Source organism: Seriola dumerili, unplaced genomic scaffold (genome assembly GCF_002260705.1).
Source record: "Seriola dumerili isolate Sdu_G_001 unplaced genomic scaffold, Sdu_1.0 BDQW01000081.1, whole genome shotgun sequence".
Lineage (NCBI taxonomy): Eukaryota > Metazoa > Chordata > Actinopteri > Carangiformes > Carangidae > Seriola > Seriola dumerili.
The window spans coordinates 1835291-1893317 of NW_019174336.1; the positions used below are offsets into that span (position 1 = coordinate 1835291).

General features: G+C 41.7%; 3 protein-coding genes across 3 annotated transcripts; 2 read left to right on the plus strand and 1 right to left on the minus strand.

Moving 5' to 3' along the window:
* Positions 1-973: 973 nt before the first annotated feature.
* On the minus strand, positions 974-32892 carry LOC111221094 (rapamycin-insensitive companion of mTOR-like). The gene is made up of 38 exons (XM_022744425.1): positions 32841-32892; positions 32695-32742; positions 28089-28186; positions 27232-27296; positions 27015-27146; positions 25978-26041; positions 25143-25269; positions 24843-25012; positions 24692-24759; positions 24534-24601; positions 24273-24355; positions 20694-20781; positions 20511-20601; positions 20354-20420; positions 20202-20282; positions 20014-20114; positions 17417-17582; positions 16631-16732; positions 16398-16444; positions 16192-16327; positions 15095-15294; positions 14098-14224; positions 13336-13500; positions 13170-13246; positions 12491-12569; positions 12293-12402; positions 11551-11638; positions 9795-9887; positions 9592-9698; positions 8259-8512; positions 7201-8203; positions 6845-7022; positions 6700-6756; positions 5241-5457; positions 4958-5107; positions 2960-3083; positions 2736-2874; positions 974-1045 (listed from the first exon to the last, which is right to left on the minus strand). Exons 1-38 carry the CDS (start codon positions 32890-32892, stop codon positions 974-976), a joined length of 5094 nt encoding a protein of 1697 aa, XP_022600146.1.
* A 3789-nt stretch (positions 32893-36681) lies between these two features.
* Positions 36682-44681, plus strand: derl2 (derlin 2). The gene is made up of 7 exons (XM_022744499.1): positions 36682-36792; positions 40066-40131; positions 40685-40758; positions 41037-41130; positions 42225-42420; positions 42524-42614; positions 43660-44681. Exons 1-7 carry the CDS (start codon positions 36700-36702, stop codon positions 43763-43765), a joined length of 720 nt encoding a protein of 239 aa, XP_022600220.1. The 5' UTR covers positions 36682-36699; the 3' UTR covers positions 43766-44681.
* A 1062-nt stretch (positions 44682-45743) lies between these two features.
* On the plus strand, positions 45744-54991 carry LOC111221158 (SWI/SNF-related matrix-associated actin-dependent regulator of chromatin subfamily B member 1-like). The gene is made up of 9 exons (XM_022744506.1): positions 45744-45863; positions 48058-48169; positions 48260-48368; positions 50448-50585; positions 50770-50897; positions 50988-51154; positions 52295-52485; positions 52622-52753; positions 54100-54991. Exons 1-9 carry the CDS (start codon positions 45774-45776, stop codon positions 54137-54139), a joined length of 1107 nt encoding a protein of 368 aa, XP_022600227.1. The 5' UTR covers positions 45744-45773; the 3' UTR covers positions 54140-54991.
* Positions 54992-58027: the final 3036 nt, after the last annotated feature.

Here is a 58027-nt window from a genome sequence, read left to right on the forward strand (position 1 = left end):
GTTTAACACATGGGACTCTCCGCCAGTCAGTTGAACTGATACAGCCTCTTAACTGAGAAGCAGAAAGTCTTGATCCAAAACAGGAAGTCCAGTTGCCTTTGATTTTACATTTGTAGACATCCCTCAATCATTCAAATCAGATCATTTCTGTATTAGATTCCAAACAGTTCAGTCTCATTATTGTATTCAGTGACACAAAAAGTGACACGAGGTTACGATTATAACAATTCTGGATAAAAACTGTGTCAAAACTCTAGAATAAAACCTCAACCGTGCTAATATTAAACAGTAGGTATAGAAACGTTTCCATTTTCAACTTTGATATGATGAAGCAAGCTTTGTGCAAACATCACGTGAAAAAGCTAATTAATCCATGCTTTGTAGTGACAAAATAATGAAAAGCAAAATACATTTGAGCACTGATTATGCTGTTTATGCTGTGCTAATAAATAAAATGTTCATAATATTAAATATTCATCAGGCAAAGCCAAACTTAAGTACATTCAGTAACTGTTACCTTCTGGGAATAGAATTGCGATTCCTGTTGAAAAGAAATTAGCTGAGCTCAGACTTTGTGAGATTAAGATTTGTTAGAAATAAAGAAGAGAGAAGAGGAAACCTGATGATTGCCTGACTTCACTCCACCTGCTTCATATCCTCTGTTTATGTGCAAACATCAGACTGATCAACATCCACAACAAACAAGTCCTCTCTCACACTCAGGAAAAGTTTAGTTTTATCACTCATCGTCCTCAGCTTCTTTTCTTTCAAAGCAGCAGTGAGATGCAGACACACACTCACACTGAGAACCAGCAGCACAGAGTGAGGGGACCAACCTCAGCATCAACAGACGTCGCCGGGTCACTGTGTGATGTTGTTGCTTGCTCTCAGTGAGGAGAGAGCAGCTGGAGGAGATGGTGGTGGTGGGGGGACGGGGGGTGAGGGGGGAGTGGGTTGTTGGCCTCAGGGTGGGTCAGGGGTCAGAGTGGTGAGCTGAATCCTTCTGTGGGGACATGGACAGGATGCTCTCTGCCTCTTCATACAGCTGAGAAAGAGACAGGCAGTTATCAGCACACGTGTTTACAGTTGTGTAAAAGTCATGGTGGTTAATCTGTGTGACTACATTTCATGTAGTGAGGTTTGTGTCAGCTGCTGAAATGTCAGTTCAAACAGCTGCAGCCCACTGAACATTAAGTAGAAGTTAGAAATTAAAAGAAAAAGTAAATCATTGTTTGACTTAAAAGAGCACTCCACTAATTTTACACATGAAAGTCAGTTGACTTGTCGTGGTTCATACTACACTCACTTCTCACCACACTACACTGCTGCTTCAGTCATTCATTCATTATTCTCTTACTCTAACTTTGAGTAAAACTTTGACTTAACACATACAAATAACAATGGAAATTCAAACTATATAAAACACAATACTGTTAAAAATATATGCTGAACTTTGAGGAAGTGCAAAGCTAAATCACTGTAGTGCTTTTTAGAAGGCGTCGACCGATATGTTTTTTTCAGGGCTGATACAATACTGATTATTAGTAATGAAGGAGACTGATAAATGAAATGTTAACACAAAACTACTACTACATAAAGACTCTCGCTGTGGCGTCCAGGTGTCTCTATTATTTTGTCCACCCCTTTATAATCAGTGAAAGTAGGCTAAATAACAGAAACACCTCAGTAAGTTGTAATACAGCTCCACTGCAAAGAGCCTGACTGGAACTAATTGGTTGCTTTTCTATGTGCTCCTCACCTGTGAACTGATTCACCTGGCAGCCTAAAGATGCTCTTTGATTTCATAATTGTATCATAATAATAAAACATATTTTACCCCTCCCCTTTTAAAATGTAACTACGTAACACGTTTACTCAGAGACATTTTAACTGGCTTCCATTGTACTTTTATCTGAGAACATGTTTACACAGTGATTTTACGTCTACTGCAGTAAAAGGTCTTTTCAGTAACACAGTTAGTGTCTGTTCACCTGCTGACGTCAGTGTGGTGTCTCAGTCACTTTCTGTTACTGGTAGAGTTTGTTGCTGCTCTGTCTGAACACAGTTAAAGTCGCTGTTTTCTTCATCACGCAGTCTAACTACCTGCTGTACATTTAAACTTACACTAGTTCTGCTCCAGCGCCCAGAGCTCTCTGCTCCTTTAAGAGACTTTAAATAAGTCAGCAGTTGTTTACATGCTAGTTAGTTAGCTTAGCAGTAAGTTCTTTATTTTAGCTCTGACTGAAAAAGAAGTTCAGTGTCTAGCTCCTCTCACATCGGGCCAATCATAGCATGAAGTGGGTGTGACTATTACAGAAAATGGCCAACACTGGAAAGGTGACGGGTCCTTACACTATCTGTATTAACAATGGTAAATGACATTACTTCTTAACCCATATTAACTTAAGTTACAAAGGACAACCGTTTAAGGTGATCAGCATGTTACAGGCATGAGACAGTGGTTTGCTGCTTGCAGATGGGCTTTTAGCCAAAGTGAAAAGTCAGTAGCCCAGCCTCTTGTCTTGTGAGAGTCAGATCGTGTTGAGTTTGAATGGCTCCATGCAACTAAATGTAGTCTGTCTTTAAAAACCATCCACTGGTTTATTTAAATGCACTTTATGCAGACACATGGTTTCAGCTGAATTAAATCTGGTTGTGTACAAACTGTTGTAACTTATGAATATAACTACTTCCTACTAATTGGGGTCATGATGAAAAGTATAAGAAGTGCTTACTGGTATAAAGGGCACGTCTTGGAAGAGCTCCTGAATGAAGCGGCGTGAGGGCAGTCGGAACATACAGTGAGCCAGCAGATAGGACACCTCTGAATATAGACAGATGTCATCGAATGCATAGGGGAACTTCTCCTTGATCCTACAAGAGAACATTTACCCAACAGATCAGAACAGGCTGGATGTAAACACTGTACAGAGAGGTTCGAGGACAGCTTCAGCCTCACGTTAACAGGCTGGTCTCGTGGTTTTTGGTCCCCACAGAGGAGCTGAGGTTGATGACCAGACGAAGCACCTCCTTCCTCAGCAGGACCCTGCCGGCCGGCGCGTCCTCTGGGATGGACTTCACCCCTGCGGAGGTACAAAGGAATATGAAACAATGATCTGAAACACGAGATGCATCGATACGGAATTTCAGGGCCGGAACCAATTTGATAACGACAAGCTTTATCCACCAATAACAAAAACATTTATTCTAAACTTGTTTGTAATAATCAGTTAATTTCTTTAAATTGTGGACTAATTAAATCCAGACCTCATCTCTTCTTTGACAAATATGTATAGATTACAGCGCCACCTGCTGACCAAATAAAAAACACTGTTGAAATATCATTTCAACATTTTATATAACGTCAGATGAAAGTAATTAGTTCAAACACTTGTGGATGTATTATACTGCTGTGGTTCAAGAATGAAATAAACATACAGTAAATTTAGAAAGTATTCAGACCCCTTCACTCTTTGCATGTAATTTAAATGGATACAATTGCCCATCAATCTACAGACAATAATCTGACAGAGTGGAAACATATTTGTCTTAGACTCTTAATTCAGTTCTTTGTAGAAGCTCCTTCAGCAGCTGTTGCAGCTTCACACCTGGATTCAGGCAGTTTATTTCCTTCCTGCTGATCCTCTGCAGCTCTGTGAACCGTCATCTTCAGGTCTCTCCACAGATGTTCTGTGGGGTTTAAGTCTGGACTTTGGCTGGACGACACTCCAGCGTTGTTATCAGGGGTCATTGTTGTGCTGAAAATTGCACTATGGATCTGTTTTTCTCCTGGGAACTATTCTCCTGGGAACACTCAGAGGTTTAGAATTGGTTTTATATCTTTAACTCTGATCTCTGTCTCGCGACAGTTTGATGGTGGACAGAGGTCTNGCCCTGCTGCTGAGAAGAGTCCTGGTTCCAGACTTCTTCCATTTCACAGTTATTGTTCCCACTATTCTCCTGGGAACACTCAGAGGTTTAGAAATGGTTTTATATCTTTAACTCCGATCTCTGTCTCGCGACAGTTTGATGGTGGACAGAGGTCTACAGAGAGTTCACTGGACTTCATGGCTTTTGTTCTGACATGCAGTGTCAACTGTGGGACCTGATATACACAGGTGTGTGTCTCTCTAAACTCTGTCCAATCCATTCAGTGTACCACAGGTGGACTCTATCAACTTCCAGACTCATCTCAAGGATAATTAAAGCTAACAGGAAGCAGCAGACCACAGTTTGGAGCTTCAGGAAAGAGTCTGAATACTTTTGCAAATGAGAGAGATCAGTTTTCGATTTTTAACACATTTGCAAAAATTTCTAAAAACATGTTTTTACTTTGTCTTTATGGGTTATTGAGAGTAGATTAATGAGCAACAATGGTAATTTTATCCATTTAAAATTAAATTAAATTAAATCTACTACACTATAAAGTGCCAAAAGTGAAGGGGTCTGAATACTGACTACTGACTATATATATATATATATAATTATATATATATATATATATATATATAGTGTATACAGTTTTCTACCTAGTCAATCTGACATGACTGCACTTTCACCTTACGTAAAAGTTTAGAGGAGCTGACTAAACATAACTACCAAAATGAATGAAGCACAAAATAACTACAATAATTCTTCACGTCACAATAAAACCCACAAAGAAATAGGCTCCATGGAAATGAGCGGCACAGTGTCCATTACAGAGGCTGCATGTTATCTGTACATATACAGGTGCACTCATAAACAATTGACACCAGTGCTTATGCTGTCTGGCGGCCTTTATCCTGGAAATCCAGTGTTTTTTTCTTATTTTGCTCAAACAGCATCACTGTGTTTTCTTTTGCACACAAATGCAAGACATGATGCTGGCTGCAGAGTACATCCTGACAGCTGCTGATTCTGAGGACAGACAGGATGGACAGCATTATCTACTATCACATAATTTACAAGCACGTACCCAAAACAAGTTCTGTGCTGTGACCACTCCCCCCAGATCCCTGGGACACAGTGTCACTGAATCCAGACACCCCTGACAGCTTGGCTTGGACCATGACCTCCAGATTGTTTGCTGGAGCTGGACTGCACCACTCAGATAACGGGCTCACCTCTGTTAGATCTGAAGAAGAGGGTGAAAGGAGTTCCACTAGATCATAACAAAACCACATTGACTGCAGTTTATTCAGATACTGTAGTGTCTAACATCTGTTGTGTGTTTCATTTAACCAGAAACAGGACATCACCTGAGTTGCCATGTTGAGAGTTGAAGCCGAGCGTGGACAGTCCAGCACAGTACAGGCAGTTGGTGTCACTGTGCTCCTGCAGACCCGTCTCCTCTGAGCCCAGCATCAGCTGTTGTTCCTCGCGGCTCACCGCCATCAGCTCGGTGATGCTGAGCTGAGAGCGAAGCCTCGCTGGCCCACGCCCATCATTGGGGCCTGAGCACACACGCAGCAGACGCTAAAAAGATGCTGAGGCGGTCTAAAGTGCCATCTCGAACAGAAAAAGGCTTTAAAGAGCCGTCTGAACATGGACAGTACATCAAATATTTAGTGGTCAACTCAAGTCATTTGATAAGGACTTTTGTAGATATAAACAGCTGAGAGAATTTCATATGACAGATAATGAACTGAAATATGTTAAAAAACCCACATCGACCCACGTCCATGAACCTAAACAACATGTATATACATATATAAGTGCAGTCTATACTCATCTACGAAATCATCTCTTATGTGCTTAATTAATTATGAAATTATGACAAATTGATTGCAAGAACTTTGTCATAAAATGTATCATCACTATCATCATCATTATTTTATACCGTGACTCTCGTGATTATTTACTGCTGCTGTATAGAGACCCAGACAGGTCAACACAACGCAGAAGCCAAAACATGAATGTAAAAGCCACAACACAAATACAAAAGCTACAACACGAGTACAAAGGCCACAGCAAAAATGCTAACGCAACAACACAAATGCAAATTAAGCGTTAACACAGATGCAAAAGCCACAACGCAAATACAGACGTTAAGCCACAGTGGAAGTGAGCAGCGGTCCATCTACAATATTACTATAACAACAAATATGAAAATGAAAAAGTGTGACAAAAGTACATAAATGTGAAAATATAGATACATTGAAAAACATTGCTCATTTGTGACAATCACAGAGACATTAATCTGGTATCTGCCAACAACGTTTCATTTACTTGTCAAACTGCTTCAGAAACTTTCTCTGTCAAAATGATATAAGCAGCTGAGAGTGCTTAAAAAAAATAGTCCGCCCATCCGCCAGCAATAATAGTCCCGAACAACCTGGAACAGTAGGGGATTTGGGCATTTTATGTGTTTGCTCTTACTAAGTCCAAAGAACTTTGGCTGGCTGTTGGATGTAGGCGGCTTGGACTGCACACCCACCTGAACTGTTTTGCAGGTCCAGTCTTACCTGAACTGAGAATCAAGATTCCTTCTAGGTGCAATTCAAGAAAGCTTAATGGGAAGAGCTAAATCTGTTTCATACATATCCTATGAATGGCCACTACCTGACCATCCGTCATACAGCTGTACTGCATTGTGTAACATGCTGAAATCACAGCAACATTTAGACAGAAAGAAAATGGTCAAGTTGAGTGTAAATCTGACAGTGCTGAGTGCAGGTGGTAATTCTCACCATCAGAGTCTCCAGAGGAGACTTTAGCAGAGTGGTCCTCAGACGGTGGACTCGTCTTCTTTTGGAAATAAACTGTTTCTTTAATCTGAAGGAATCCAAGAAAAAAATCCCTTAGTTCAGGAAATCTCAGACGAGAACCAACGAAATGCACTCTTACAGATTATCAGCCATACCTGGAACATGTTGCTGATGTTGACAGGCAAGGCGAGGCCTATGTAGTCAACAGAGGAGCCACAGGTGGCAGTGGACACGATGGAGCGCAGAGAGGAGGAGCGCTGCAGCGTGGTCTGGTTGATTGGGCTCAGCAGGTCTTCCTTATCCAGAGACGCAAAGCTCAGAGCTTTCAGAAATCTGAACCAGGTCACAGGATCAATTACATGTACTAAAAATCTGCATTAAACCTATTCATATTGTTTCCTTGAGAGACTTTATACAACATATTGGTAAATACAATATTGTCTTTAAATTAGGTGTAAATTTTGTGTTCGCTCAGGTTGTGTAAATGAAATTAGTATCAGCTGGTAAATACCTTCGAGAAGTGAGTCTGGAATCCGGGCTGTTTGTGTTCATGGTGATGGCATCAGTGAAGAATATGTCTTTGGCTGGGGAGGCCAGGGCTTCACTGTGGGACAGGGAGGGCTGAATGCGTTGGTGCTGCAGCCTCCTGAGCGTGGCGTAGCCCAGTGCGTCCCGAGGACTTGTGCAGCCGTTGTGGGTGGCATATCCCAGCGCCTCTCTGGAGCCGGAGCACATGAGGCTGCAGTCGGCTAAGCTGCTCAGGGCGGTGGCTGAGGGAGACCTGAGGGACTGGGCTCGGCGGGGCAAGGTGTGGGAGGAGCCTGGAGGTATGAGAGAGGCAGAGAGGGACTTGGGAATGGAGAGCGGTGTGGAGCAGGGCTGGGGTGTCAGAGAGTGCGTGTTCTGGACGGTCTGGGCACTTATCACAGTGTTGAGGCTGACACAGTCTGGGTCTGTGGTGGGGGGCAGGGTCTCCCTGGAGGGGCTGGAGCTCATGGAGCTGATGCCACTGGTGGTGGTGTCTGTGTTAAAGCTCTGGCTGCGGCTTTTGAACTGGGCTCCACCGCCTCCTGAAGGCCCATCCTCAGCCAGACGCTCATAGCTGCTCTGCCGGTTCTCACCTGTACGGACCCCTGACGCGTCCAGTTCCCCCTCCCCGATGCTGGGTGTGCTCCCACCATTCTCTGTGGCTTTATTCTCCCTCTCACCTGAGGGACTGGTGTTGTAAATAGGGAGAAAATCTGCTGCTGCAAATGATAAGCTGGAAGGTTTCAGCCCCTGCTTTCCATCCAGCCCTCCTCCTCCTCCTTGGCTGCTGCCTTTAGGGTACGGGCTGGTGCGAGACTTCTTCCCGGGTAGAGACAGTGAGTGGAGAAGGCGGTTGCGGAAGCGGCTAGATGCCAGCATGTTGAAAGGACCTCGGTCCTTCATCAGTTTAGGGCACATGTACAATGACAACTCTTCTGAGAAGTCACAGCCTTCTACCAGCTTCTCATCATCCAGATTATACACACCTGTAAACAGCACAGAGGCAGTTATCAAAGCAATCAAATCACTGTTTGACTTCACTGGAGGGTTTGGACTCACTGGGTTGTAAGCTGGTTGTCTCGTTGTTGAGCCCGGAGCCGGTGGACTCATTCAGCCTGAAGACACCGGGGACAGAGGACAGCAGGTTGTGGGGTTTGGACTGCGGCTCCAGCTCCTCCAGCACCACAGGCCACAGTGTACCACGGCTGTGCCTCACAGCGTCCCAGCCCTGCTGCTTCAAAGTGTCGCAGCCCTGCCTCGTCTTACTGATGAGACCCAGCACGTACAGACACGTCCTGCACAGAAACCACAGAAGTGGCATCTCATTACATCACAACTACAGCTGAAGGATTTCCTCTGATTTTAATGTCATTACTTTTCTGAAATATACCTTAATGAAATTTGATTTTAACCACAGAGCTGAAGATTCTAATTTTCGATATTCATCAGTTTATGCGCCTGATTGTTGTGGTGGTGCAACAGTGAGCACCAGCAGGGTTATGAAAGTTTATTTTCCTGAAATCCTCAGCAATTATTGAAATAAAAATAGAAGTAAACTGTTTTACTTTTTCCAACAAGCAGATACATTTATATCAGCATCAAAAAGTAACATTTAATGTGGTTAAATCAGTCTGTGTTTATCTATAAATGAATCTGATCTGTTGTCAACAGCTGCTTCATACTGTATGAAAAGCTTCTTCAGTTCATTAAAACACTGCAGCCATCTGTAGGTAGCAGGACACAAACTGTAGAGCCATGAACTCCAGACAATTCCCCCTTCACACATGTAGCACACAACAGGAGATAGTACTTTGTAGTCAGGAGCTGGCACAGTGAAGTCTGTTGAAAGTTCAGGGTTGCAGTGCAGGTGTGAAAGCAGTTCTCAATATATAGTACACGGACCTCCACACACATCAGACTGTTAAGTTATAACTCAGTATTCTGCCTGTTTATGTGGGAGACATTGTAGTAGAACAAAGTCTACACAGCTCTAATGGAGGTCAGGACTCATGCTGAGGAACCTGTGTGTACATTTACCTGTCTGCTGCATTAATTACTGACTAATGCTGTTGCCATGTCAGGATATTTGAATAATGAATGAAGAGAGATGCTGTGCATAAAACGTACACAGCACCTGACACACAAACATATTGATCCTGCTTCTGTGTGACGTCACCCTGGCTTACATTACACTCAGCCACTCATTACCTAGCATTATTTTTCATCAAGTAAGTGGCTTTATTTTTCTGTTTAGCATGATATTTGTTTGACGTATTACTATACTGTATATACTATATTGACCCCACTCTAGCTGCAGCAAATGAATGAGGTTTGGAGAAGCATCTTTGTTTTTGTCCAGTGAGCTGAGTCCTACCCTCGAATGGACAGAACCTCACAGTGGTGGGCCAGAGCCACGATGTCAGGGATCACCCTCTCCTCCAGCAGCAGGTTCAGACCCCAGTTTGATGAGCCTATGTTTCCCTGTAAGAAAAGACAATACGTAAAAACCAGCCGTTGATTTCCTTCAATTAAAATAGCATATTTTCTTTAGATAATAACAGAATTGGAAATACTAACCAAAGCCCAAAGTGCTGCCTTCAGTTGTTTGATTCCCTCCCACTTGTCCAGGACTGGAGATCGAACACTGAAGCTTAAATCAGGAACCACGTTCTGAGGGAAGAAGAAGAAAGAAGAACTGACACCACATCCTCCTAAAATATATAAATGAGCCTGGTTTATTACTAAGAAACAAAGTGAAGAGACGGTGTTAGCAGTGTTAGCCAGCGCCTGTTAGCTTGGGTTACCACACAGGATGGCAGTGTTTTCACTCTTTGCAGAGTTGTGTCTTTCTCTGAAGAACATCTGTGGAATCAAAACACCGCTGAGTTAACTCTGAATTAACCAGCTAACTTAGCTGCTACAGTTAACACTGTGTCTAAACCAAGCTCCAAACCCACACCTAACTAGTTAGCCAGCTAGGTAGTTAGTTAGAAGCATACACAGCCTAAATGTGAATGAATAAAAGGAGGTGTTAGTTTCTGTGCTAACTGATTGATTCACAACTACTTTGACATTGTTGTTGCTGTGGCTAACAGGAGCTAACTGGCTAAATCTGGTAGCAGTTGTTGAGCTTGCTAGCTTTAGAGGCAGGGGACGGTGACAACAGGAAAAGTGACATGAAGTCATAGCCTTTTGGGCATTTAGAAATAAAAATGTACACCCATAGATCTCTAACAATAATAATGATGAACTAACATTTCATAAAAATAAGATCAGTTTCACTTAAATCATTTCAGAAATCATTATTAATTAGATTAGAAGTATTCATATTTTTTAGACATGTAGCTATTGGACCGTTTGAAAGTAAAGAGGCAGATGGTATTTGGTTACCTGCTGCAGCCTAATGTGTTGCACCTGTGTCCTGTTACCCTTCAGTCTTTGTGTTTCCCTCAGTCCTTGTTGGATTGATCATCCTGCCTGCTTGTAGGTTTTGACTTTTGTTAAGATTAGTAAAGTACCTTCACTGCACCTGTCTGCCTTCATGTGTGTCTGCATTTGGGTCAAAAATTAAGTTTGACAGAAATAAGTACATCAGGGCACATTCATGTTCAACATGCTCCTGGGGCGGCTTTGGCTCAGGAGGTAGAGCGGGTTGAAGTATTCTTGGGCAAGATACTGAACCCCACATTGCCCCTGATGGCTGTTCCATCAGTGTAATGTATGAATGTGAGTGAATGGGTGAATGTGGCAAATATTGTAAAGCACTTTGAGTGGTCAGTAAGACTATAAAGGCGCTATATAAGTGCAAGTCCATTTACCATTTAACAACCACTTTCTCATAGTTCATACAGAAAACACCCATCACCTAATTCTATGGAAGGATGTAATTCCTCCAAATCATACACAGTGGAATAGAATATCTCATATTAAATGAGGCTAGGTAATTTCAGCTGGTAAATTCCGTCAACTCTTTTCTGAGATATGTGGCAGAGGAGCTAGATTTCCATGAGAACCCTTACTCATAACGGTACGGTCTCTGATGGACCCTGACAACTAGGATAGTCTCTCTTGAACTTAAGTTAATCCTTTTTTTTAATAGTGTAAAATATATGTTACTTTTTGTATCTATTTTATTATATTCACTTCCTTGTTTACTTACTTTGTAAGTGTGTGTGGGTGTGGAGGGGGTGTTTTGTATGTGTCATCCAGTGAAGCAATATGGTTCAGATAAGAAGCCCAGTATAAAACAAGGTTTGAGTCGTCTGGATTCACAATCCTGCTGCAAGCAGTGTAGATGAGTGAACGACTAACCTGGTGAGTCAGATGAACTCACCTGGGCTTCAAGCAGCTGACAGCCGGTCTTTTCATGGACCAGTTGACCATACAAGTGCACAGGAAGGTAAACATTTGGCCTTTGTGACCTGCCATAGAACACACGAGTAAAGAGGTAAGAAGTTCCAATAAAGTTACAACAATTCTTTATATAGATGAACCTGAATACATGAGTGGGGAAACATACATCCACACAGATGTACTGCAGGATGCAATCAAGCAATTAACTCCCATTCATGCTCTGTGGTAGAATTACTCCCTTGTGGTTGTTACAGCATTGAATAATGGCCAGAAGTGTTTGTGCAGAACATTATGATGTCACAGTGACCTTGAACTTTGACCTTTGACCACCAAAATCAAATCAGTTCATCCTTGAGTCCAAGTGAATGTTGGTGTCAAATCTGCAGAAGTTCACATGAACGGGATGGACAGATGGACAACTGAAAAACACATCTGCGTCTCAGAGGTGTAAAAATGCTGAGCCGGCCAAGTTGATTCAAACTTTGTATCAAATGATCTAGGTGACTTTTAAAGTTCCAAAGATCTTCCAGATCAATGGGAAAAACGTCAGTGAACAGGGTTGCAAACTGTGATGACTGTGATGCTTGCGCATTAGTGTGATGCGGAAGGAAAAACAGAAGACCTGTAATAATGGCTGTTATCATGGTGAAACACCAGGAGTAGAAGCTGCTACAGCATTAGAACAACTCCATACATACAGTAAACAGCGCTGGGCGAGTCACCTTTGGTTGCTGCGGCGTACATAGTTGTCTCCGTTAACAGGCTTGCGGTATGTGGTCAGGGCCTCATTCAGCTGCTCCTCTATCATGTCCACGTACTTCAAGTTATACTCCTGTGGGGACACACAGGAGCACGGAGCAGCCATGAACGTTTCATTAATGTCAGAAGCAAAAACCAGAGTCGTACTGGATGAAATGTACCTTCTGCCATTTCTCCATCTGTTTAGTGATGTATCCTCTGTCACTAAGGTAGGAGAAGCCCTTTGGAATAGATAAAAACCTGGTGACAACACAAACAAGGTCATTTCATGTAAGCGACAACAAAAGTTCAAAGGTCTACACATAAAACATACAAAGCCATTAAGCCAACAAGTAATACAAACACAAGGCAATGTGAAAAACACATAAGGAGGATTTAAAGAGAAAAGATTTGAGAGACAGGGTCGACAAGAAGGAACTAGAAACTAGAATCACCTCCTCGTGATTGTTTCTTCCACCAACCAGCCAAGTATCAGGAGTTACAGCATTGAATAATGGCCGGAAGTGTTTTTGCAGAACGTTATGATGTCACAGTGAAGTTCACGACCTTCAGCTTTGACCTTTGAGCTTTTACCACCAAAATCTAACAATTCATCCTTAGGTTCAATTTGAACAGGATGCCCTCCTGCCCTGACTGTCGCTGGAGGTCGCTGCCTGCTCCAGCAGGAGAACCAGCCGGGTCACTGACAAACAGTAGGTCATTACAGCTGTAAATTTTAACGAGGTGCAGGTGAAAAATTACCCACATTCATGTTCAGGACGAGAATAACATCACCCCACCTGTCGTAGAGACACATCCATTCTGAATGGGAGTGTAGCCACAGATGGGTAGATGCTTTACCTTAGCAGCAGTAGCACACCTTTATCCCCCAGGTGTGTGACGGCAGGTTTCATCTCTGTCAGTGCATGAAGGATGGCCTGAGGAATAACATGGAGGAAGAACGATGATCAAGTGATTTAAAACCCAGAAGGAAAGCTTCATGCATTTTGTGTGTTTGCTTCCTCACCTTGTCTTCACAGGCTTCATCCAGGATGTCCAGTGCCTCCATGGAGATGGTCTTGTTGCGGTCATGAAGCTGAGTCACCAGAAGTTCAATGCCCCAGTTACTGAAGAACTCCACACTGGCACGCAGGAGGACCCGCAGGTGCTTGGTGGCATACAGCCTGCAGGTCTACGTTCAACCCAGACAAAACAGAATGTTATATAGATTATTCAGACTCTCAGTATCTTCAGAAATCATCTCTGCTGGAGCGACCTGGACAGTTATGCAGGCACCAAGATGATTAAGTGCATGAAGTCAAGAAAGGTCTGCACACCGTGATCACGCAGAAAATACTATTTAGTCTACAAACCACTTGGGTCGAGCTCAGCGTGCTAACGCTTGGACATCAGACCACACATAATTATCAGACTACTTATTATTCATTATCTAGTGTATGTAGCATAGAGCCTAGAAGCTTCATTTATTTATTTTGGTCAAACTCAAATATAACATATCAACTAAGTGGACTCTGTTCCCTCAGTGAGTTGGTTTAGGTCTAATAAAAGGTCTGGCATTTAGCCTGCGCAGCAGTATATGGTATGGATATTAAGTTTGCAGTACTTCAGTATTTTTATGTGCCCGGAGACGTTTTTTACTATTTTTTTTACACTTTTATTATGTTTTACATTGATTCATAATATTGATTCATAGGCTACACCAACTGTCAGTGCACCTCTAGTTACATGGACGGCTGATGTGGTCAGAGAGAGCTGTGTTGACTCTTACATCAGTGGCGGCCGTGAGGATTTTGGACAGAATGACTCGAGCCAAACCGTCTCGACTGTAATCCAGCGTGGAGACGGTCAGCTTCAGCAGGTGCTCCTGGTTCTTCAGACTGCACAGGTTCAACAGACTGACAGAGCAACAGGGAAACAAGCAGCCGATTGAAGACAGAACCACAGGAAAGGTGAATGCTGTATTTTCAGTCACAGCATTCATATTTAGCTTTGAGCTAAACACTAATGTTGGCATGCTAACAACGACAGTGCTAACATGCTCATCCTAAACTGTGCTTCCTGTTTTTTTGTTTTTTTTTAACCACTTCCCTGTTGTGTATTTGGTTGTTTTACTTCCTGTCCTCATGTGATTACCTGCCCCGCCCCAATCAGTTTCACCTGTTCCCTATTACCTTTGACTCCCTTGTGTATTTAGCCTCTGTGTTAATGAATTAACTTTCAGTTTTTTTAATACTCTTATAATGTGTATTTCTTTTACATTTTTAATATAATTTTCTCTCTCTCTGTATTGTAATATTTGTATGTTTTTATTGCAATTATTATTTTTCTAAACAGAATATGGTTTTCTTATATTCTTATTTCTTATCATTCTCTATAATAAAGATTACACTACCTACGAAAAAGCTGAAGTTCGTTGAATGCTAGCTAATGTTGACGTGCAGCTGGAGGCTAGCATTAGCTGGATTGGCTATATTCTCAATAGAGAACAACAGAGTCAGGAGTTTGGACTTGAGCAGTGTTGGTAATGACTCTGCTGAGCGTGGGGCCTGGAGGATGAACTTCTAATGGGTGAGTACAGGTTTCTGTTTATGGATCGGGATCAGGGATTTAAATCCATAGCAATGTCATTGTTACCTGTCATATGTTGAAAAATGCACAGCAAGAAGTATTTGCACCCTGGCCAGTCACAATTATATTACGCTACAATTGCAATAGAAGGTGCTACTCTCAGAGTAAAGGCGTCAGATTCTACAATAGCTCCTCACCACTGGAAGACGCTGCACTTCTCTAGCATCTTGACACCGTGCGGGTAGGCTGATAGGGTGCCCAGGAAGAGGAAGTAGTGTTGGCTGAGAGTGGTTAGCAGCCCATTGCCCTGCAGACTGCGGTCAGGTTTGAGCCCAGGAGAGGAAAACAGCCACTGGACAATGTCCTTTACCAGGTCTTCTAAGTACGCCTGGCCATCCTAACAGACAAAGACCAGTGGATTAGGAGACAGGTGCAGGTTACAAGATGACAACTGTAACAGTGTGGCATTGAGTGCAGCCATATGGAACAACCATAGACTCTTTTCCCTTCTGGCGATGTTGAACAAAAAATTGTATGAACAATTTTTTTTGAAAGCATAACCTCGTCAATGTTGTGTTCACACCTTGTATCAAGTTCCACCAAGTAAAAAAAAATGTTATTGCAGGGACTTTTTAATGCTCATTAGTGAACATTGTCCAAGTCAAATAAGCTATTAATAAAAAATAGAAATAAAATAAGTCAAACAAAAGTCCACAGCCGAGTCCATGCTGATGTTCAGCGTTGATAGTGTTGACATTGTTCAACTACTTAGTTTATTTGATTATCATCACTAAACACAAAGTACAGCTGAGCCTGATGTTTTGGGTCTTAAATCAAAGTTTTGGACTAAATCAAATGTTGACCTGATGATGTTAGATGGAAAAACCAAAATTATTCTAATTCAGTGAGGGTGACATGACTGTGTATACTGGATTTTATGGAAATTCATCCAATAATTTCACACAAAACCTGATGGGGGCACTGCAGGAAAAGGCCCACTCATGGGGACTATGAATGTCAGTACAAAAAACAATACATATTTCACTGATAAATGAAAACGTTGAAAATCATTCAGATTCATCCTCCGGGATCATGAATCATGCATCAGATGTCATGGCAATCTATACAGGAGTAGTCAAGACGGGACACTAAAAAGAAAAATGTCAAACTTGTGTTGGCACTAGATGAAAAGTCAGAGGATCCTCAAAGTCAATGGGATTCATCATCTGGGGACCATGAATGTCTGCAGTAAGAGACATGCCCCCGAAGACATTATACCGCTGTTTTCTCTCACCTCCTCCGACGCCAGCAGGAACTCTATGAACTGACAGCCGACCACAGTCAGCTGTCTGGCTTTGGGATGCTCCAGCTCCAGGCTGCCGTACAGCTTACTGCTGGGCTTGAAGAAGAAGAGCAGCCTCCGCACAAACCTGTACACACACCCAGTTTAACATACTAAGCAGGTTTATGAAAATCAAATGCGACAGCAGAAATACTTACTTATGGATCTGTTCATCCTTATTGCTGCGTAGACTAACGTTTGGCCACTAGAGACAAGAATATAACAGCATTACCATCATGAACAGCTTCTTACAATCAATAGCAATACTATATGGACAGTTGTGGCAGGAGACGATCATCCACTCTGACTTATAACAGTAAAATGCATCAGTGTCTGATGGAAACAGGAATCATATACAGAGCTCAGCGCTACATGAGTATCTCTGTTTCACCTTTAAAATGGTTCCAATAAGGCACCAGTTCCAGTCCAGGTTCTCCTTGTGGTTGAGGATGTGACTGTCTCTCATGTTGGCCATCAGAGAGTCCTCAGTGTCCTACATGACAAACACACACACACACTGATGTTACACAGCGGGAAAGATTTGTTGTTATATATAGTCAATATTATCATTACTATTATTATTATCATTAGTATTTATTTTCTAATGATTTTTAGATGCAATCTTCATTATTTAAACATGAATGTTGTTTAGTTGGTTTGTAGGTAAATCATGATCATTATGTCATGGTCATGATAACTGCATATTTCAGGGAAATCTTTCAAATGTGGATACAAATGCTAAGCTTGGCATAAATCCTCCTTGGGTATCTTAGAAAACTCTTAAATAAAAATACTTGAAAATCCAAGATGGTCGCCATTTCTGGCAATGAAATGTTATTTTTTGCAATAAGTTCATCCACTGTTTTCTCATATGAATAATCTAGGTGTCAAATCTAACGTGAGGCGTGTGTAACGTGAGGTGTGTGTAACGTGAGGTGTGTGTGACGTGAGGCGTGTGTGACGTGAGGCGTGTGTGACGTGAGGTGTGTGTGACGTGAGGTGTCTGACGTGAGGTGTGTGTGACGTGAGGTGTGTGTGACATGAGGTGTCTGACATGAGGTGTGTGTGACGTGAGGCGTGTGTGACGTGAGGTGTGTGTGACGTGAGGTGTGTGTGACGTGAGGTGTCTGACGTGAGGTGTGTGTAATGTGAGGTGTGTGTGACATCAGGTGTGCACCTTGACGATGAACGCGTCTCTGTGAGGTCTGTAGGTCTGGTCTCGACAGTAGTGCAGCGCTCCTGACGTGCGGAGGATGTGGTCCAGGTAGAGACTGTGAGGTCGGACTCCTCTCTTCTTCTTCTCATGAAAGCACTTCAGGTAGTTGACTGCAGCACTCGCCCTCCTGAAAAAAACAGGTGACATCAGACATCACTTTTCATCACCGACTCTCTCTCCATCAAACCTGAGGTACTCATACTTCTAGTAAGTCTAGAAGTATCTCAATAAGTAGAGGGAAGTTAAGTGATAGGAAGTTTGTAATAGACAAAGAGGAAATTCCAATAATTAGGGAAAAATCAGTAAAGAGTTTAGGTAGGTGGTACAAGGCAGACTTGAATGACGGAGAACAGGTAGTGCAGTTTCGGAAAGATGTTGCTGAGGGACTGGATAGAATAGATAAATCAGGGCTTCCAGGAAAGTTGAAGTTGTGGTGTCTGCAGTTCGGGTTATTTCCCAGGTTGATGTGTCCACTGTCTGTATATGACATCCCATTATCTGCTGCAGAAAAAATGGAAAGATTAGTTAGCTTTTACATTAGGAAGTGGCTAGGTGTTCCTAGATGTTTAAGTATGGTGGCACTGTATGGGAAAGGCATACTTCAGCTCCCAGTAACTAGTCTAGTGGAGGAGTTTAAATGTACTAAGATTAGGACAGAGCTCCTGTTATCTGGGAGTCAAGAGGATGTGGTAGTTAGTAAGTGTGGTTCCAAACCCCAATCAAGGGAGAAAGTGGAATCCAAAGAATGGCAGTGCAGGAGGGAAGCAACCTCAGGCATACAGAGATTGTGGGTAATGTCCAATAGGCCGGTGAGGCTTGTGCTTGGCCCAGGCAAACCGTGTGGAGCAGAAGTAGGTCCCAAAGAGAAGAGAAACTAGTGTGGCGTTCGTAGACAGGAGGAGGATATTAAGGGTGCAAAGGCAGTGGCTCAGGCTAGCAGGACAGTGGTTGAATTGGGAAGGTGTAAGACAAGAAAAAGCTTAGCTAGAAAGAAGCTGTGGAGTATGGAGGAAAGTAGTATTAGATTTTTGATAAGGCAACTTATGATGTATTGCAACTCCCCAAACTAAAACTCTGGGTAAATGGAGACCCGCTATGTTCATTTGAGTTCAGGTATGTGCAACTTATAAGCATATTTTGTCAGCTCTGTAAGGTTTAGTCTGTCGCAAGGCGGTTATCGTGGCGACATAACCCAGGTTTAAAAAGCTTAGTCTGCAGGAATTGAAGATTTGGAGGCAGGCAAATTTAGGAGGGTCTAAAATAAGAGAGTTGAATCAAGTTTGTTCAATGAGGAGAGAAAGTTTGGTAAGACAACAAGGAGGCAAGGCAGCTTAGAGGATGCTTGTGATTGGGAAATGCAGGTAGAATTTAGGAGAAAGCTTGTTGTTCCCCAGGAAATAGCTAGTACAGAAGCTAACAGCGCTGACATAGTCTTGTGGTCTAGAGAGAATGGAGTATATTTCATAGAGCTGACTGTTCCGTGAGGCTTCATGTTGAAGCAAGCATATGAAAGGAAAAAGCTCAGGTATGTAGAGTTAGGGCTAGAAGAAGAGAGCGCGAGGATGGAAAGTAGGATTTTTGTCCATGAAAGTAGGTATAGTAGAGATTTTGTAGCAAGGTCTGTTGTCTCTTTGGTGAGGACGGTTAGGAAGGAAGTGGACAAGTGTGAGGAAAATTAGTAAGGTACCATGTCCAGATGAGGCAGCAAGATCCAGTCAGTGGATTTGGATGAGAAGAAATAATGGTAGCTGGGGGCCCAGCAGGGGGAGCACTTAGGATAGACAGACTCTTAGGAGAAGCAAGGAAGAAATCCAGGAAGAGGAAGTGTTTGTAATTGGGGGGTGTGGCCTGTGTGAGCCTCTTTGAGACCATGCGGTTAGTCCATGTATTGCTTTTAATTGGTTTGTAGTGTGTCTTTGACTGTTTAGGTGAGTTTGCTTGTCTTAGGTGAGTTGTATGGTGAGTTGTATTGTCTTGGAGAGTGGGGGAGTAAGGGGAGGTAGAGCACAGCCTAATCCGGCACGGGAGTGTTTAGCCTAACAAGGCATCTCTCCCTGACTCTACCTCCCTCATTCAAACTGGCCACCACTTTCTGGAAAAAAAAAAAAACATCTAGTCCTACACAACAGAACAGAACTGTTTAGGGGAGTTTTTGTTTGCTGAATCTGCTAGTGTGTTTTGTCCTATTTGATGATAGTGTTGTTTGTGGTAGCATAGGCAAAATACAGGAGAAAATAGTCAGGGTGTGAGGACCAGTGATGGCTGGCATTAGGGGAGTGACTCTGGGATGCCAGTGATCACTGTCCAGCCTCCTGGAGGTGTCGTGGGACCAACTAGACGAAACACTGGTGAAAGGAGGTTCCCACCTGATGACCCCAAAGACATGTTAGTTATCACTGCTCATTAGTCTGTATAGCTAAATTAATTCTTATCATAGGATTTAGGATGTTAAGCTTAGGGAGCTATTCACTGAGTCTGGTCCATTTTCTGTAGCACAAGTTTCTTGTGTTTACCTTAAAATTCACCGACTCTCTCTCCATCAAACCTGAGGTACTCACAGTCTCTTCTCAGGAGCTATATCGAAGGAGGTGGCCATGTTGAGGAGGGTGGGTAGGCAGTGCAGGTGGTGGCTGTGGCTCTGAGGGAGGATGGTGTTGGCCTGTGTGAGAAAATCACATTTACACACTGAAGGAGTCTGAGGAGTCTCCTGGTCTGATCAGCACACAGGAGCAGAGGAGGACCGTACCAGATGGAGGACTTCTCCCACCAGGATGGTGGCACGAATGGACGTGGCATCATCGCTGCTTGTGATCACCTCGACAAGACCCTGCGGAGGTGAGACACAGTGAGATACAGACACTGACAGGATGGTAAATCCTCTGTGATGAATGACTGTACCTCTAACAGTCCACTCTTGATGAAGGCAGACAGCACCAGAGCCAGGTAGTTGTCCATCAGGTCCAGTCTGGAGGAGAACCAGACCCAGATTAAAACAAAGACCAGTTTAAATCCTTATGCTTTAGCTCACATGATGAGAGATATACACTGTGTTCACCTCGAGCGTGATCGATGTGGGAGGATCGTTTTAGCCTCAGAGGCCACAAATCCATCAGAGAACCGCCAGCTGTCCTGAAACCTGCTGGGGTCTGAACAGGAAACGGTTTCAGTTCAGTTTCTGATGTGACTTCAAACAAGTCCGGAAGACAGCAGCTGATCACAGTGATGTCACTGCACCCACCTACACTAGTAAGAGCTTCACTGAAGTCTGCGGTCACTACAGGAATGGCGAGCTGGAAGATATCGTACAGCACCTCTAACAAGGCTTTCTGTGGTGGGGAAAGACACCATATGTCAGCTCGATGATCCAAACACAAACAAGGTGTTTTGCACAAAACTGAGAAAAGTCACACAGGCCTGAACCATCCAGCTATCTACGGGCTTGACTCAGGGTTTCTTGTGTCGTGAAGCTGGCTCCCTTTTAAGTTATTTTTGCCTTTATTACAATAGGGACAGTGAGAGAGAGAGAGAGAGGGGATGACAAGCAGCAAAGGTAAAAGCTCTTTCCCTTCTCATTGCTCTGTGGTAAAATAGTGATAATGGCCTTAGGCCTGAGTCATCCTGGGGGTAAGGTGTCTTTGTTTTTGGCTTAAAATGAGTTAGTCTTTAATTTTGTGAAACAGTCTGACTAACATTAGACTGATCTGGACCAACAATACGGACCAGTCTGAAATATCTTTGTGAAACCAGCCCCAGGTGAGCCACCGAGGAAACTCAAGCTGGCTTACTTTTAACTGGGGTAGATCACCATGGTAACCTGTGCTTAAATGTTAATTTGAGACGATCAGATCAGTCTGACCACAGACCAATCAGTTCACTGAAAACGCTGAGTCATAGATGGTACAGGAACCTGACGGGGACAAAAACACAGAGTTTACAATAAAGTGACAAGTAAAAAAGAGCCAGAGATATTTTTATACATCAGTTAAATGACTCTCTCACTCTGGTTTTCAAACAGAGAAATGCAGTAGTTCTGCAGGTCAGAAGAACACATGATTATAACTGGGAATAAAAACTCAACCCTTTTATGTCTTTCATGAGAAAAATGATCCACAGCATGTTAATGAGCTCCTGTGATTATAAATGCAACATTTCAGTCAGGTGTAGTTCATCTGACTGAAATGCTGCATTAATAAAAGTAGGTCAAAGCAGGAGCTACTTTTATCCTCCACTCTCCTCTTCGCTTTAGCAGCAGAACCAGTCTGATGTTACAGTGCATCACATATTCATCACAGTCATCAGACAAACAGGTAAAGAATACTCTATACTCTAAACTGAAGACAAACAGTGGCGAGAAAGAGGCAGTGAACCCTTCAGAGTAACCAACATTCGTGTCAAAATTTGTTCTAAAATATGATCAGATCTTCATCTAAGTTACAATAATGAACAAACACAATCTAGTTGAACTAATAACACAAATCATTGTGTTTTTCTTGTCCATATTGAAAACATTGTTCAGCTGGAAACAGTGTGTGAAGCCCTCGACTAATGACATGAACAGAAGCTAGCTGGAGTCAGTCAGTGAAACCAGATTGGAGGTTTTGGGTTAGAGACACTTTGAGTTACAAACTAGACTACACCTCCTCCTGGTTGTTTCCTCCACCAACCAGACAAGTATCAGAAAACATGGTCACAGTCTCTCCTTCCTGAGTTACAGCATTAAATAATGACCAGAGGGATTTTTGCAGAACATTATAATGTCACAGTGAAGTTGACCTTTGACCTTGAAGTGAAGTTGACCTTTAATTTCATCCTTAAGGACATTTGAGTTAAATTGTGTCATAATTAGAGTGGGTTATGGCCAAAAACGTGTTTTGTGAGGTCACAGTGTCACAGAAGTCTTGAAATTCCCTCTGAGCGTTCCCGATATATTACATTGACAAGAACAACATCACTGTGACTTTGACCTTTGACCACCAAAATCCAGTTCAGTCCACCAGTTCATCTTTGAGTCCAAGTGAATATGTATGCCAAACTTGAAGAAGTTCCATCAAGGTGTTACTGAGATACTGCGTCCATGAGAATGGGATGGATGGATGTACAGACGGACAACCCGGACATTTCGAGAAACATCAGCTGATGTGAACCAGGCCTCACAACAAAGATCTCAGAGACTGAGGATGAAGTAGAGATGATGAGCATGAAGCTGAGACAGTCTCAGAGTTTAGCTCTTCATCAGCCCACAGTTAAACAAACTGTCTATAAATGGAGATGTTTCAGTTCTGTGGCTACTCTCCCTAGAAGTGGACGTCCAGCTCAACACAGATGATCAGTGATGTAACAAACACTAGTTATTAAATCCAACGGTTCACTTTCTTTTTCCACCAGCACTGTGAATGTTTCATTTAAAGTGTGTGATATCAGCTCAGAAGCACTGTGTTTGTCTGTACTTGTGACTCAGATGAAGATCATTCATTTTATGACCATTAATGCAGAAAACCAGGTCATTTCAAGTCTCAATACAACTCTTATTCATTATATTGTTTATATTTCAATATCAATATCATTTTTTGCTTTAACTGATTTTCCCCTTGAGTGTCATCTAACTTCATATTGATGATGCTGCTTTTAATCAGGAATCTGCCTCGAGCTTGTAGCTGGATAAAGAAACCCAGATTAAACAGAGGCGGTTGGTGACCATGATAACATGACACCAGTTATTCAGGATCATCAGTGTTAGGCTCAGTGAAGCAGGTAACCTAAAGAGAGTCAGACTGGGGCTGCGGTCGAAAAGTCAAAATAATCTCCTCTCTAACCACGTCTCCTCGACGGAAAACCTCAAGGAAGAAATACACAAGTAGAGAAAGCTGAGCCATTAAAGTAACAATTCCACAATGGGAGGGGATTCATGTATGTAGCACTAGTTATGATGATGATATTGTTAACTATATATTCAGCCTGCTTGTTCTTCATGACTCCTCACTGGATTTAAAGAGAATAAATCTATATTTATGGATTCGGGCTTCAGTGGATCAGACAAGGATTTCCATCAGTTCTGGATCGTGTCACAAACATAAAACAGCTGCTCTGATGTTTCTACATTGATGTGGGTCTGCTGTGGTGAAACTATAATGGTGTGTTGCTTTAAATGTTGATGCTGCAGGGAATTGTGGGACGGCATTATCTCCTTTCCTTTCATAAAGGTAGGTCTAGTGTTTCCTTTGTTAAAGGAGATAAGATAGGAAGCATTGAAGCTCCTTTCCTCCTCATGTAGAGAAGTGGAGCAGCTGTGATCATGATGCTGCTCAGACACTTCAGCTCATTTCACTCAGTTTGAACCTTCATAAGAAAAAAAGACTTTTCAACCGCAGTCTAAGTTGAATTTCATAGTACAGGCCCCCGATCTGCTTCAGATCATGCTAGCAATACAGAATGCCATCCCTCTTCTATGTTACTTGACTTAAATGGAGCTGGTGCAAATCTAGCTTTCCAATGTATTACACATAATTTACACAGTACATATTCTAAAATATCAAATAGATGTATTTAAGGGAGGACATATTCTTATGTTGGTTCAGATGTACTAAAACAATAGTGTTCTGGTCCCTGGTCATTGAGGCCTTTACTGTATACACCTCTTCTGCAGCCAAACACAGTGAGTGTTTTACCAGGTGCTTAAAGAGACTACAAATCATGTCTCATATTTAGACTGATGCAGTAATGTCCTGTCTTTGCAGAAGCACACGCCTTTAGCTGGTGGCTGAAGGTTGTGTCCTTCAAAGCAAACAAGTGTGACTGTTACAATATACTGAGCACCTACCCGCACTTCCATATTTGGTATACAGAGCAAACCAATGAGTGACTCGATCCCAGAGCTGCCTGACTTGCAGAGGTTAATGATGCCTGCAAGGTGAAGTGGAGTTAGTCAGAGGAACACAGCACCAACTGTACTGTACAGTCAAATATCCCAGCATGCTATAAACCATGAAATGTTAATGAGGCGTGCAGAGATGAACACAGTGTACAGAGGGAACTATGTTTTCTGAGGGTTCAAAGAGGAGATTTTAAATTTAACATTTACCAGACCAGGAACGAAATGAGGCGACTATAGACATTTTACTGGCCAAGAATCGAGCCTCCCTGTCCTCCCTGAAGGAAACAGCAAAAATAAAAGTAACAGTGACAAAAACAAGTGACAAGATTTATGTTACATGCTGCCACAGACTGTGAGGAACTCACTTGAGATGCCCCTCTGCTATGTCAGGAGCGTGTCTGTAGTGGAAGTCAGTGTAAGGGGCCAAGATTTGCTGGGAAACACAGACATTTTGTGTTATAAATAACATCACACACACTTTAAGCTGAACATCTTCAGCGAGAGATGTGTCAGTACCTCCAGTTCAACGTCAGAGCGGACGTACTGCCTGGTGTGAGGGTGGTTGAGGAGGTGCAGGACGGTGGTGATGAGAGCTTCATTGATGCGACTCAGCTGACAGTCGGTCACGCTCCTCAGGATGGTGCTGAGCCCGCCCCGCTGTGCCACCACAACAGGGTTCTTCAAGGCTGCAGAATAAAGGGGCCATACAGAGTTCTGCCAACACTGTTACACTGCTGACGTCAGAGTGGGAATGAGTACGTGTGTGTGTGTGTGTGCGCGCGTGTGTGTGTGTGTGCGCACTTTGTTTTCACTCACAGAGCTCACAGATTATGGCGACGCAGGCCCGCACCATACGATCTCGTTCATGCAGCCCGTCGTTGCCCACGGCGATGAGGGAGTTGGTGACAGAGGAGGGGAAAAGCAGCGCATTCACAGTGATCATCTATGAGGAAACAAACACAGCAGCCAGTCAGATTTACCAACATGCGGAGGGATGGTGGTCAGTCTCTCTGACTGAAATATCTCCACACCTGTTTGATGGACTCAGATGGATCCTGAGGACTTTGGTGATCCACTGACTTTTCCTCTGGCACCATAACAAGGTTGAGGTTTGTGGTTTTGAGTAAAATGTCTCAACAACTATTACACGAATTGCCATTGACTTTGTTACAGACATTCAGGATCATAAATTATAACTACTATTACACATCAAAGTGTTTCCGGGCGTTGGGCACCACTACTTCATGTGTGGAACTAGAATCACCTCCTCTGGGTTGTTTCCTTCCCCAACCAGCCAAGCTGGATATATGGTCACAGTCTCTCCTTCCTGAGTTACAGTGTTGAATAATGGCAAGAAGTGTTATTATGATGTCACAGTGAAGCTCACCTTTGACTATTTGGATATAAAATGTAATAACATCATCATTTTATCCTGTTGGACATTTGTGTTAAATTGTGTCATAATTAATGTATGGATTTATGAGTTATGACCAAAAAATGTGATCTTAACCTTTGACCTTTGACCACCAAAATCTAATCAGTTCATCCTTGAGTCCAAGGCTTCTGTCTTTGATGGTAAGCAGCAGCTATGTGACTATGTGAATACTCTATAAAGCCGATGGGAAGAGCATGTGATGGAAGTAGATCTCACCTTGCGTGCCAGTCTGAGAGCCTGCGTTCTCTCAACCTCATTACTTTGCTGGATATCTATACACCTGGGGCAGAACAGGGAGGACAGGTGTATGACTGGGGAATGCAATCTGTTATTACACAGACGTAATAGAGCTGCAAAGTGGGAAGAGGTACTTCAGGCATAACTTTTACTTCCAGTCTGAAAGTAAACGTCCCATTTATTTTTTCCACTGAGAGCGTTAGATGACTCACAGAGCACTTCTACGACTTGGACTGGCTAAAACACTACTGACTGAATCATCAGTACAAAAGATGAAGTATAACTGGTTCTTTGATAAACAGTTGAAGGTGCCAGCTTATTTATATAAAAAGTATGACTCCCAAGATGCATCTTGCCAAGAAAATTCCAATAATTATGCTTAAAATGATGTGACATGCATTGCTAAAGGCTGAAAGAAGGTCAAGATTACAGTAGTGAGAAAACTGAAATCAGCGGCTTAAATTAGAGCCCGACCGATATTAGATTTTTGGGGCCGATGTCGATATTAGGGAACACTTGTGAAAAAGATGTGATGAAAGCAGGATATTTTACAGTTTAACAATAAACTTTATCGTCCAAAATGACATCAGTGCACTGAAACGGTAAACTTCACTTAGAATTAAATAAAATAAATATTTAAAAAAATAAAACATATGAACAAATATGTATATATATTATGTATGTATATATATATATATATACACATAAATTTAACTTGAATGAAAACAAAGGCTCAATATATATATATAATATATAATTTGACTTGATCCGAGTATTTCCACTGCATTATTGTTCCTTCTTAATAAAAGTATTCATATCAGCACATATCGGAGAATATATGCGCCGATACCGATAAATCGGGCCCTAGCTTAAATCAGTTCACTTTTAAATTCTGTGTTAAAGTTGGATGAATTCAGTTGCTATGGCACCTTGTTATGAAGCATTTACATGTATGTACATGAAGACTACTTATTATTAAATTGTCAGCCTCCCTCAGCCATGTCGTATTCACTCACCTCGCAATCAGATAGTCCACCTGCAGACGAAGCACCTTCTCCAGTACATTGCTGTCTCTGATCAAGTACCTCATAGCTCGTAATCCAGCTGCACGGACTTCCTTGGCCTCATTTAACAACGCTAGCCGAAGACTTGGGAGAAGAAAGTCAGGACAGACTTGACAGACCAATAACACTGCAATACTGTTAGCTTTAGCTAACATTTCCAAATACTCACCAAATAATTATCTCCTCATATGTGAAGCCAAGCTTCTCCTCTGAGTGGCCGACACTGCAGAGAAGCTGTGGACAGAAATACAGAGAAGTGATAACTTCAATACAAGCCATGTATATTTATCTAGTGCATGTTTATTTGAGCCACCAGCATCTCTACATCTCTGTATCTCAGTTTTATTCATACAGTAACAATGTAAGTTTCAAAAATGTCTGTAGAGACCAGATGCAATAGAGGTGTCTTGTTGTAATGAGTCATAAATCATTGAGGATTATATCATAATCCAGGTGAATTGCAGGCAATTTCGGTACAATGGCATCTGATCAAAGTTTCCTCTTCTGTTTAGTTTAACAGCAGTTTCCATCCATAAATCCATCCACTTTTGAATTTTGTGTGACACAAAACTGCGCAGTAAAACAGCTTCAAAAGGATCCACAGAAATGGATAGAGATTCACAAATATGTGTACAATGAAACATTTTAAGTTAACAAACTAATGATGATATATACGATTTGTAAATTAGAGGAACAGATACAGGTTTACAGATACATTTATTTGTGCATTGTGTTTTACGACATTTCTATGTGAAGAGTTTTCAGACAGTTTTAACACCACAGTCATCTCACTCAAATGGCTAATACTTGGCAGTTCCTCTGTTTCTAACCATCTTGTATCTGTTGTATTTGTAACCCAGATTCTCAATGACAAACCAGTCATGTCTGAGGTTAGAGAGCCGAGGTTTTTTGGTACTTATGAGACCTTGTATCTAGCCTGTGGACGCCCAATTCACTGGTCAGACTGACTGGTCACCAGGGAAGTCCCAGTGTGGCTTAGTTGTTAGTAGTGTTGTTTTCACAAACCTTTACAAAGTTGTTGAGGTGACCGAGCTTGCGCATGTTGGAGACTCCCTGCTGCTTTGCAACGTTTTGAAGGATTTCACGGAGGTTCTCTGCAGGATCTGAAATCAGTGAAGAGCAGCACGGCCTTTAGTTCAGAGTGACAGTCTCAAACACCACACCTTCATGTCAAAGATATTCCTTTCACACAATGAATGACTGATTCTTACTCTCTGTCAAGTTTGACTTCAGGTTTGTCTTATATAGTATTGTAGTAGCGTTGGTGTTGCCATCAAACAGAAAAAAACAACCACACTAAGCTCTCTCTCTCTCTGACTCCTCAGATTAAGACTTGGTACACTTTACTTTCTTACCTTTAGAGTTTCTGAATTAGATTGTATCCACTATCTATGGATGAACACTAATGTTAGCTAGTTTCGAACTTAAGCTTTAAGTTACAGTTTAGCTAACTAATGTTAGCTAGCTGATAGTGTGCCCTTTAATTTCCAATGTTAGCTTTGCATTTCATTACCAAGACAAAATGCCATATATTGTCTAATTTTAGCAAACTGTTGTAGTTTATTTCATGTTAATAGTCTATAATTTTGAGGTACTTAACTTGATTATTTCCATTTTATGCTACTTTATACTCTCACCCCTACATTATAGGGAAATTTGAACTTTCTTCTCCACTACATTCATTTGACAGCTTTAGTTTATCAAGCAAGATACTATACAGACTGTAACACTTCACTGAATCACCTGCACTGTACTGGGTTCCTCTGTCGCCCTTGACAAAATGTTGACCCTGAGACTGTCATTTTATAATTCGCACTCTGATTAAACTGGAACAACAAATACAGTGGGGGTAAATACTGGTACCCACACCAGATGAATTATTTATTGACAGTCCACATCTTCCTTTCTGTTGTGAAACAGTCTCTCACTGTAATAATCTGTTAAAAGTCTAATAGTTATCAGTATGTAGAAATTAGGTTGATTTACAGTTGCTCCCTCAGCAAAGAATAGAGAATATGAAGGAGGTTATAAAGATAAATATATAGGCTACATATATATATATATAAATACATATATTATACAAGATAAATGAATATAAAGTAGTAAATGTGCCAGAGTTGGGTGAGTAATCCTGTGGATGCCCAGTATTCATGTCAAACGATGGTCTGCGCTGCAGTGGGTAATAGGTAGTGCTGTCATCAGTCTGCTGAGCCCAGCTGACAGGTGACCTGAGGTGACTTCAGGTGCCATCTCTCCCACTCCTTCTCTCACCCAAGCAAGGAACACATACTCTAAAGAGTTTGCTTAAGCTAAACTGGAAACTGGCCTGGTAGACAATATCATCTTCAGTGGTGTATCACAGAAATCTGGGCCCCGTCCATCAGCAGCCTCAGTGGGCGCCGTTCTCTTTTTACACATCCATTGTCACCAGGGGCGGACTGAGACAATAATTCAGGCCAAGAATCTGACTGCATCCCAGGCCACCTTCACAGAAACCATCAGGTCACCAATTCTGTTCCAATTCTCTCTCTCTCTCTCTCTCACTCTCTCTCTCTCACCCAAGGAGGGGAAACAAAAATAACATGACTGCTTTCTGGTTACAAGTCTACACATTTCCAATCACGCAGCAACACTGGATAATTATGATTATTGATGACCTTTATTAAAGCCAAACTAATGTAGAAAGATTGGGCTGGCAGTAGCAGTGCAGGTGTGGACACACACTGCAGCTGCAGCAGTTAGGCGAGATAACCGTCATACACAGGTGAGGTGACACAAGAGGTCTATCAACTCCTTCCTGCTTGTTACATTATCACCGGTCAAGTTGACCCTCAGGCCACCAGGAAATAACCCAGCGCTCCAGACGGGCTGTCCGCCACTGATTGTCACAGAGTACAAACACCCAAATCAAGGAGTTACATTTTAAACACACAGTAGAATCAATAGACATAAATTTCCCACTACGTTTACACTAAATGACAGAAAGTCAAGGAATTCATATCCAGGATTCCCATCAGCAAAAGTACCAACAAATAAAACACAGGTAAGACTGTCCCGTCCACCAAGAGATTCAAGGACAACAAAACAAAACAAAGTGGGTGCCAGAATATCAGTCAGTATTCAGGATAAGACAGAGCTTACACAGAATAAAGACACAGCACATCAGTGAAGCTCAGGGGTTTATAATGTAGTTAGGGCTCATCAAGCAAAGTCAAAAATGGCTTCCACACCTTCAGGAAAAAGGTTTGTGAATTGTGTTTGATAAAACAAATCAGTTCCATCTGAACAGAAACCATCTTATTGAAGCTCCTCTTCAAACATGGGGACGATGGAGACTAGTGATATTAATATTTTAGCTGTAGCTGACAGCAGTTCAAAGTTTTATTTGTCACACGCCAAGCTACAGTGTACAGTAAGCATCTCAGTGTACAGTGAGCAGGGCAGACTGTGCAAAAGTGCAAAAACATTTTTTTCAATATTATATGAAATGTAAGATTGATTTGATATATGAAAAAAATATATGAATATTATCACATATTGTAAGAAATATTGTGATAAATCAGTAATATTGAATATCACAATACAACCTCAAACATTTGAAAGTCAAGACAAAATGAGTTTTTAAACACAGTGTCAAGGATGGCAGCAGCTCTGCTCCGGAAGGCAGAGAAGGAGGAACGGTTTGAGCCTTCTCAGCTGTCAGAGAGGAAATACTCCTCCCGGCTCTACAAGACTGATATTGGTAAAGTTAGAGGTGCCATATAAAGCTGCTATTAATCAAAATATAATGAAAATCACAATATGGCCAAGTGCAATATCCCAATCACAGGGGCTACAAGGAAAACATCACAGGAGCAGCATTTTTTCGATGAAGGTCAAATGTGTCACATTGTTGTGCATTCTTAGCACTTAGGACTATAAGTGTTGTGGTGCCATGCCCTGTCCTACAAATCAGAGAAGAAACGTGTTTGTTTGGTACAAGACCAACAAAAGTCACATCATCATCACTTTTAAAAAATTTGCAGTGAAAATGAAAATGCAAAAGTGATCATTCAAACTGAAATCGTGACTCTTATCACAATATCTGTTAAAATAATCACAATCTGATTTGTTTTTCTGCATATCGTGCAGACCTAATACCAAAGTAAATAAAAATGTTCACTTAACTACAAGCTTGTAGCTCTCACACTGTAATCAACTCAAGGCAACAGGTATCACTTTACAATCAGATGACCCTTATAAAGGATTTATGAATGGTTGATAATTAGTTTATTAATTAGCTTCTTAACACTTATAAATCATTTATTAGCTGTTATAACATGTTAGATGAAAAGGGCAACAGTGACCTGCTGCTTGCCAAATAGTGAGCCCACATGTCTCTGTACTGTTCAGCCTCATGTCTCATTAGTTACTGAGCTTCCTTTGTTTTCTCCATCATCAGCATTTGTACCTGCTGCTTCATCACTTTTGTTCAGTTACTATCAATGAACCACCGTCAGCATCTTAATGCTCAAACAGTTGCATATGGCAGATCAAATTATGGCAGATCACATGATCATATCAAATGAGCAGATTCATCCTCTGAGGCCTGGGCAGTGTTGTTTACCTTGACATGCTCTCAGGAGCCGTCCTCATTATAATCACAGCTGTTGATCAGATATTAACATGCAGATGCTTTTTGCTGGTTGGTCTCTTCTTCAGGACTTTATCATCCAGGTAGAACACAGGTGGGAACCTTCCTTTACCTGGTGAACTGCTCACCCATTCTTTGTCCCACTGTTCACATCTCTGTGATTCTCCCTCCATCATCTTCATGTTTCTTCTTCTCATCTTTACAACCACTTACTTATCAGTGACAAACATTTCTAGCTGGTAAAAGGGTAAAACACATCATCATTTATTAATGACTTACTACTTTTACCAGTTATAAATGGTAGTAACTCATTGGTAAGATTAATGAGTAGTGAGCATTAACTTGATCTTGCCAAATAGTGAGCTGCATCAATGTATATAACTATATATATAACTGTATTATAACTTATAAATTCATAACTGTTTATTTATGATTTATAGTCTTAACAATTACAACTGAATTAATAACTTCATTATAAACCACTACAATAATAGTCTTATTGTAAAGTGGTACTGAAATTTATTTTAAATTTATTTTTTTCTTTTTACCAAGACAAAGTGGACCACTGAGAAATAAAATCAAATATGGGAATACTTGTTATATATGACTCCGAAGTGAGAGCGCTGGGTCATGTTCCTCTGAAGTGAAGTGTGTTCAGGTAAGAACTGACTCATCACTTGAATAATATAGTTTACATTACTGGAGCCACGTGACTGAAGTGTTGTCTGAGTGACTTGGATAAAAAAAAGAAGAAGAAAGGAGCCAGACAAGCGCTGATGCAGTGAAAGTTAAACTATTTTAAAAGTTAGTTTGAGCATGACATCACCCACAGAAACACACCTGCACAGAACACACCTGGACAATCCCGGTGAGACCAGCACCGGGTCACAGCCGGTGATGCTGAGTCCGGGGAGCGAACAGCTGCTCCCCTGGTTCTACCTACTGGTTCTACCTACTGGTTCTACTGGTTCTACCTACCTCTGGACAGATCCAGCGGCACGTTCTCCTCCCCGCTGTCATTCCGACCTGTCGGCACAAACACAGAGTTTAGACCGGGACCAGCAGCTCGCGGGGTCCGCACTGTCTCAGGGCGGTCTCAACTCCCGCTGACAGCCGAGTCTCACCTCGCATCCGACTGCTCCGTGACGACCGGCCTCGGATGCTGCTGACCGCCATCTTTACAGAAGCGCACTGACTGGAGTGGGAGCGCGGTGCTATCGCGAGAATCCACATCCTGACCGTGTCTCATCCTCATCTGAGGACTCCCCCTGCCAGCACAGTCTGTCCTGTACAGAGTCGAGGATGAGAGTCATGAGTTCTATTAAAAAGACAAACAACCATCTTCATAAACACAGCATTGAATATATTATTTAACTCTCATCAACTTCTGATCCATCATGAAGATTTGTACTGGAAGATTTTAACTTGTGCTGTTTTCACACAGGTCAAGTCAGTTTCATTTATATAGGCCAAGATCATAAATGCATCTGTACCATCTGTCCTCAGATCCGTTTTCTTTTAGACCCTCTGTCCCCAGACCCTCTGTCCCCAGACCCTCTGTCCCCAGACCCTCTGTCCTCAGACCCTCTGTCCCCAGACCTTCTCTCCCCAGACCCTCTGTCCCCAGACCCTCTGTCCTCAGACCCTCTGTCCTCAGACCCTTTCAGACCCTTGATTCAGATAAACTCCCTAAACCATAGGTGCTGTGCTATAGTCAGCTCCCCTGCTGTAATAACCATATGGTTCAGGCATGAGGTGTTGATGGTCATGTGTTAGGGGACTTCAATCATAATTCTAAGAGTCATGAAGTTTTACTGGCACAGGTCTTAATCTTGATAATAGTTGCACCTGTTTGTTCAAACAGTCCCAAATGTATTAAAGTGCATATTAAAAAAAAAAAGAGAGAGAGAACAAAAAGGTTGGTGTTATTCTGAAAAACGAATTATACAAACCAACAGAAATACCTAAACCTGGGTTATGTTTTTCAGTTTTTGGACATGATCACATGTCCGTCATATGGTTATCATGTCTGGGAGATAAAGCATTCAGAAAATGGTTTGTATTACCTGATTGTGACCCACAGTCACTGACAATCAGAAAGCCACTGGGGACTTTGAAGGGAACAGGATTCAGGTGCTTCATGAATCTTAGGAAGCAAGTAAAATAATCTTGCAGGAGGGGAGTCAGGACCTCACAACCACACCTGCTGTTTATCCCAAATATATCCTTCATTAACTGTGTTACTCTGCCTCGCACCATGAGCTGGGTGCTGGGCCTTGATAATAAGGTTCAATGCCAATCTCTCACTTTGTTGATTTTATATGTAGTAATGGGTCTAAATTGCTCCCAGGTTCCCTTGATGGTTGTAAAAAAAAAAAAAAAAATAGTCATCTCCTTGTGGTTGTATCCCTCCTCCACTCAGACTAGTTTCAGGTCACATCCCTGTTTGTCCAGAGTCGTATCAAATATGAAGCATTTGTGTGAAATTTTGTCATAATTGCTGTGAAGTCTTGAGCAATGGCTAAAAAGTGTTTTGTGAGGTCACATTAACCTTGACCTTTAACCTTTGACCACCAAAGTCTAATCAGTTTGTCCTTGAGTCTAGGTGAATGTTTGTGCCAAATATGAGGACGTTCCAACTGAGGTATTGTGTCGACGAGAATGGGACGTATGGACCGTCAACCTGAAAACAATATGGCTCCTGCCCTCACCAGCGAGGAGGCATAAAAAAGGGGTTTATTCTTTTGTCCCATCATAATCAAAACAGTTTCAAACACTGATGACAGACATGGAGGTCTCCTCTCAGTCACAATCTATCTGATAGTTATGGAGTTGGACTAAAAGTTAAACTTCCTTCTAAAACGTCCTTCTTTAACCACCTGAGTCTAAATGAAGAACTCACATTTATAACAGACAAATGTGGAGTCGCTGAAGAACAACTCTCACACTCCACACGTTTAATTCTGAGAGCCGGAGCTGAAGATTATCACTCGCCCTGTCTTTAGTCCAGTGGATCTTTTGAGGTGAGTGATGATTGGTTAGGGTTATAGCACCAAATCTGCAAGCTGTGCTTTTCACAACAGGGTGTTTATCAGGAGACTGGGGACAGTTGCAACACTTTTTACATTTCTCTCAGTTACTCAGAGACTGTCTGTTCTAGACAAACCAAACTTTTATATATTAAACTTACATCTTTACACCATTTAAAGATGATTACATATGATTCACAATATTTATTTGAATGGAAGAATTCAGGTGTTGCAACTGACCCCAACCCTTAGGGCATCTATGCCTCGCCACTGTTTGGAGGTCTACAGAGTTTCTTGGACTTCATGGATCGTTTCTTGTCCTCACATGCAGTGTGAATCGTGGGACCTTATATACCCAGGTGTGTGTCTTTCTAAACTTTGTCCAATCAATTCAGTCTGCTATAGGTGGAAGGAAAAACGGGATAAACTTGCCCTCTTTGCCAGTCACTCTTGAGTGGCAGACAGTATCTGATGGGCGGCCGTCTTTCTTTGTGTGTGGCAGTCATCAGAGGTTGTAACAAAAACTGTGGGTCAACTGTCTCAGAAAAATAACAAGATGGCTTGAGTCACAAAAGTAGATTGAGGTGCTGTGCTTTTATTTACAAAAAAAAAGTGAGTTACGCTAAGCCCCTCCCCTTAGACCAACCAAAATCTAATTAAATCAATTATCATCTATTTCACATAGTCTGCAACTCTACTCCCAAAACCTTACCACACTTTCATTAATTCAGTAACATGACCCATAACCCAGCAAAACATGGTTTCATCTGCCATCAGCACACCTGTGCAGGTGGCTGCTGCTTCTTTTATATAAGGCAGCTTTATGCAGCTGCTGTGTTTCAGCCCCGGGGACTGTGGAGAAGAGGAACACCAGAGGACACTTGGTAAAATCAGATGAGTATGAATACACTGACCTGAATGACTAACTGGTTATGTAGTGTGTTTCTTTTGTAACACCCATTACACACCCTTGCAAGATCCACAAAGACCCACAGGATTACACTGCTGTGCCTCTTTTTCATTAACTCTCATCCTACCAGTCCTCTGCTTGGGTTTCATGTTTGATAAGAAGCTATGGATAAAAGCATGTGTTATTTTTATATTAATGGGCATTTGGCTCCTTTTTAATAAAGAGGTTGTCACTTTGGGCTTAATGATTTATTGTGTTTTTATCCTTTCAATTTGGTAATAATGTAATTATACATGTTGGTAATCCATTAATAATCTCTTGTAGGTTTCAGTTTTTCTAATGAGCCATCAAGTCTGCAGTTATACATGTTGTCTGCAGTAGTGGTCCATTAGAGGGTCCTCCTGATCAATCAAACTAACAAGACAAGTGACAGCTCGACAAGGCAGCCCAAAGGTAGTTCTAATGCACGAGTTATAAGTTATAGAAAATAATGTATTAATCATTAATAATTAAGACATTAGATAGGTAAGATTTATACATTTTATTATACGTATTAGAAAGTGTTACTTTATTATATATTATGTATTTTTCAAGCGATCAACTCTACTCAACTAATGCAATTCAAGTCTTGTAAAAATAATAAGCCTATTAAAATCCATTTTTGTTTTCATATATATATATATATATATATTAATGATGATTATTATTATCCAGCAGTGTTTTAAGAGATGCATTTTCTTTTTTTTCCTTTTTTAGATCTCTATTTTCTGTGAAACACTTTGTAACATTGTTAAGAAAAGTGCTATATAAATAAAGTTTGTATTATTATTGTTATTATCACCTCCGCCATGCCCGGCTTTACGATGTCAGTGCCTCAAATCTTTTTTTTTTTTTGGTCTTGAATCAAATCTCTCTTCTCTTCTTCTTCTTTACAGCGTAGTGGTTTGATGTTTTGCATTTTTGTCCCACGTGCTTGAACGCAGCACCTTTTGCTTTGTGGAATGACGTGTCAACAAAGTGCCGGAAGCTACCAGCTTGTCCAAAATGGCTTACCAGACTCTACAGCAGGAGTATCTACAGATTCCTGTTGTTACCAGGGCATATACAACCGCATGTGTCCTCACAACTGCTGCAGTGGTAAGACTAATTCATGTTTTCCTTGTGCCGGCAGAGCCACAGCTTGGAGCTGCTTAGCATCGCTAACGTAACGTCGTTACATTCCTGCTAGCTCGATGGTTTAGCTGTAGCAGCTATGGGAAGGATACGTGTCTGAACCTGGTTTTCCAGGATGTTAACTCTGTTTTTCAAGTCTCTAAAGGCTGAAAGCTGAACTGCCTGTGGCCGGAGTCTCGGTTTGATTCTGACCAGTGAACCTACAGTGTAAGCGCCGCTAACTTTTGCTGTTAATGCTGCAGCTAACTGTGTGCTGTTCTCTCCAGAGGGAACCCACAGTAACTTCAACTCTCAAAACCAGACATGTATGTTTTTACACCTCGTAAGATATGAGGTGCAATCCAGATGATGTCATTATCTGTATTTAAAATAAGTCTGCCCTCTTTGGTTTGTATTTTAATGTCGTGCGTATCAATGTTTTTTTTTATGTACTGTAATGATGTAGCACTTTGAACTGCATTGTCTGTCTGACAGCTGCTTTACATGAAGTTTATTTATAATTAGAAATCATAATTCAGTCGCTTTATCTATAGTTTGAAACTAATTTAATTTCATGATAAGAAATTTATATATATTATCTGTTATTACATACATATTATCTTTAGACCTGTCTGTCAATATAATAAAAACTCTGTCGGTTGATGTACTCAGACCGTTCACTTTAGCCAAAGTACAAATGCAACAGTGTAAAGATGCTCCATTACAAGTGAAAGTCCTGCATTCAAAAGATTTCTTAAGTAAAGGATCTGAATTGTTATTAGCAAAATGTAGGCCAAGTATTAGAAGTACAGATCTCTTTCAGGTTGTTGTATTATTATTTACAGTATTATGTCTGAATTCTTATTATGGTCCCATTAACATATGTTTCAGATGGTCAAGGTGGAGCATGTTTTAACTACTTTATATACTGATTGGTAATTTTATCTAATACAATGCAACATATGTAAGCCAGTCGTATATATGCTGGTGTAACAGTATTTCCAGCTGTCAAATAAATGTAGTGTAGTTAAAAAAGTACAACATTTGCCTCTGAAGTGCAATGGAGCAGAAGTAAAATGTATCATGAAGTGCAAATACTCAAGTTAAAAGGCTGAAAATGTTTCAGGTACATTGTTTAGTTACCTGTACTTGTGAATTTCCCCCCCCGTGGATCAACTACTAAACTACTGAGACAGAGGGATTGTAGTGAGAGAGATGTGGGTAACTCCCCAGTTCATAGTAATATTGTACACGTGTGTCACACTGGTTTGTGCCTCTCCTCCCTGGTCTCTGACCTGCCACCACACTTCTGTATCTTGCAGGGAGAATATACTTTGACATTAGAGAGACAGCAGAGGAATGACTTGATATTTTACAGAAACATGCTGAATTGTTAATTAGTTAAATAAAGTTAAGGGTGTGTGTCACTAATAAGAGTAAATATTTTAACAACCTACATGTATATTTAGAAACCTGACTCTACAATTATTAACAAAGTCAAATATCCCAAATCTTTTAATGCACCATACCCGCTGGTAATTTGATGACAGTTTTATTTAATTTATTTATCATAAATTAGGGTGATGCAAGAGCAGAAACTTTTATCACTTCACTGTTCTGCAGCTTCTGAGGCCAAGAAAAGACATAATCAGACTAGTAAAGCATCACAATAACCCACACAATATCTAGTCTCTTTGACATATCAGTATTTATAGTGTTTCTAGTCTATAGTGTTTTGATGCTAAAGGAACACAAATCTGTGAAGAGCAAATGGACAGGAGCGAGCTAACAATACTAACACTGGCTCTTCACTTTAAAGCTGACCTAGCCACTTAGCCGGCGAGGTTTGTTGTTGCTGAAAGGTGAGGGAGCAGAGACATCACTGTCTCATGAACAGTGATGTTAAATAAAACCTGACTTGAAATAAAAGTGTGATTGGGGAAAATGGCTTTTTTAAAGTGAGTTTTGAAATAAAAATGTGTCTAACTATCCATTTGTATGATTACTTATCATAGAATGTATTCTCTCCTAATTTAATAATGAATATTGTGGAGTTGATTTAGCTGAGAATTAGTTCAAGCTTGTTTGGTCAGTGGGAAATAATTGGGAAGCTGTTAATAGCACAAAACATGTGACAGGCATCAGTGTTTTGCACTTGTTCTCTCAATCTGCTCCAACTAAGATGTGTCAGAACAATGTGTTTCTGATGTACAAATATAACACTGCACTTGAGCCTAGTAAGTCATTTGAAACATAACTGCCTAAATCACATGAGAATTGTTCATTCATGGTGTTTTCACTTTCGTTTCTACCACACCACAGATCATTCTCTACACTGAATAATGCTGCTGGCAGTGATTCAGAGGCTCATTCTCTTTTCTGATTAATTATGTAATACAAAAAAAAAACTGTCTTTGGAACTAGTTTCTTTTGAATTGCAATTAATCACTGTGGCACACAAAAAGTCCAAGTATTTAGTTGTTTTCTGTTGGTAGGTTTTTGTGAATTTATTTGAATATTCAATTAATGTTAAAGTTAGATGTAAATACAGAATACTCTGCTCTGGTGCTCCTTATAACTTCAGATCTCCTTATCATCACAGATCTCAGGTTTTTTCTGCACCATCAGCGGGATCAGCTGATTGTTAGACAACACAGCAGGAACTTCATGATGTTAATGAGCCAGAATGTAAACAAATAGGATAAAACCACAAGGGTGTACTTAAATTCAATATTCAGACTGAATAAAGATGGCTGATGTTACACATAATCCCAAACTGAAGCCTGTGCTGCTTTACAGAATACAAATGAAAACTGAGGAAATGAAGTTGGAGTGAACTTCCTCAGATACAGATATTATGCATTGTTATTATGCATTACACTACTGTTATATACCCAGTTCATGTAGACTAGAATAAACCAGTTATTTGTACATGAAACTGAATATGCTAACTAGGCTGTGTGTGGCTCTTATATTCTGTTATGTAAAACCTCATATTCTGTTTGGGGTGAAAAAGAAACCCTTTCAGTGTATTTGCAGGTCAGAATAAAACACAACAACTGTAGACACATGGATGAACTCTCCACATATAGAAGTATCCTCCATGAAGACACTGTCTAATCTCAACTAATCACTACAAGCGATGGGATGGGGAGGGTCACCTCTGAAATGTATGTTAAATGTTTGTCAAAGCAGGATTATCATTTATAATTATATTTATCATATTTAATGTTATCTTTGTTTTGTCTTCTCTCACAGCAACTAGAGATCATCACACCATTTCAGCTATATTTCAATCCGGATTTGATTCTAAGGAATTACCAGGTGAGTTCATACTGTTTATTCTCATCCTCAGGATGTGGATAACATTTCATACACTGAACAGCACTACTAACCTCAGCTACCTTACTTAGTCAACCACAAATTAGAGTCAGGTAGAAAATTTAATCCAAATGAGAAGAGACTTCTTAGTTTTTTTCTTTTCTTTCTTTTCTTTTCTTTTTTTTTTTTTTACTTTCAGGCAACAAATGTGGTTTCTGACACAAACTGATCTGATACTTATCATTCACATCATAAGTGCTGCAGTTACACTATTGGTCGGCCGGCTTTGTGTTGGAGTTTCCTCATTGGCTGTTGCTCTTTCAGAATGAATTGATATGAGCAGTTTCTATGACATCATCAGGGGTGCGTTTACAGGCAGTTGTTTATAGCGGTTCCTCAACAGTTGTCAACCATGTCCTGTATCTACACACCGGGCTTTGACCAGGTTTTGTCTTGTTGAATCCAGGATCTGGCGCCTGTGTTTATGTTCATGTGTTCTCCTGTGTGTGTCTGTGTTGTGTTCAGCTGAGTCTTCTCTCTCTCACTCATTTTCTAGGTATGGCGACTAATAACCAACTTCCTGTTTTTCGGTCCAGTTGGCTTCAATTTCCTGTTCAATATGATTTTTCTGTATCCTTCTCAGTTCCATGTCTCACTTCATTCAGTGTGTGAAGTGAGTTTGCATACTTTCTGTTTCACAGAGGAAGGACATGTGCGGTTCCAGAGAACCTGGATAATGAAACTTCACACCACACTGGTGTCTGAATACACAAACAGACATACAGTACATATTGTAAGATGCCCAACCAATCAAACACAAACAGGTATAATGTGGTAGTTCCTGTGTATTTGGGTGAAGATGATGAAATGTGTGTTGTGTGTAGATTTCCTTAACCCTTTGCTTTCAGGTACAGATACTGTCGTATGCTAGAGGAGGGCTCCTTCAGGGGACGCACGGCTGACTTCGTCTTCATGTTCCTCTTTGGTGGGCTTCTGATGACTGTATCCTTCCCATCAACAAGTCATTAAAATACAGATAACGAGGTCTTTAGTGAACAATCAAATGACCAGTAAATCACTGGGCTACAGCTAATGATACCTTAAACTTTTGTGTGTTTTGTGTGTGTGATGCCGTTATTATGTGTCAGTAAAAATCTTTCTTACTGCACCTTTGAATTCCTTCTTCATTACAGGCTACCAAGGTGGCAGCTGCTTAAACAAACACTGCACCTGAGCTGCAAATATTTATTTTCTTATCTAGAACTATTATTTTTTTCTTGACCAATGACCAGTGATGCTGAGATCAAAAAGTGGCCCCCAAGTGAACCAAACCCCCAACCTCACTGGACAAAGGCTTCCCTCCTCACAATTAAACCCCTGGGTATATCAAAATGGAATGTTTTTCATGTAAGAAGTGGCATGTTATACACCACTTACATATACAGTTGTAGGCAGCATTACCACAGTGGCACATATCAGTGAGAATCATCATAAGCCAGTGGGGAGAGGTTTGTCAGTGGAATATCTGTTTGTTCATATAATCAGGCCCTTTTACCTTTTTCTCACTTTAATGTGTTTAAATTTAATATTATGATAAAATTACCATTTTGTCCATCGATCTACAGCCAGTTACCCATAATACCACAATGGAAACGCCTTCAGAAACGTTTGCAAATTTATCAAAAATCAAAAGTCGATCAAAAGTATTGAGACTCTTTGGTGTGGCTCCAAACTGTCAGCTGCCTGATTGATTTAATGTTCCTTCAGATGAGTCTAGATGTTGGGTCCACCTGAGGCAAATTGAAGTGATTACAACTGACATAGTTTAGAAAGACACACTTACCTGTTCATATAAGGTCCCACAATTCACACTGCAAAAACCAGACAGACTGGATAGACCAGGCAGACTGATGGGCAGACCAGAGGTCTGAATACTCTCTCAAGGGACTGTATGTACATAGAACAAGAGAACTATCACTCAGTTTTAAGGTCAGAGCTGTTGTTAATAGTGTCACGTGCAGTCTAAGTAAGTGGCCTAAAACACATCAGCATCTTTACTGTTGTCAGCTGAGTTCATGTCTTTAACAAGGTCTCAGATATTTGGCACTTTTGTGAGTCTGGTGTTCCTGGGCCAGGCTTTCACCATCATGCTGGTTTACGTGTGGAGTCGACGAAACCCAAACGTTCGCATGAATTTCTTCGGCCTGTTGAATTTCCAGGCGCCCTTCCTGCCCTGGGTGCTGATGGGATTCTCACTTCTGCTGGGAAACTCCATCATCGTGGATCTTTTAGGTATCCGTCACTGTCATCTGCTGATAGCCGAGGAGCTGACGTCATGGGTGGTGTACAACATGAATGGTGCTTGTATTTAAATTATTGTTTTACCTTTCTTAAGGCATCGCTGTTGGTCACGTGTACTTCTTCCTGGAGGATGTTTTCCCCAACCAGCCAGGTGGTGGAAGGTGGCTCAAGACCCCGTCTATCATGTGAGTCTCTACACCCACTGGATTCAGGTCTTTAGCTTTGTCACGTGGAGCATTATCCTGCTGGAAGTTGCCATTAGAGGATGGTAAACTGTGGCCATGAAGGCAGGGCAAATTCATTTGTTTAGCACATTATCATACACAGAGGTCATTCAATAAGAAAACAGTATAAAGACAGATTGTAAAATAGATAATATCTCATTAAAGTGTAAGATTAAAAGATTAGATGAAGGCAGAGGAGAACAGAGCAGATTTGACCTCCAGTGGGCAGCATTTCACCCTGTTTAGTCTTAGCAGGTCTCCACTTACTGACCGGCTCCTGCAGATTTCAGAGACCTATTTGGCTCATATACATGGAACATTTCTGAAACATATTTTAGGCCCAGACCATTTAGTGACTTATAGACAATAACTAAAACTTTGAAATGAACTCTGTAACTGACTGGAAGCCAGTGCAAAGATCTGAGAACTGGAGTAACATGCTCTCTGTTCTTAGTTTTAGTCAAAACCCAGCAGCAGCATCTGAATAAGCTGGAGCTGGCTAATGGTCTGATTTGGTAAACCAGTGGAGGAGGGTCTCTGACCTTAACTGTTTTTGAGTGAATGCAGATTTAGTTATAGCTTTGATGTGGTCACTGAAACTAAGATCCCCATCCATGATTACATGGGTCGAAGTCTTTAATGCTGTAAACTCCACAGTACGTTGCAACCTTCCTTCTCTGTTCCCAAATAGAGCCATGTCAGTCTTTTTAATTTTTCAATTAACTGGAGGACGTTTTGTTGCATAAGGAGATGAACATGGTCAACAACAATACTCAGATACACTGGCATTCAAACCATGACCCCCCTCCGTCAGTAAGAGTAATTACACAAACTCTGTCGAATATAAAGAAACTTCCACAGCTCCAAGATAATAATTCATAATTAGGTAGAGTGAATATAATAGTTATATAGCCTACAATGGTTAGTCATCACATCAGATATGAACAGTTCGGCTGTATATATCTTTAGAAACCACTCATCCTCCTCTTCTGTGTGTCTCCAACAGAAAGATGCTGTTCGACACTCCAGAGGAAGATGCCAACTACAACCCCCTACCTGAGGAGCGCCCAGGAGGGTTCGCCTGGGGAGAGGGACAGCGCCTTGGAGGTTAAATCTGCCCCCAGGTCGTCCCTGATTGTCAGGTCACTTCCAAGGACATTCCCTCAGAGAGATGAAGGGAGCGAACATGGTCTTTGTTTTTGACGTGTTTGTTTAGTTCTGGGTGAAGAATGCCAAACAACCACAACTGGTTTGGAGAGAACCATTTGTTGTCTTTGTATATGGGCTTAAGTCATCCTCAGAAACTCTTCTTGATGCCAGATCGTTGCTCTAAGACTATTTGAGAGAACACAAGCTTCGGACGGAACTTTGGACAGTGAGCCTTTTGGCCTGGGTGATGTTTTTCTCCATCTCTGAAAAAACATATTGGTATACACAACAACGGTCCTGTGAAAGAGGGAAAAATGACGGCAGTAAAATATTATCAAATGAGTTTGTTCAGATGGCAAGTGCATTTTTTCTCATTTCACTTTTTTAAAGAATAAATGTGTGTGGCAAATGATGCTTTGGTTTCATCTCTGTTGACTGTAGTAGTGCTGCATGAAACCAAAGGCTTCACACAAATGATATCATCTTGTAATATCACTCTCTCTATAAAGCAACTCATTTTATACAAATATCAAGATTTGTCCTGTGCCCTCGGCTTCATAGTCCAGCTTCTCTTCCACCTTCAGCAGGTGATGTTGTCAGAGCTGTGCTGCTTTTTTCTTTCACTGGTACAAACAGGCTTATTATTGCTTGCCTATTTCTTTTTGTATGTGACAATACTTTTGGCTTATTTAATAGATTTTGCACAAAATATTTAATTAATTTAAATATATACTTACTGGCCCAGCAGCATGTTTAGCTTATGTTTGCTTTTGTGAAGGGATAAGAATTAATGTGTTGTGGTGACATGTCATATTAAGAGTAGGACTAAAAAGTTTTGTTGAATTATACTTGCACTTTATAAAAAAAAATCCTTCATGACTATTGCTGTGCAGGCTGAGGTGAGTAATGGACTGTTATGAAATCAGTCTTTGTACTACAGCTGATTATTGATTGATTGATGATTATTCCTTTTAATTTTACATTTCTCAATAATCTTAAGAAAACTGCTAAACAAATAGAATTTACTGTAACAGATACAAATTAGAGACCATCTTCCACCAGCAACATAGTACTTGTTACTCATTGGTCCACATCAACTACACCTGTGAAGTTTTGTGACTGTATCTTGCACAGTTGTGACGCGATCACTGTGACAAAATCCGTCCAGAGACAGACATAACACATGCCAAAATGCTCAAACCACCGCAGTAGGTGTCTCCAGGACCATTTTTTTGCCACAATGTTTCTATATCCTCAAGGGGACAACCCCAAAACTAAGACCTAACGCTCAAAAAGCAGTCTGGACCTGTGGGGATTTTAATTTTGGTCCCCACAGTGATGACGAGTCCTCGTAGCTTAGGGTACAATCGACCCAGACACAGACTCACAAGGTGAAAACAATACCTGCCATGCTGTGGTGGCTGTATGAAGGGATGTTGACAGGCCAAATTATAATCAACATAATCTTCTGTATTTCAGTATCATGTTTATATTGATAGATCATTTTCACATGTTTCGTTCAGATCTAACCACCTTATGTATTTATTGTAATACAGCTCATTAGATTTATTAGAACAATTGATGGAAATCTGATTGAGGACTGAATTTTATCTCACTTAAGGTCACTAGGGGGCGGTGTTGCACTTTTTAAATTGTTCCTCTTCCTTGAAACAAACGAAGAGTAAGGTCAATGAAGCGTTCGCGGTTTTCAGAAAAAGGAATAGAGTCAGATACTTAATGTGTTCACTGGTTTTTTGTAGTTTACAGTAAATTTTGATTTGCTGTTATGTCGTTTTCCGCTTGTTGCTCATTGACTTATTATTTAAATGCAAATTTTAAATGAGTAAATGCAGTAAGCTGAAGTGAACGCTGTGCTGAGGGAGAACGCTGATTTCCCGTTTTTACCGTGAGCCCTGAACGCATCGAAAGAAGACGCTACTCACTAGTTAGCTGGTTAACGACTGCGTGAAGATGCAACTGGCTCTAAGTAAAACGTTTGGTCAGAAGCCAGTGAAATTTCAGTTAGAACAAGATGGGGACTTTTACATGGTTGGCTCGGAGGTATGTGCTTGTCTGTTCATTGACTTTCAGTGCGTAGCTTCCTAATGTTAGCCTCAGTTATCCATTATTCTGGCTAGCTAATGCTAGCATGCTAACGAATCCCATTGATGGATTCACAAACCATAAACAAAGAAATACCTGAAAATAAAGAATGTTATAAAACACGGTGAAGTCAGGATAACATCCGGTAAATCAAACATGATCTAACGTTATTCTGCCTCAAACTAATTAAATAAGAGATAACAGAGCAGCTTTGGCTTTTTTCAGTAACTTCTTGTATGAAATAACGAGAAGAAGAAACATGTGAAACCTCAGTCTGTGTTGAACCTGTCACTCACACCGTTTTCTTCTCAACAAAATAATTAAATTAAGCTAAAACCACTTATCATGTGGTTTTTCAGAGAATTAAAACGAGTCTGCAGTTGCACAGCACGCTAACAGACCAGGAAAGCTCTAGAGAAAACTCTGAGTCTGACTTTAACTAGTTAAACTTACTAACTTAGTCCAGGAAGCTAACCTGCTCTCTGACAGCTGACTTTATCTTTGTCTGTGTGAAGCTTTGTACACATGAGACTCTGATCTATGAGGAATCATTTGTCATGTTGGGATTGGCTGCACTGATGATGAATTCCTATTGGTTATTGATCTTATTGGAGATGATGTGAATATTTCTGTGCAGCTGAAAAGACCAAGGTTTAAAACTGAACAAAATGTAGTTTAAAAGTGAGTTTTTGAATAGAGGCTGCACGTAGTCTTAACTGTTCTGCAACTGAAAACTATTTGTTTTCCATCTTAGGATAAGTCAACTCAGAGTTAAGGGTTAAGTTCAGAGTTTGTTAAATCCCCCCCCCTCCCCCCCGGTCATGGTTCTTGTGGTCTTTAAGTAACGTGAACTATTTTTAAGAGATGGTCTGATACAGTATTTCAAAACTCTTCACAAACTCATCGTAGCAGCTCTCAGTGCATCAAACTATGAATCACTTTCATTGCTTTGCCACATTCAATGACCACATCTTTCAAAATACAAAAATACATTATTTCACTCAAACGCAACCACCACTAGAACTGTATACTTACACATTTTGCACATTTATACATATGATTATATTTATATTCTAAACCTAAAGAGAATGAGGAACAAAGTGGAGCAAGCTCCTGGGGTGTGATGAGACCATCAAATTAAAGAGTACAGTTGATGTACACCAAACACAACACAACACCAAGGCAAGTTTATTTCTACAGCACCATTCAGACACAAGGTAATTCAAAGTGCTTTACAGAGGCATGGGAGTACATTAGAAATAGAACATTAAGATGGTGTTAAAATCTTAACCATTTCAAAACAATAAAAACACCCTTGAATAAAAATAAAGATATTTAAGTACATTAGATCAGGTAGAAAACTTTTAAAAGAAGTGCTGCATTGATAAAAGACATTAACAACAAGCACATGCACAAGATTAAACAGATTTTATTTATGTGATCTATTGGTGAGCTGCAGCAAACTGTTGTTTTAAACTTGATTTAACTGAGCAGACAGTTTCAGCAGATCTCAGGTGTTCAGGAAGCTTGTTCCACAGGTGAGGAGCAGAGGAACTAAAAGCTGCTTCTCCTTGTTTGGTTCTGGTTCTGGAACACTGAGTGAACCTGTCCCAGATCACCTGAGGGGTCTGGGTATCAGAAGGTGGAAAACGGCGTTGTTCTGTGGTGATGCTGCTCTGTAGCTGCTCTGGAGGTCTCGTGATGGGAGAGGGTCAGATCACTGAAGAGAAACCTGCTGTAGTGAAGTCTACAAGAGAACTTCAGCTCAGGAGGAGATTCATTTTCAGCAACACAACAATCTCAGTGACAACGACAGAATCGAGGCTGTAACTGCTGCTTCGTACTTTTCTTCAATGTATTTACATTATAGGAATTTGTACAGATTGGTTTTTCTTTTTGAAAGTATTTTTGTGCTGATCAGTGTCAAAACTGTCCTATAAGACAGTATAAAGTAAAACTGGTAGCACCTCTATAACTGAACAGTTAATTTAATCGATTTGTGTGTAAATCTAAAAGCACATTTTCAACTTTTCAGGTTTTTAGTTTGTGATTTATTCTTGATGAATCACACTGATGATGATTATTCAGACTTTGTCTTCAGCAGGTTTGAATCTAGAGGCCAAATATTAATTTTGGACCTTGTGCTCTTCAGGTTGGAAACTATCTGCGAATGTTCAGAGGCTCTCTGTATAAAAGATACCCGTCTCTATGGAGGAGGCTCGCTTCAGTGGAGGAGAGGAAGAAAATTGTAGCATCATCACACGGTGAGTGACTGGTTCTTTCATGTGGTCAGTTCGGACTGCTCCTGGTCTGGGTTATCAATAATGTTGTAAACAATCCTGATCTCTCTGCAGCCACCAGTGTCACTCTGCTGAAGGCATCAGAGTGTGAAGAGATCTTTGAGGGTAACGATGAGAAATACAAGGCGGTGTCCATCAGCACGGAGCCCCCAGCGTACCTCAGGTAAGCTCTTCTCTGTGACAGTTATTATTAGTCTTGTGCAGGTGTGTGTCTTGTGTCAGACACACACATGCACACATGAAAACATAATGTTCGTACAACAGTTGTGTAAAGAAACATTCCCGTCCGTACCGCAGCAAGTCCACCACCATAAACATCCCACTGACTCCTTCATAAAGCACCAAAGACTCCTCACAGTTACATGCTTATGTAATATGTAGTCAGCAGTAGAATGGAGGGGGTCCTGATCCTCATTAAATATGTATTTAATTTCCTACAATTGCAAATGCACAGTATCTCTAATCCATGAAGCAGTTGGAGAAATTATGTAAATACAAGTACAACCACTTGAAAATACTGATGGATGGATGTGACGAGGTTAGACCAACACATATGTGAAGGGTCAAGAGGGGTGTGTAGCCCAAAGCCAGGCTGACACAAATCTAGAGCGAGATGGGAATCAGATTTGAAAGTGGAGTTGATGAAGAGCTCTGGTCAGATTCATGCCCACACAGTCTGTCAGCCACTATTAATGCCAGGTACAGACTAGTTCATTACAACCTTCTTCATCAGCTAAATCTCACCCAACAGAAAATTACACAGATCCAAACATGAACTGTCAGAAATGTGCTTCAGATGTGCAACAGAGGTCGGCTCTCTCCTGCACTGTACCTGGCTCCGTACTAAGGTGAGGTAGGACTTCTGTGACTCCTTGACCAAGATCACTGGAGCTATCCTTCTCATTAGATCCTGAACTTTGCTCACTGGCGAATTTCACAAATGTCAGCGCATCCTCCACTAGTTCCCAAATTAAATTTATGAAGGTTGCTCTGTGTGAGGCCAGGAAATACACAGCAGTGACATGGAAATCTGATTCCCCTCTGCTCATTGATAGGTGGTTGTCAGAAATGGAACAACAACAGAAACAGTTGTATTCCTCTTGAAAAGATCACATATAGTTTAAGAAAAGGATGCAACAACGTTCTGAAAATCTGGCAGCTTTATCTAGAGTATATAGGAACATCTCTGACGTCACCATAATGAGCTGTGGTTGACCCAAGAGCTCTTTTAGGGAGATACATTTGTTAGCCTAATGTCTCCTATGTGTCACTCTATGCACTGAGGTGGGTGTTGGAAAGGAAACTTTGTGTGTCTTAGCGTTCTGTGTGTTCTCTGTAAAATTGTTCAAATAAATGTGAAAAATGAAATATTCCAACAAAGAGGTTTCTGTATCAGGAGACACACAGGGGGGGGGGTCCAGAAGGCTGAAAGACCAGTTTCCCATTGACCTCTGTCTAGTGTCATCACTTGTATCAGACCATGGCTCCCACACATAGACCCTCCCATTAGGCATTATTCAGCTCCCCACCTGCCCCAGGTCATTTCTGTCAGATAATGACTGACTCAGCATCTGTCTGGATTTAGATTTGTTTTTTTTCACATTTTGTATTTTAGTTTTTCTGGCCCAAAAAGGTAAGTAATTGTAGTAGCGTGAGATTATATGGTGTGTAAGCTGATGATGGTCATCTGACTGAAACTGTGACTTTTATTCTCAGTCATTTTTTATACGTCTGCACCGACAACAGCCAGAGGCATATTGTTTTCATGTCTATCCATCCTCCAAATCTGGAGCAAACGTTCACTTGGACTCAATGATGAACTGATTAGATTTTGGTGGTCAAAGATCAGACTCAGTGTGACCTCACAAAACAGTTTTTAGCCAGACTTCACAGCAATTAAGACAAAATGTCACACAAATGGTTCATATCTTATAAGACTCTGGATAAACAGGAATGTGACCTGGAACTAGTCTGAGTGGAGCAGGCAGACAACCACGAGGAGGTGATTCTAGTTACACATGAATTAAACTGAACCTATTTTACCTTCTGTCAGTGTGTGAACAGTTTTTTCATGAGTAGGACCAAAGTACAAAATGTTGTTCTCTGCTTTGTTCCTCTGTTGATCCGTCTGTCCAGCAGCTTTATGGAAGTGTAATACTGAACTGCTTCCACACTCCTCTGACAGAAGATACAACTTACAACATTGTGTTTTTTTTTGTTTTTTTTGGCTTTCTCTATAAAGGGAGCAGAAAGCAAAGAGGAGCAGTCAGTGGGTCCCCACGCTGCCCAACAGCTCCCACCACCTTGATGCTGTGCCTTGCTCCACCACCATCAACCGCAACAGGATGGGCCGTGACAAGAAGAGGACCTTCCCCCTGTGGTGAGACGGTCTGGTTATTAAGTATTAAGTACGACAGTGTGGCTCGGGCTCTGTGTCCTGTCAGTCAGCCTCAGTAAAGGTTTATGTATCTTTGTTTGTCCTTTTCAGTGTTTCACTGTAAAATGTATTTCCAGTATTTTGTCTGATTTGCCTGATTTCTAACAATAATCCGACACTGTTTCAGCTTCGATGACCACGACCCTGCAGTGATCCATGAGAACGCAGCCCAGGTGGAGGCTCTGGTTCCCATTCGTCTGGACATGGAGATCGACGGACAGAAGCTGAGAGACGCCTTCACGTGGAACATGAACGGTACACACACGTCAGAGAGCTTCACACCAGCTGTGTCTAGTCATTATTATTATTTTCTAACCTTGTCTCACACCCTCCGCCACCCCCCAGAGAAACTGATGACCCCGGAGATGTTTGCAGAGATTCTGTGTGACGACCTGGACCTGAATCCTCTGGCCTTTGTCCCCGCCATCGCCTCAGCCATCCGTCAGCAGATTGAGTCCTACCCCACTGACAGCATCCTGGAGGAGCAGGCCGACCAGAGAGTCATCATCAAGGTGGGTGCTGAGCCCAAATAACAACAGCTGCTCGAGGGAATCATGCGATATCACAAGAATATACAGCGAAGTGTATGTGCCTCCAAATATCACACTGTCTTTACTCTGCGATGGTTTGAACTAGTGGCATGCTAGACAATCAGCTCTTTCCAACAAGCCCTTTTGTCCATGTGAGTCATTTACTTCTGTTGATAAAGTAATGTGTAAAGTTAGAAAAGATTTAGATAGACTCACAGTTTGCCTGGTGTATTACTGAATCCATCTGCATGTGTATCGATCGATGATCATCCACTTTGCCCGTGATGTCTGAAATCACATTTCTGAATTGGACGCTCCTGTTGGGTCCAGTGAGCCAATCAGAGTGTCTGATACACCAGATCACTGTGAAACTGAAGAAAGCTTTCTCTGGGGCCGGTTTCACAGAGACAGAGGCTTAGCTAGAGCAAACAGTCAGATTTCAGATACACGTCTGAATTCATCTGTTGCACAAAGCTGCTTAGTTGTTGACTATCTTAAGCCGGACTGTGGTACAGTGAATTCTGGGTAAATTTAATTAAATGAAATTTTTTCAAAATAAGAAAAGTGGCCGACCACAGAACTACATCCAATCACTCAGCTTTGTTTACCCCAGAAGAATTCAGCAGTTACAAGGACGTTTTACTCGAAGAGTGAAACAATAAAAAGAAAAACCTGATTTGGAAAAAGATATCTGTCATCTCTAAAAACTCTTTCCCTTCTCTGTTTTCCTGTTTTTTTGTTGTTGGTTGCTACTGGTCAGCACAGGTGTCATTAATTGTTACCATGGTAACATTGGTCTTAGGCCTGAGTTAGCCTGGGGGTAGTCAGTCTTTATTTGTGTGAAATGGTCTGACTATCAGACTGATCAATGAGCAACATGAAGACCAACACAGTCTGAAACGGCCCCTGGAGTCATGGGGAGCATCTTTTTTCTCTGATTTATTTTTCTCAATGTTTATCACACGATGACATCCTCAAGAAGTGGAAGTTACACTGAATGTAAAGATGTGTGCATCATGTCTGTGTTCAGAGAAGAAGCCCCCCCCCCCCTTCAGAAATTGACTGTAATGTCTATCAAACACTGGCGTGTGCATGAGGTGTGTGTGTCTGTGTGCTCCTCAGCTGAACATCCACGTGGGGAACATCTCTCTGGTGGACCAGTTTGAGTGGGACATGTCAGAGAGGGAGAACTCCCCCGAGTCGTTCGCCTTGAAGCTGTGCTCGGAGCTGGGTCTGGGCGGAGAGTTTGTCACCACCATTGCCTACAGTATCCGTGGTCAGCTCAGCTGGCACCAGAGGACGTACGCCTTCAGGTGACTCACTGGACACACACAGCACACTTAGAATCAACACGCTCTGATTCAGACACTGGACATAGAATATGTTACAAGCTGATGATGATCAGCTCTGGACTAATCCATCACTGTCACGCCTGAAATCTTCCCACAGTGAGAACCCACTCCCCACGGTAGAGATCGCTATCCGCAATACAGGAGATGCAGACCAGTGGTGCCCCCTGCTCGAGACCCTCACAGATGCTGAAATGGAGAAGAAGATTCGAGACCAGGACAGAAACACAAGGTGAGACAGTCGCATATAGTCTGTAAATGTCCTGTACATCTACTCACAGATACAGGAAGTGTGGCTAAACTCATATCTACGGTGGCCCCCAGGGCTCAACACACTGCAACTTAAAGCACATGCAACAAAAATACTCACAACACAACCGAAGTGTTTCCAGAAGACACCGCGGGGGGGGGGGGGGTGTATCCTGATAGAACACCTACCATGAAGGGTCAGTACTAACCACAGCGGCCCGGGTTCAAATCAAACCCATGTCCCTTTGCTGCATATCATCCTCTCTCTCTCTCTCTCTCTCTCTCTCTCTCTCTCTCTCTCTCTCTCGCCTCTCCTCCTGGCTTCCAGCTCATCTCCTTCCAGCTCCCTCTCCCAGCCTTTGAACTGTTTCCTCCTCTCTCGGCCTCTTGCTCCCATCCTGGTCAGCAGATCCCACACAGTCTGTGCGGCAACCCACCTCTACTGTTTTCCCTTTGTCCCCGCCAACATCGACCAGCTGTTGGTATTTGCTGGTTTTTCAGTCAGTTCCACCAAAATGATGAGGACAGTTTGAAGCCTGATCTTAAATGTAGAGAGGGAGTGTGCTTCCTGAACCCAGACTGAGAGCTGGTTCCACAGGAGAGGAGCCTGATAGCTGAAGGTTCCGCCTCCTGTTCTACTCTTAGAAACTCTAGGAACCACAAGTAGACCTGCGTTAGAGAGCGGAGCGTTCTGTTAGAATGATAGGGAACTGTGAGCTCTTTCAGATACGATGCTGTCTGATCATTAATGTCTTTGTAGGTGAGCTGGTGTAGCTAACACAGGAGAGATGGGATATCTTCTCTAGTTCCTGTCAGTACTGAAGCTGCAGTACTTTGACTCAGCTGGAGGCTTTTCACTGAGTTATTGATAATAATCTTGATAATAAAGAATTACAGTATTCCAGCCTGGAGGCAACACATGCATGGACTAGCTTTTCAGCGTCGCTTTGAGACAGGATGTTTCTGATTTTCACAATAATGTGCAGGTGGAAGAAGGCTGTCCAAGAGACATGTTTTATTTGTAGCACCATGGGAATAAGATGGAGGCTCTGCTCTTTATTCACCTGTTGCCGGGGTGAATTGTAGTATTGGAGACTAACTGATCAGCTGGAACCAAAACTATGATCAGAACCATCTCGGGATGAGTCGGACTCAGAGTCTGGATCAGGTTCATTGAGCAGGAGATCTGTGTTTCTGAGTTTTCACTAAATAAACTTTCCCCAAGACAAAGTCATTTATGTTTGTTTATTTAGTCCAAGTCATTCCTCTGTGTGATATTAGTTCTGTCTAATCATGTGAATAAAATGTGTTTTGTTCTATATTCCCCAGGCGTATGAGGAGACTGGCCAACACTGCTCCGTCCTGGTAAAAGAGACATGAAGCTGCACTAGTCGACGTGTCCTCTGGAGTCTCTTGTTATTCTTAATCAAGTAAATTCACAGAGAGTTACACACACACACACACACTCATACACACACACACACTCATACACACACACGCGCGCGCGCACAGGTCATCATGAAGCATCTGGATGTTCCTGTGAGCATGAACACAGACGTGATCAGTCTCCATGAGCGTCTCACTGACTGAACACTGAAAACACACATCCAGGCATTCCTCATCTTCATCATCTTCATCATCATCACCATGTTTCACTCTGCCTGTAGGACGTCAGTCGACTCACATCTGACCTTATATCGCTGGTGTTATAGTGTCTATTACTGTTATACACACACACACCAGGCAACCTTCACACTACACAACAAAACAAGAACAATGACTGAGCTCAGTGATTCTATATGAATGAGTGTGTGATGTGACACTGACCTGGACAGTGACTGTGAACCATCACCACGACAACACTGACAACTGAAGTTTGAATTCTTCCGACTGACAGAGTTCTGTCATCTCCTCCTGTTCATCACGGTCACATGACTGAATGATGTGTGACTGAGCTTGTTTAGATCCTGATCTAATGAACATGTAGTGCTGCACCACTGGGTTTATTAATCAATTAGTCGATCAACAGAAAAATGATTGAAGTTTTGTCCCAGCTTCTCAGATGAGACGATTCGCTGTAAACCCAGTCTCTGTGGGTCTGTCAGACAGAACAAGACGTCACCATGAGCTCTGAGAAGGTGTGATGTACGGTGGCCCAGAGAGCTCAACACACTGCACCTTAAGAAAACACATGAAATCAGACAAAACACAAACAACTTCAGAAAACATCTTCATCAATTTGAAACACATACTCACAACACAAGAGAAGTGTTTCCAGGGGACTAAAAAAAACTTCTAATGTCTTCTGGACACACTTCTGTTGTCTGTGCTACTTGCAGCGTGTTTCTGTATTTGGTTGTGTTGGTTGTATTTGCATGGGTTTTCTTAAATTGCGGTGCGTTGAGCCTTCAGGGCCACCGTAGTGACATGGGGTATTTTTTCGCTCCTTTGATATTTTATCAACACAATTAATGAAAAAAAAAAAAGACAGATGAATCGATAATGACAATACTTGCTAGTTGCAGGCCTCGTGTCCTTGATGGCACAGATTCCACACGGGTGGGTGTGAACATTTCTGACTCTGGTGATTGACAGCGGGAGGACCAAACAAAAACCAAAAACTCTCACACTGTCAGAATCATGTGAAAGACACTGTGACCACAGGAAACGGTGAAGAGAAGAAAACAAGGAGACGAGATGTGTTAAAAACCTTTATTTAGTCGGACATGTTGGGTAAAATGTTGGCTCCTTCCGGTCTCACCAGGTCTGTGTCAGGGTAGAAAAGGCTTTAAATACATCTCCTGTCTCAGCTCTGCTTCACTCACATCAGTTTTCATCTCCAGCACCATCAGACTTCCACATCTACCCTCCAACGTACTGGGGCTTTAATAAATGTTGTGAGCCACATCAGCTGTTGGGCTGCGTCCTCGTGCTGTGGGCTGATGTTAGTGTTTGTGCCTGAGTGTAAAGACCAGTGTGCATGTGTAAATTCAAACAACACGGTGTCCAGACAGGTCTTCAGACTGCGATCCAGATCAGATCAGAGCCGGTTTGATTTCAGCATGTAGACTGTGTTCTGGTGTCTGTGAGTGATTCAGATCAGCTGTGTGCACCAGTGTTCATCTGCATGCTAAAACATAGGTAGTTCATACTGTCCCCTGTGCATGAGGGACTAACTGTTCGCACTGTTACCTCTGTTTGCACTGTGCCTCATGTTGCATCAGTGTCAGACTGGAGCCTCTGTTTTACTGAGTGCTATTGGTTAAGTAGAGGGAGAGGGAGGGGCGGGGGCGGGGGGGCAGGGGGGGCGGGGGGGTCAACAAGCTGATAAGAACCAACAGTGTCTTTTAAGATGATGATTTTCAACTTGAACATACTCTGAAAACGATGTTAACGTATGTACTGTCGCTTCTTGTTCTCTTCTTTTGTAAAATTGCTTTACCTTTATAGTGGACTTGTTTTTTATATGAAAATAACAATAAAGAAATATTAAAAAAACATGTTTTGTGAACATGTGGTTTTTAATGTGGATATTTGGTTCGTTTGTCTCAGTGAGGTGGTTGAGAAATGTGCCGATACAGGAGTCTACACAGTAATCACTTGGATTGGGTCCCAGTGGTTCACCTGGTGGAGCACACCATGAGGGCTTAGTCCTCACTGCAGCAGCCCAAGTCCGAGTCCAGCCTGAGGCCCCTTGCTGTGTGTCATCCCTTCTCTCTCTCCCCAGCTGCCAACTTTCCTCTCTCTCTCACTGTGGCTGAAATAAAGGCAAAAAATCACCCCAAAACACACACACATACTATATATATATATATATATATATTATTTATTATTATTGTTTTTTTTTTAATATGAAGAAAAAAGTGATGTGGTCAGATGAGTCGTCCTTATTCTCCATACATGGTTCTTGTCTGGTGAACACCAGGAGAACGGTCCTGGTGGCTCTGCTGTGGGGGGCATTTTACTGACATGCTTTAGGTCTACTTGTTCCCTTAGAGGGAGGGGTCACTGCAGATCAATACAAAGTTGTTCTGAGTGATCACTTTTATCCCATGATGAAACATCTCTCCTGATGGGAGGGGTCTCCATCCACAGGTCACAAGTGTCAATGATGCTGATGGTCTGATGAGGATAAGGATGATGGGAGACCTTCACAGTCACCTGATCTTTGTCCAGTTGAAGTGTGGGAGACGTTGGAGAGGCGTGTTAGACAGCGCTCTCCACCATCATCAAACACCACATGAGGAAGAATGGAGACTTGGAGCAGGGAAGCTGATTTGGAGGATCANACTTGGATTGGGTCCCAGTGGTTCACCTGGTGGAGCACACCATGAGGGCTTAGTCCTCACTGCAGCAGCCCAAGTCCGAGTCCAGCCTGAGGCTCCTTGCTGTGTGTCATCCCTTCTCTCTCTCCCCAGCTGCCAACTTTCCTCTCTCTCTCACTGTGGCTGAAATAAAGGCAAAAAATCACCCCAAAACACACACACATACTATATATATATATATATATATATTATTTATTATTATTGTTTTTTTTTTAATATGAAGAAAAAAGTGATGTGGTCAGATGAGTCGTCCTTATTCTCCATACATGGTTCTTGTCTGGTGAACACCAGGAGAACGGTCCTGGTGGCTCTGCTGTGGGGGGCATTTTACTGACATGCTTTAGGTCTACTTGTTCCCTTAGAGGGAGGGGTCACTGCAGATCAATACAAAGTTGTTCTGAGTGATCACTTTTATCCCATGATGAAACATCTCTCCTGATGGGAGGGGTCTCCATCCACAGGTCACAAGTGTCAATGATGCTGATGGTCTGATGAGGATAAGGATGATGGGAGACCTTCACAGTCACCTGATCTTTGTCCAGTTGAAGTGTGGGAGACGTTGGAGAGGCGTGTTAGACAGCGCTCTCCACCATCATCAAACACCACATGAGGAAGAATGGAGACTTGGAGCAGGGAAGCTGATTTGGAGGATCAACACCTGACTGAGACTCTTTATGATGCTTCTCCTGTGTATAGCTGCTGTAGCTGTGTGGCCCCCTCTGTACTCACTATAGTGCACTAGTACATTAACACTGCAAAACATGGACTCCAAGATGATAAAGGTTCCAGCTGAACACCTGGTGACTCAGTTAGTTCATTATGTTTCAAAGGCAGAACCTCCAAACACAAGAACTGGACACTATTATAAACTGGAGACAAAGGAGTCTCACATGTCTGACCCAAACTGCCATCTGCTGCATACCAGCGTGACC

Coding starts and splice junctions, on each gene's coding strand:
- LOC111221094 (XM_022744425.1), bottom strand. CDS start 32,892: ATGGCGGTCAGCAGCATCCGAGGCCGGTCGTCACGGAGCAGTCGGATG. Junction 12,570..13,169: donor GGTGTGCTACTGCTGCTAAG/GTAAAGCATCTA, acceptor TGTTGTCACCAG/GTTTTTATCTATTCCAAAGG. Junction 5,108..5,240: donor CTCTCAACATGGCAACTCAG/GTGATGTCCTGT, acceptor CAGATCTAACAG/AGGTGAGCCCGTTATCTGAG.
- derl2 (XM_022744499.1), top strand. CDS start 36,700: ATGGCTTACCAGACTCTACAGCAGGAGTATCTACAGATTCCTGTTGTT. Junction 36,793..40,065: donor TCCTCACAACTGCTGCAGTG/GTAAGACTAATT, acceptor CTTCTCTCACAG/CAACTAGAGATCATCACACC. Junction 42,615..43,659: donor CTCAAGACCCCGTCTATCAT/GTGAGTCTCTAC, acceptor TGTCTCCAACAG/AAAGATGCTGTTCGACACTC.
- LOC111221158 (XM_022744506.1), top strand. CDS start 45,774: ATGCAACTGGCTCTAAGTAAAACGTTTGGTCAGAAGCCAGTGAAATTT. Junction 48,170..48,259: donor AATTGTAGCATCATCACACG/GTGAGTGACTGG, acceptor ATCTCTCTGCAG/CCACCAGTGTCACTCTGCTG. Junction 52,754..54,099: donor GACCAGGACAGAAACACAAG/GTGAGACAGTCG, acceptor TATATTCCCCAG/GCGTATGAGGAGACTGGCCA.